The sequence below is a fragment of the Hakea prostrata genome, chromosome 5, assembly GCF_041222555.1.
Source record: "Hakea prostrata isolate BN-2017 chromosome 5, UWA_Hpros_2, whole genome shotgun sequence".
Taxonomy (NCBI): Eukaryota; Viridiplantae; Streptophyta; class Magnoliopsida; order Proteales; family Proteaceae; genus Hakea; species Hakea prostrata.
In genome coordinates, this window is record NC_142604.1 from 40,390,147 (window position 1) to 40,462,235 (window position 72,089).

General features: G+C 38.3%; 2 protein-coding genes across 2 annotated transcripts; one reads left to right on the forward strand and one right to left on the reverse strand.

Moving 5' to 3' along the window:
• Nucleotides 1-14,335: 14,335 nt before the first annotated feature.
• On the reverse strand, nt 14,336-43,341 carry LOC149015975 (vesicle docking protein). Its single transcript, XM_089156977.1, has 9 exons — nt 42,808-43,341; nt 42,298-42,674; nt 41,585-41,653; nt 40,394-40,537; nt 34,292-34,441; nt 18,584-19,114; nt 16,925-18,439; nt 16,777-16,845; nt 14,336-16,605 (listed from the first exon to the last, which is right to left on the reverse strand). Exons 3-9 carry the CDS (start codon nt 41,630-41,632, stop codon nt 16,477-16,479), a joined length of 2,586 nt encoding a protein of 861 aa, XP_089013103.1. The 5' UTR covers nt 41,633-41,653; nt 42,298-42,674; nt 42,808-43,341; the 3' UTR covers nt 14,336-16,476.
• A 12,219-nt stretch (nt 43,342-55,560) lies between these two features.
• On the forward strand, nt 55,561-56,261 carry LOC149015976 (uncharacterized). The gene is made up of 2 exons (XM_089154599.1): nt 55,561-55,613; nt 55,691-56,261. The coding sequence occupies exons 1-2, from the start codon at nt 55,606-55,608 to the stop codon at nt 56,259-56,261; spliced, it is 579 nt and encodes a 192-aa protein (XP_089010725.1). The 5' UTR covers nt 55,561-55,605.
• Nucleotides 56,262-72,089: the final 15,828 nt, after the last annotated feature.

Genomic DNA, 72,089 nt, shown 5'->3' on the forward strand with positions numbered 1-72,089 from the left:
CTTTAAAATCTTCTCTTTCACCTGTGGCAATTTTGGCCTTGTCAAGGGCATCATCCTTTAACATTTTAAGTTGAGAAAGCTCATTCCTATGATTCAAAACGGCTTCTCTCAACATAGAAACTTCTTCTGCAATTCAGCACAATGGTCGAGCAAATTTCATAATCATTATGCAAACTATCAAGATCATTCATCAAATCTATTTCTCTGAACTCAAATTCTTTGTTAATTTTCTTTACGAAGATCCCAATTTTCTTCGAAGATCCTGTACCTCATTAACCAATTCGAAGTTCTTCTTGATCGGTTCGACATTTTCTCGAGACAAAGTTTTCTCTCTCTCCAACACTTGAGAAAATGCATTGAAGGCGGCTCCAAAACATCTGTTTATCAATCAATATATATATACATTAAAGACAATATAAATAATCAGATCAAAAGTGAATTAGTTTTAAATAAATAAAAAGAAGGAGGAGGTCTAATTCTTACCCCCACCCATGAGAATAAAGATCGAGAATCGGACATCCGTGCGGTATTCTTCTTGTCGCGAGGAATTCCGCCTTTTGTACCCCATTCTCTGGCGGCCTCCCAATTACGGCTTGGTTGTGTGATTTTCTTTTAAAAACCCCTCGGGGTGGAAAGGATTCCCGAGAATCAGCATTGCTCATGGTATCATCAACTTTGATCGGGGGCTGGTTGGAGATCGGCTACCCCAAGAATATTCTCGGGATTAACATTCAACTGCGACATCATTTGAACCGGTCTGCATGATGATATTTTCTTGATCTTCATGAGGGACAATTACCACGAGGGCTTCGGGAGGCACGGGATTATTCTGCGGGAGAACTACTTCATGAATTCCATGGGAAACATTTTGGTTATTATCCTCCAAAGGAGGAACATCTTCATTACTTCTCTCGGGAGGAGGAACATCTTCATCATTTTTCTCGGGAGGGGGAACATTAGTATCAGCGGGGGCAAGAACATTGGTATCCGGAGGAGCGGGAACATCGGTATCTGGGACGGCAACATCCAACACGGGGGATGGACAAAGGTAAAACGGAGCGGAAATTTCATTTACACGGTCTTCGGCAACAACATCCAAGGGAGAGACAGGGAACATCAATATTTTCATCACATAGTTGATCGGCTATTTCTTCAATAATACCACCTGCAGCATATGTTAGTATGTCTTCAGCAATTTTCTTCGGATGGTCGGAAGAATAGTCAAATAAATCCTTACCTTGACCTTCGTCCTCAACCATTTTTTACGGGAAGACGAAGTATCATGAGGAATTTCTTCACATGGATTATCTTCAACAACGGGAACTTTTATGGGGGCGGTATGGATTTCTTTTCTTCTTTTCTTCTTCTTCTTTGAGCCGAGATGGGCCACGGTCGGAGGCTGGACACACTGTAGACCTAAGTCTACATCTCGGTGTATTGGAGGTTACGGAGGTCCTCATCTTGGGACCGGGGATTTCACTTGCAAGCTGTTTTCACAATTTGCACATCGGCATCTTCTCGATGGCACTTTACGGAGCAGGGGGTAGTTTCCTCTTGATCGGGGGAATCTCTCTTAGCAGTTTTTCTCTTCGAAGGATGACGGGCGGTATGTTTTCTTTTCTTGGAGGGTTTAATGACCCTAGAATCGGACTTCTTTTCTTCCGAAACACTTCTCCGTAAGTCGGCAACATTAAGGATGGGACGAGCAATTACTTCGATGGCAAAAATATATGATAATGAGTAAGGATTACAAAAGGATAGAAAGATATACAACGGTTATTATCTTTACCTGGAAAAAGGCCATGACTAATGAGACACTGCATCCGTCTTCAACTTGGCCGCATCTATGGGAGTTCCGAGTCGGAATCATTCTCCGAGTTATTCGGTCATATTCGGTAAGCACGGGACGTACTTTTAGAGGAGATAAGGATTCCAAGGAATGAAGACACCATCGAGACCGGAAGTTTGGATTTGGAATAGCGCGGAAGAAGTATTTTTCCCGCCATTGCTTATTGTCATGGGGAATGGAGGAATCAATGAAAATTTTGGATTCTCTCCCAGTTCACCCAAAATGCGGGTTCTTACGGCAAAATGAAGATATCCGCGTTCGCGGGATACTTTCAAGGTGTAATAATTTCTGAAGAGATCAACGAGACGGGACACGATTCATCGAAGAATGAACGCAAAAAAACAATAAACCGGCCTCCAACTATTTGGAGTAAGGTGAGAAGGACAGACATGATAATAGTCTAACAAAGATTGAACTATGGGAATCAGCGGGATTCTAAAACCTGAATCAAGGTGATCAAGGTAGATGGTGATAACACCGGGATCAAGCGAGTAAGGACGGTCGGAGGAGTCGGGAACCCATACTCTAGCATCGAAGGAAAATGGTAACTTTCCAAATAAGAATCCGGGGAGGATTTCTTTATCTTAGTGGGATACCATTCGGGACCGGCATGCTTTGGGTCCATTTTTCTCTCGGACATGTTGACGGGAGTATAAGGAAGGATGGCTTCATCATGAGCATACGGGACCGGTTTCCAATCCGAAGGATCATGTTGAGAAGAGGAAGAAGCACCGAGACACATTTTTCATTTGCTTTCTGTTTGAAGGTATATCGGGTTGGGAAGAGATCTTTGGGTGCTTGAAGGATTGGAAGCGGGTTCCATGGCGGAGATAAGCAAGGAAGAAGAAGGAAATTGAAAAGGTAAAATCTGAAAAGGAGTAATAAAGAAGTTAGCGAGATAGGTATGTTGGTGTTCGCGAAGAAGAACGAGCAGTACGGAAAGGAAAAGGCGACGGTTGAGAGATATATATAAAGAATTAGAGAGGATTTCTTGAAAGGAGGGGGAAATACACGATGGTCCAAAATCAATGGTCATTACCTTTCGTAACCGACGCGTGGGATTAATCGGCTAACGCATGAAAAACAACAGTTGAAAAAATGAAGATGATGTGTGAAAAGACAAGGGAGCAATATGATGGTAATGCATGGGAAAAAGATGAAGTCAGTGATCAGGCGGCGGTAACGCTAAGGAAGTTAAAAAGTTGTATTTGAAAATTCAGAAAAGATCTGACAAGACAGTGATTTCAGCCGGTTTTAAGATAATTTGGGGGCTGAATACGGTAATATAATGTCAACCAATACGAAGGACATGATCTCATGAGAGATATAATTATAAGCAGATTTTCAAGATAATGATGATATGATGCGGTAACTTCGTCATCAAGGTTTTGAAGAAACCAAGAATTACACAGGGAAAAGACATAAGTAGCTGGACAAGAGATCTTGTGTTTTTTATGAAAAGGATAAAACCTGCTGACCAGAGTCTCATACAAGCTTGACCTGATCAGCAGGCTTGGGGGCTTATGTTGTAACTAAAATATCCATTGCCGGTTCGTACCGGTCAAACCAATCTCAATCGGGTTCAATTGAGATATAAAGCTAAGATGATCGAAGACGTTCAAAGAGGAGCAATGATCTGATGGCCATGGTTAAAAGAGTATTATAAGCGGGAAAGTCAGTATAAAAGCGAGGGAAGATCCGTGAGAAGGTAAGTCTCTAGAATCAACCAAAACCCTAAACTCACTCTGATTGAACTCCATTACTAGCATTCCAAAAGCTCCAGAAGGAGCACGGTGAACACCATTGACTCCATACTGACTAAATCGTCGGAGACGAGACGCCGATCAAGAAGATCGGCTCCGTTTCTTACTGTGATTCTGTTTTCTTTCAGGAGTGAGAGGTTGATTGATCAAGGAGTAAACCAGATCGAATCAGATCTGAGGAGTTCGGTGCGAGAAACTTCGGTTCAAGGCGATCGACAAAAGTAGCACCAACAAAGTGTTTCTTGAATATCATGATATCTCTCATGTAGAGAACCAACATTGGCATCAAAGCCATAGGTTCCCACTTTTTTTTCCTCCCGATTATGGTTGTTAATCCATGGATCCAATGTAAAAAGATCCAGGATTTTCTTGGAACCCGTGAAGGATAACTAAAAATACTTGTTTGAATGATCTAAGTGGAAGGATTTTTTTTTTAATCCAAATGAAACCATCTGTCATAAAAAATTAAAAAAAAAAACTAGTAGGGTTGTCTAATTTACATGAAGTTATTAATCCATGAAAATAGTACTCTTTAAACAAATTTCCTTGGAATTTTTCATGCATTTTGACGTATGAAATTATGAGATTTAGGAATCTAGTCCTGTGTGGACTTTAGGATTCATTTCTATGAGGACGGAAATTATTCAGACAAAGCGTTGTCTCGTATTATGAGACGGCGTCGTCTTGTCACAGAGACAGATAAAGTGATATGTCTGAGGAAATAGAACACCGTCTAATCACAAAGACTAGACGGATTTCCAGACGGCGATTTGTTTGGCAATCTGCCTGAGACAAAAGGTGATATGTCTATGTGTTCAATGGAACCCGACACTCCAAGTGATGTTTGGGCATTAAAAGCCTAATGGGTTGAGTGGGAGCAGTTGGGATAAAAGCCTTTTGTGTGAACAACCTCATAGCACAAGCATGACTTTGTGGTTTGCTTTTGTAATTTGTAAAACAATTTATTTGGGTCTTGGTTTACTTACTACGAATAAAAAGAGAGAGGTGTTGAAAAGGCATGATGCTTTATGAAAAGCGTCATAGGAACCTGAACTTCAAGCTTCAGCTTAAACTACATGTGCTTTAGTAATTGAATCATGCTTCAACGCAGAATGAAATTAGTATAAAAATTCTATATGAATTTGTACAAAAATTTGATTGAATGTTTGCTAGCCTTTCTTATAGCTAAGTGCTTATTCAATGGATTACTCATGCTAGTGTGAATTTGTCTACTTGTGGTTTTATTCTTTTAATTTTGAACTCATCATTGCTTGCATTGTCTCTAGTTGGTATGGCTACATTAATTAAGAGCATTGTCGCTGATTTCACCAAGAGAGATAAGTTGAATGAGAGGAACTATGACATCTGGCACCGAAAGGTGCAATATCTCCTTGAAGAGCGAGACATGCTGTAAACCATAAACTAGACCATAACCCCATCTGAGAAAAGTACCACTACACATCATCGCAGGAACCTTGAGACTTACAATGCCTGGAAGAGGAAAGATAAGTACCTTGGATTACCATCCTGAAGATGATCTGATGCTTTGATTTGAGAAGCAACGAACTGTAAAGTCTTTGTTGGAGGCAGTGAAGTTCCAGTATGGAAGGACTTCAACCACTAGAGGCCGTCAGCTTGGGCTCACTTTCGATGGTTATAAAATACATCAGGGTCATACCATAAGGCATATAATCATCATGTCCAACATAATAAGTGAGCTAAGTGCATGTGGGTGCCAAAAGACTAATGAAGAGCAAGTCTCCACAATCATCAGGTCATTGTCCAAGTCTTGGGAGCACATGAAGATCTTCTTGACTCATGTTAATGTTATCAAAACATTTAATAAAGCTGCCAAGCACCTTGAGTTGGAAGAGGACCGGATGATGGCTGATACCCTCCCACTGAGGTATTTGCTACTGAAGCGAGCACCATAAGGGTGTAGGCTTAAGCGCAAAAAAGATACAGCTTAACCTTAACATTCGAGCAAGGCAATAAGGATGGGAAAGAAAACTATAATGGCCCCAAGCATTCCAAGAGACGAGAGGAGGCAAAAGAAATTGCCTAGAAGAACCACTAAAAACTGGGAAATCATATGCTCATGGTGGTATAGTGAAGGCAAATATTCAACGGCCGAGTGTTATATTTGATCAACCATCCTTCTCTATTGATGGTAAATGCCTCCCTTCATCCATTTCTCCACTTCCCTGAATATAGGGGTGTCAACGGTGCAATTTGGGGCGGTTTCGGGCTAGGCCTAACAATTCGGGCTGAAAAACACCTAGCCCAACCACGGCCCATTAACAAAATAACGGTTTCGGGCGAGTTTCGATTTGGTGCGGTTTGGGTTTGGGCTAACTAACAATTTAGATTCGGGTTGACTAACGGTTTATGGTGTGTAAGAAAAAGAACAAGAAGAAACAATTGAGTATCCTACAACAAAAGAGAAAATTATATGGAAAGCAAAGTTGCTATTGGTCAATTTCCATTAAAGAAAAACCCACCCATTCTGATAGGTCACTTAATTGCATTAATATTATATCAAATCTTTTGTATTTTTAAAGAAACTAATCGGTTATTTTATTTGAATATGGATAAGTTATAGCATTTGGATATCAAATCCATAAAAAGAATGGTTACAACCATATTGCCACATTTAAATCAAATCAAAGAATCATGCCCAAATTAAGATGGATGATTTAATTATGTCCAAAGCTAGAGATTTGATTTTGTCCAAATTAGAAGGATTTTTGTGAAATGTCTTAATTCAACAAGCAAATATTTCGTTCTCTCTTCGATCAGACATTTAAGAAAGAAGCTGAATGGAAAGTGACTAAATTAGAAACCATTGCATTGGCAAAGAGGAAGATGGAAATAATCAAATGGGCAAGGAGAAAGAAAGGAAACAACTGAATTGGGAAGAATTGCATTGCTAAAGTGAACAATGGAAATGACAAAATTGGAAATGATGCGAATTGGCCGGGAATCTCCTATAAGAAGGAACGCATTTTCAGAGATTGAGGAACACAAGCTACAGCAAGAGGAAGCCACAGTTTTGAGGAAGAACAGCATAATGTTTTCTATTTTCATTTCTTTATTTTTCTTTTCCATGTCTTGCTAATTTCATATTTTGATCAAGATTAATGGAAGTTTGATTTTTGCCAATTGTGAGACTTCAGATTGTTAGTTTTCTTTAATTCTCAGGTCTTTAAGTGTTTTCCATGTTTATTATGTTATTGTATTAATCCTTAAACAAGAGATCTATTGTTTGATGGTTAATGCAATACCTAGTCAATTAGAATAATTTTTATTATTCTCATATAAATGATAAATTGCATGCTCGAATGGTTAATCAATGCCTCAGAGAGTTTGCTATGAGAATGTATGTCCTAGTTTAAATAAACAAGGATTTTTCAGGTTTACTGATTAGGGATTGTGTCTTTCATTTTTTATGCGATTAATAGACATAACTCAAATAACAAATCCGAAGGTTATGTTTATTAATTAGGGATTAACTCAAAGGACAGATCCGAAGGTTGTCAATAAAGTAGGGAAAGATTGGTTGTTAGAGGACTGATTCTCAATGACCATAACCAATCTACCTGAAATTAAAGTTTTTGTTTTTAAGTCAATGATCAATTGAGAGAATCAATACTGAAATTAAATCTTGATTGAAAGCTTTTATTATTCTGATTTTCTTGTTAATTACTACATCCGTTTATTTTTATTTAGTTTATTGATTCAAACCCCCCCCCCCCAATTTTTATCAAGGAATAAATCTTCACCAATCTCTATAGATTTGGCCCTACTCACTGCTATTACAAATTCAGTTGAGAGAAGGATTATCTTTGGTGGATTCGACACCCATCACATTCTATAGAAATCAAGAATCTAGATATTAAGTAGTAAAATGACTATTTGATCTTTGAATTCATGCTTAATTTTTTTTAATTGTCTATAGCAACTACCTAATGGTAATATAATGATTCAAATACTATTGAATGTAAAATTATAAAACGGGTTGTAAAACGGGTTATAACGGGTTGCGGTTCGGTTTCGGGTTGGTGCGGGCTTCATAACCCTCAACCCAATTATGGCCCATTAAGGTTCGGTTCGGGGCTGTTCGGGCTATAAAGGACCAGAGCGGTTCGGTTTTAACGACTCAAGTTATAAATTGACACCCCTACCTGGATAATAAATGAAAAGGTAAAACGAAAGTTGGGAATGTCATTACTTCTAAATGGTTGCAGTTGTTAAACAGAAGGCAAATGTTGCTATATTCTTTGACATTTACGAGCAAATTTTACTTTTGCGACCTATGGCAGTTTCATTGTAGATCATTTTTCATCGATGAGAATATTTAAGATACTTTGAAGTGTATATCGTATTGTTTAGCATTAAATGGAAGTATTTATACTCATCTATTTGGGGGCAAAAGCATAGAATTTCTCCCAATTAGCAATGTATCTAGAACCAATCCTAATCAATAACGAAGGCCTTTGTCTGATTGTCCACATAGCACATGACCTGGCAGATGAAGTGGCAGACGTGACACAGTGAATGCATGCACCAAATGTGTGATCTAGTGGTTGGTGGATCAAATGGTCAACAAGTGCGGTTAATGCATGGCCCTCCCTATTCTTCCAATATATCATTTATGGGTCCAATGGAATTCATAGGTATAGGAAGAAGTTCCATCAAATAGAGATTTTTGCTTTCGACCATATTTCGATTGTTAATACGATATAGAAGGACCGCTACTACAAGCAGTACTACACCTTTGATCGTGAAATATCGATTACTTGTTGAACCCTGTGAATCGTGTGAAAGTATATTAAGCCGTCTAAGGTGACTCTCTTAGAGGCTAAACCAATTGTGTCCTATGATGATGAGTAGAGCACCTTTAAGTGATGTAATCTTAAAAGAGCATCTATGTATTTGATAAGACAAAAGTTCTTTGTGAACAGTGTGGCACCTACACACATGTACATGACAGGCTATTTAGCCTTTCATGGGGTAGGGAGCCATTTCCGATTCATTTGTGTCTAGAGTCTCTAGACATATATAAGATCTACTTTCCTCCTAAAATTCTATTTTGTTTATTTAATTTATTATGGGTCCCACTGTACTATTTTTGGTGAAGATGCTTTTTAATTATATACATGTAATCATGATCTTATCCATGCTAATAAACCAAATGATTAATGTTACTAAATTAAAAAATAATTAATTCAAATAAACTATGACATTATGTTCTTGCTTCTCACTAATTTTTAATTAGTAAAATAATTTTTTTTATTAGTATAGTGGCAATTTTTTATTATATTTTCTTTAATATTTTTAGTTATGCATGTATTATGTTTAATAAATTACAATGTCACAATTATTAAGAAAATCAACTCAAACACCATTATTAAAATTAATTGCATGGAATAGAATATTCCATTTTTCTTGAAAATGTAAGTATTCATGCTCATTGTGCATGTAAAAATTAAAAAAAAACGAAAGCAAGCCTATTATTGTAATTCCAACATTTTCATAATTAATAATATAGCTCTTAGGTCTTTGAGTAGGGTTTGAAAAGACATTGGAATTTGAACATAGTTAATATCTTACTTAATAATTAATAAAAGGTAGCACAAATTATGTATAGACCCCTAAATTTATAATTAATTACATTTACTATTTATAAAAAAAATCAATTATAAATCCTATTAAATAATGATACTACCAGTAAAGGGTATTTGAAACTGATTTTTTTAAGAATAATAGATGTAATTAATTGTAGATCCAGGGAGTCTATATGTATGTTGTCCTAAAAGGTAACCCAAAGCTCAGCCAACATGGTTAGGTTTCAAAGCAATGTTTGTAATGATCTAAATTCCTTGAGGTCCCCAATGAAATTGTAAGGCTCTAAAATTATTATATAAGGCTAGAATTTTAACTCCACCATTATTTGTTGTCAGCTCTAAGTTCGAATATAGGAAGAGGGTTAGTACAGAAAATTGGTAATTAGCTTCAGAAAAAACACAACCATTTGTATGAATTTGACAATTTTAGATGATAAATGCTACGTTGTTATTATAAGGGTTGGGATCCAAGTAATTTGCTTGTCGCATCTATTTATCAAAATTTCTAGTGTTCTGGTGGATGAGATTCTCTGATAAATACAAGAAAAATTAACAAAGAAATGATCTAATGTATGAATCTTAGTTGGGCATCATAGTGAGGCATCTAGTGAGAAGTACAGGTGGGGGAACTTCGAGGGGCAACATAGACTCTTCTCTTCAAAAATGTCAGCTTTCCATGATGAGTCTGAGAAAAGATACCCGTTTTATTTAATAAAGGTAAAATTGTTTTCCTTTACACTTGCTGATTAAGTTTAGTTTGACGCCAATTTTTCATAATTTATTTTTGACAAAATTCAGCCTTTTTCATTCTTGACCAAGTAGGAATGTGACTGCCTTTAAATAGCATAATAGGAGCCATCATCGTACCCCAGAGCAGTGGATGACTCAACTTGTATTAGTTTTTTGGTCTACTTGTATTAGTTTGATAACAAATATTGAAACTGATAAATATTTATCCATACATATAGAATCAACCCAGATTTGGAATTGATGTTAGAATCAAAATGGGCATCAAATTATACTGACTGATCAAATTAAGCTGAAATTAGAATGTTCCTGCCTACCTGGGACCATGGATCTGGATATCAATTTTAAATCTGAATGAACTTGTCCAAAAAAAAAACATGCATTCTGGTTTAGATCTTAATATAGCAGGCCATTAAATTCATTAATTCAGATTCAGAAATCTTCTACCCTACTCTGATCTGGTTTGAAGTTCACATACCAACATAACACTACTCAGATGTAATCAAAGTGTGCATAAACTAACCGGAACAAATCTCAATTTATTCCCTTTAGATAGAGGTTGAAAATCCCAATCATGATTGGTCGTCAAGGTCAGGCCAATTTAACCTTGTTTTTTTTGGTAAAAGAAAATTTTAACCCTTGATGATCTTGATATTTAACAACTAACATGAGAAATACTAAATTTGGGGAAAAATATTTATTCTTTTTAAACAAAAACAAAGCTTAAAATAGATATCAAATACATTAAAAAGATTTTTAAAATATATAAAAAAATAAGAATGAAAATGAGAATTGATACTATAAAGGCTCTTAATCAACTGAGCAATTGACTGACCAACTCAATTGCTCAGTTCTTCATTCATAGAAATAATGAACTAAACAAATATATGAAAATCTTACATAGTTTGTCATTTTTTCTTCTTCTTTTTTAGGTAGAGATAATTCAAGGTTTTAAAATTGAGAATTTAGACTTCAAGGGGCTGACTTGGTGAAGACCAGCACCACATAATATGAGGTCAAGAATTCAAATCTTTTTAGAGTAAAAAACAAAGTCCTACCGTATATGAGTTCAGTTCTGGTTTTGTTTCAAGCCATTTCTTTTCTACCAGTGTGTTCTAGGGAAACCGAAACCTAAACATTAGAGAATTTCTATTTCAATTTGGTTGGTTGGGTTTTGATTCAATTTAATTTATATTAGGGGTTTACAGTGGTTTGGATTTGGTTTCTATTATTATCTTTATTTTTTTAGCAAAAAGAGGAGATGGTCTAATAGTCTCAAGCTCACTTTCATGCAATTTTGTAGTTTAATATTATAGTTCATGGAAGCGGGTAACGATCTCATGCCCAATGCAAGAAATAAAAGAGTAGAGGAGATTCGAACTTAGAACATGAAGGCTACCAAATCCCATGAAAGTGAACTTGGAAACCACTAGACCACTATTCCTGATGGTATATGTATATTAAAATTAAAACCCTTTAAGAACATCTGCCTACTCAATACTCTTTGCTTAGATTTATTTGAAAATTGAACAACAAAAAAACTACTTCTCACATGAGCCAAGGATCCGAACTCCCCCAGCCCAACCCTAGGGTTGAGGGCTGATTCGGCATGGTTACAATCAAGGACACAAGGGTTGATTCAACATAAGTACAACAAAAAAGGAGATTCCACTGTTTACTAAAAACTTCATCACTCTCACATCTTACAAAGTATTACTCTTTGCTTACATTATTTCTTAAATTATCTCAAAAATAATATTAATAAGAAAATCATAACCTAATAGAATTACAATTGTCGACGAACTCCATATACATAAATCCGCAGTAAATTCAACATCTTTCATAGAAAATGGAACACTTTATTTCAAGATTGTTAGGTGCAACCAAGGATGTAATAATTCGGGATTCTTTGCTTAGTTTATTAAAGAAGTGAATCACATCAAGCAAGGCTTTTAGTGGAGGGAGCAAATGTTATTAATGGGGGACAGAATAGAATAAATAGAAGGATAAAGAAGATAGGGGGAAGAAGTAAAATTTTAGAAGAATTAGTCTTGAAGAAGAGAAAGAGAGAGAAGAACACTCATAAGAAAAAAAGAAGAAGAAGAAAAGAGGAGAGAATGGAGAATATAAACGCACAAAGCTCAAGCTTTAATTCATTTTTCTATTTCATCTAGATTACTCTGTTCACGCTACTTCTACAGTACTTTCTGGTTGTGCTGCATCAGTTATTTAAGAGCTGTGCTCTGCCAATTCATTCATGGCCATATATAGGTCATCTAATCTTACAGATGAACGAGAATACGTACAGATATCTTTCTGCTTGTCTCCTCTTGAAACTTTCAAATATCTTCTCTGGGTTTTATTAATTGAACAACTGGGTCACCATATTGATCCAACCCACCTAACTTGGTCATTATCAACCCATTCTAATAATAAACATGCTGGCCCTCTTGAGTCAAAACTATGAGTTAAAGCGAGTTTGACTAACTGTGCTCAAAACATTTTGAATACAAACCTTGTCTCTTCTATCACTTATGTGTCACTACATCAAGGGTTGGAACCAGATTCTCATTAAAGTTGCTACAGAGAATCGACCAAAGGTTAAGAGTCTGCTTCTCAATTATGATTATATCAAATACCTCAATCTTATCTTTGATTAAATAAAATCTCATTCCACGAAAGAATTAAACAAGACTTTGTAGCTCAAATAATTTTGTTTTGAGCTATTTAACTTCCGGGGTTGTCATATGAATAAAGCTCAACACAACTGTTGCCTTTGGGGGATGAATTTGAAGAGTTGGGATAGAGCATTGTGCTTCTCTCACATTCTTTCACCATATATTTAAGAAAATATTTTACTTATAAGCATTGATGATTTATCAATACTCAAAGGAGTACGCTGTACGCCCTCTTAAATGCATGGTAGAACGATAATGTCAGAGGGACACAATCCCCTACCTATTAGAGTAGAAGATCCAAACTTGAATTGAATGCATTTGATAGCAGTTCTAGAAAACACTTTTGATATTATTTTGTTCTTGAAAACAGAAGAACAAATGGTAAGTTTGTTAAAACAACTTATCATTTCGATCTTAAAAAATGGGTTGACGAAAAAAGTTGTATGAAGACATTTTTTTTTTAACAGACGTATTGTGCCAAGGAATTGATAATCTCTCAAGAACATCTTTCCCCCACTCCTTGCAAACCCCTTTATCTTGTTTCCTGTCCCATATCTTTATTCAAAAAGTTAGATTTTTTTTTTTTAATAGTGCTTACAGTTGAGAATATTCTAATATTAGGTCTATCAAATGTTTATTTCTAAACAAAGAGTAGTCTCTCCATAAAAGAACATATAAAAACGGTTTCATACAAGAAACGATTACATAGTTAATTATTTTAAAATTAGGTTATTGATGGTAGATGGATTCAAACTAATAAATGGGCAGTTTTTTTGTTTTGTTTTTTTTTTTTTTTTGGTAATATAAAGGGCAGTTATGACTTATGAGTGTTGATAGAAGTTTGAAAGCGATTTTGAAAGAGATGTGACATGGTTCCACCAAGTGAAATGATTCTAATATTTTATTTGATTTTGGTTTAGTCAAATCATTATCTCACACTTACCTAGCTTGTAATCTCTATGAAGTTGACATTAGATTCATGTCACGGACATATTCATGAGCTTCATTTGGATCCCACTGAAATAATGTGATTTTGGTCTTTACCATTACATCAGCCATTTACTTGGATTTAAAGGTAAACACTTTAAAATTTGAGTAATAGTAGCTTGATGTTTAAGTTAAAGATAAAAAGACAACTTTGGCAGCATGAGTTAACTATTCAACTCTGTATCTAATTAAAGTTAGATTTTCTTTAACAAAACTTGTTTAATCAGGGCAAAACATAAATTGGGTTCAAGATTGTGCTACGACCAGCATCTCTGTTGATCAAGTCCATTACCAGTGAACACTTAGTAGGAGGATGCTTTAGGGGCTGTTTGGTTACATGAGTTTGGAGATTTCAAATCTATGGAGTCATAATTTATAAAATTAAATGTTTGGTTGTGGAATGAAATCTGTGGATTCATCTTAAAAAACTATTTGATTGACGTGATTTTTGGTGCAAATGTATAGCTTTTTTGAAATCTCTAGATTTCACCCCTTACCCATAAATCTGCAGATTCACGTTTTTAGTATAAAAAGGTGAATCTTTAGATTTCATGAATCTAGAGATTTTTACAACCAAACGGGTATAATTTTCAGATTCATGAATCCAGAGATTTGAAATCTCTAGACTCATGTAACCAAACAAGCCCTTAACTAGTGAACACTGAGTAGGAAGATGCTTTAAGATATCTCAAAATACAGAACAATAATCGATACATATCCATATTAGATATAACCAACACAATACATATCAATGCATCTCTCTCTTTTCTTTCTTTCTTTCTTTCTTTTCTAGGTATGTATTAGATAGCACCAAATGTATTGAACAATACGATATAATACTTGATATGAACAATACGGTTCTTAAAATCACCTGATACAATATCAACATACCGATAAGTAAAACCCTTTCTTTATTTTCCACTTGGTCATAAGAAGAACTATGTTAAGCTCTTAGAGAAATACTAGAGGCCTTTGAAGATGGATTTACAAACCACCAAACTCTACTAAGGTTAAACTTTTCTGACCTTTTTGCTAGACAATCAGCGTGAAAGTTGTTGTTTGATCTATTATCTAAATAACAAAACTGAATAAATACAAAATTAGACACTAATTTGGAACTGTGGAACCATGCTACGTACTAGTCGTCCAGTCCAGCCCAGTCCAGCCCAGCCCAGCCCATTAAGGGCTAAAATTGCAAGCTGAGAGTCTGAAAAAACTGCCATATGTGAGAGATGAAGACACAGACAGAGCAAGGTGAAGTGAGTCTCTCTGATTGCTTCAAGCTCCATTGTTAGCCTCCAAAGACACTTATTTTTTTGGGTAAAAAATACTTGCTAGTTCACACAATAATGTACATGCTATACAATTGGAAAATGATTTAGTATAGATAGTATTTTGTTTTTTCTGGGTTCTCTTCCCTGTATTATTTTCTGCAAAACCTACGGTTTCTTTCACATATGGAACTGGGAAAAGTCTTCCAAATGGGATGAAAGAAAATATATCTTCATGTAAGGTGATATGAAACCCTACAATAGTTTCTATCTCATTCAGAAAGTTAAAAAAGAAAAAGATAATATGAGAAATCTAGTGGCATTAGATATTTACTGTATTGCAGATATCTTCTATCCATGAAGAAACTAAAAGATCATGTCCAAACAATTGAATCTACAAATTCAGACTTAGAATTATGAATTCTGAGCTACCACAAGTCAGTGTATTGAATGGATATCCAGTTGATCCAGAGATTATTCAAATTAGAAACAAGAGAGACTGATCCCAAGTCTAATTCTCTGTTTTTGAACCTGTGTGCATCAGTTCCCATCCAGTTTCCCCAAAGAGAGGGAGAGAAAATGCTACATGTAACACCTAATTAAGAAGCTACAAGTCCCAGAAATAGCTCAACAAAAACTTCACATTTTCAAGGAAATAATGCACTGGTCTACGAAGCTTTTGTACCAACCACTCCTGATTGAGAATGCAACTACACAATTCATCTGTTGATTCCAAACATTCTATAACAGGTATAGTGTTTTCCCCCAGAGCACTCATGGTAGGTAGGGTATATGGTTGACCACAATAAGAGCAGGATGAGTTCAAAGACAAAACTCAAGGGATTAGATAAATCTTATCAGAGATTTGTCTTCTCTGAACTATTGAGTTCTGTTTGAATCACAAGGGTATTCAGATAAAATGCCTGTGTTAACTTGCAGGATTATGTAATTAGCATCACCCAACGTGAGAAAATTAAATATTTCTGGGGGGTGAAGTGCCTGAAAAGCGCAATCAGTTTTCATGGGAGACCATCAATCTTTGTTTACCAACAATGAAATTGTAGAATTAACTCATAATCTCAGTCCAAGAAGCAAGCTTTCACAATTAAGCCATGAGAAACAGGAAGTGAGAAAAAAAAGAGACAGGGACGGGAGCTCAGGAGGGGAAGCCGTCATTTTGAAGAAATAATCTGATGTGAAGGCCAATTGATTTGGAGATAACCCACCAATCAAATTGCATGTAATCACTAACTGCTTGACTTCATTTACAACTGAATCTGTACAAACTATGGCATAGAATCTAAGATGAAAGACAACTACCAGCCCCGCTGTTAAAACCCTCTTTTTTCCCACCAAAAAATGGACAAACAAAAAATTAAAAAAATGATAGCCAAAATTCTAACTTAAAAGAACAATATAAAAGGCTTAAGATTGAATGCCAATGGTTATTTCTGAGGCATATATCACATAGAATGCTAACAGACAATTGCAAAGTACCAGAAATATTTCTACGATTAATTTTCTTCCCACACTTTTCTGATTTGTTTGTACGTTTTATGTGTAGCTAGAAGACCCCAATAGCAAATCAAGCATGTTATCTGGAGTAAGAAGAGTTGTACCACCAATAATCAACTCTATATCTGGCCTCCCACTTTCTGCTAATGCCTCCTGAACTTCTCGTACCTTGAAAACCAGAGAAAATTAAATGTCAAAATTCCAAATATTAAGTAATTCTCCTAAACACTATCAAGACATAACTAGTGAATGCTGGATAAAAATAAGTAAAGAATCTATAGCAAATTCTGAACAAGACTGCATAGAGAAATATAAACCAAAAAATAGAAAGATTATGACCTCAACACCATTGATGCCCCCAACAACAAAAACCAGAAGAACACTTTGGTCTCCAAGATTTGGTTTTGCCTGCAAATCTCAGAATCAGAAATCCACACTCTTCGAAATTTGATTGGAACTGTAGGAGTCACTGGTCGAGAAAACAAACCTGTCCAAGACCAAATCTACCAAACCCACTTTTAAAAAGTCGTCCAACTGTTGATGAATGGTATTCCAACCCAGGTATGCCAACCTTGGATAGGACCATGGTTAGCAGTCTATATAGCAATCCTTTTGTCATGTAAGTATCACCACCATAGTTACTTTCTAAGCTTAATGGACCATCTCTTAACATCGTATGTCTATTTTTCAGACTGGATAGTTTGTGAAATAATTTGAAAAGGTTATCTACCCTGTCACGCAACTCCAACTTCAGTTGCATGTCACCATACGCTTGCTCATCGTTATGATCTGCATCTTCATCACCCCAGTTACCCCACTGGTCATCATCAAAATCATCAATTGCTGATTCCTTCGGCTGCTCGGGCTTGCTCTTGTTTACATTGCGTTCAAGCTCTTCTGCTATTCCGTGTAGAAATTTCAGTTTTGCAGCTGTGGGATTTTCAAGTATTGCATCCATAATAGATTCCTTCAGCAAATGCTCCTCTTGCCATGAAAAGGGACCATCAGACCCAGATGTCAGGAAATTTTCACCAGCAAAAATATAACCAATGATTGCAAGGAGTAATGTGTCCTGGAATGAAAGAAGCCCTTGAGAAGATTCCATCTTGTGAGACCTCGTTAAGATACTCTTATTGATGAGATCACAGATTTGAGCAGCAAGATTCTGACTTGTATCTCCAGCACTAATACTCAATATCCTCTCAGCACTGACAACTGCATCCCAATGGGAAGCATGAGGTTCACTCAAAGCAAGCTCCGCAGCTGATGCTAACTGTATAATCCCTCGGTTTTTCATCAAAGAGGACTGAATCTCAGCCAGTGCTTTAACCATAGTGTGCACTTCTGACGCTTTGTACAGGCCAGGGCGCGTCCTTGTATCTACGATTAACTTCTCCCGCCGCAAATTTTCCTGGAGCCACTTCTTTATCAGTAAGACCCCTTCTTTTGTTCCTCTGTCCAGTATGGATTCCAAGTAATGTACACCCTGATAATTCTCAGTGGAGACAAAAGACCCACTCAGCAGTCCAATCTCAGAGTCGAATAATTTGTCACTACATATTTTGCTACTAGGATTATTCAAATCAGCACTTGGAGATATAGAACTGCTAGAATTCCAACCACAGAGAAATGCTTCCACATTAGCTGGCAGCTTAGAGCCACATGTGGCAGAGTTTTCATTTACAAGTAACTTTTGCAGTGGTATCCGTACATCAAGAGGAGTGCGCTGTACACTAGCAGGGACACATTTGTTTTGGTTCTGTAAGCCCCCATGTGCAGGGAATGTTGTCCTTTCCTTACGAGGCAGAGATGAGACTATACGATCAAAAAGTGAGTCCCCATGACAGCAAGGAGTAATGAGATCAAGTGTGCGATCAACAAGCAATAGACCAGCCGAACGCTTACGCCGGCCAACATCATAAAGGCTTGACATGTTTGTCATAATATTCCCAATAGTTTTTGATAAATCACCAAGAGAGAATATTTCCAGCTTCAAATCCATCTACATATTAGAAAAAGAAAAATGATAATCATGGATGGGAAGAGAAAAACAAAGCTGTGTAACACAATCCAATTATAAGATTTAAAAAAGAGAAGGGATGGGGGGGTGGTTTATAGGCTTTTTGATGATGCAGGACTATGCTACCTTGGAAGCTAGATGGTAAAGAAACTCTGCAGTAAGAGTAGCCCCAGGAGGAATTTCATCTCCATAAGATTGCAATCCAGTACTTATGGGAGGTAACCCAGGGCTAAGGGAGTCCTCATGTTCTGTTGATAAAAATGCTTCCGCAACTGTTCCCTCTGAAGGTAAAACAAATACTCTTGGTGAAAGAGGACACAGAATCAATGGAAAATGACGCACACACACATCCAACTTTTTCCATAAATTATCAGTAAGATTTGATGGGTCAGTTTCTTCTAGATCTCTTCCACTAAAACTAGCTTCTGGAGGGACCCCCTCTTCACTTGAAACTAATTCTGACCACCCCTCATCTTCTGATACTCTTCCCTTGACGCTCCCTTCTTCCAACTGTTTCCATTCACCATGTTGAGGTAAAATATTTTCCTTTGTCTCATACTTCCTGACATACTCTTCATAATCTTGGAGGAGCAAGGATTCATACTCATGAAAAGCTTCTGGTCCCAGAGGTGAATCAGTATATGCTGAGTGACCTGTCTGAAATAGAATTAGAAAATATGATTAACTATCAAAAACCACAGAACTCCAAACATACGAATCTTGAAAACATAGTTGTACAATGTACAAGGTAGAACAATCCACTAAATTGCATATATTTAGCACTCAATGCTACAGTAGGGTCCTTAGTGCCATGGTATGAAATCTCGAAAAATTTCACAAGATTTTGGGTATCCCGAGGACAAGGAAATGAGATACAACTGAAAAATGAAGTTGAGTTAGTCGACTGAAATTTCATCGATCAGTATTTCGGTAAAGTTTTGGAAATTTCAAAGAAATCTCGGTTGAATTTCAACAATTTCAGGGGCTTGTAATTGTAATTTGTAAATTGTAATTGAGATTTGGCTACTTATGGTACATTCTACTAATGTCTTATGGTGTTTGTCATGCACATTTTAATGAAATTCCAATCTTTTCTAATTGAATTGCTTCTCATTTATGTCAATATACAGTTCAATCATATTTAGATTTGTGAAAATAAAACATTCAATTTCATATGCATACAACTGAGCATGTGTGAATCTAAGGAAACCAACTTGTGTTATGTTTTAATTGAAAAAAAAAATAGCTTGTAGATGTGTTTATTGGCCTTAAAATAGGCACTAGAATTATTGAAAGATTATGACTGCAATATTAACTACCATCCTGGTAAGGCAAATGTGGTGGCTGATGCTTTAAATAGGAAGTCACAAGGATACTCTGCAGCTCTAATAACGAGTCAACCTCATCTTATAGAATATGCAAGGAAGATGGAAATTGAAGTTATGCTTGGAGGTAAGATTACAGCATTGGTTGCAAGCTTGATTGTAAAACCTTCCATACTAGAACAGATTAAAGAAAAACAAAAGGAATGATAATTTTTTTACAGAAAGTTAAAGGAAGAATGAAGGATAAAAAGTTGGCAGATTTTAATGTTGATTCAGCTGGAATCATTAGATATAAATCCAGGTTGTGTGTGCCTCAGGATGAAGAGTTGAAACATGAACTGATGAGGGAAATACATAATAGCCCATACTCAGTGCACCTTGGTGGGACAAAGATGTATCAAGACTTGAAAGAGAATTTCTGGTGGAACAATATGAAGAGGGAGATAACGGAGTATGTACAGAAATGCATGACTTGTCAATTGGTAAAAGCTGAACACCAACGACCCTCAGGTTTGTTACAACCCCTAGACATACCTGAGTGGAAGTGGGAGCATATTACCATGGACTTTGTTACCTCTTTACCAAGGACTCCACAAGGTTATAATGCAATTTGGGTAATTGTGGAAAGACTGACAAAGTCATCCCATTTTCTACCTAGACAAGCTGACTAAACTATATGTGAAAGAGATTGTTACGTTACATGGAGTACCCAATTCTATTGTGTCAGATCGTGATCCTAGATTTACTTCTAGATTTTGGAAAAGTTTATAGAAGGCGTTGGGCATTCAACTAAATTTTACCACAAGTTTTCATCCTCAGACTGATGGGCAATCTGAAAGGACTATTCAAATACTGGAAGATATGTTTAGGGCTTGTGTAATCGACTTCAAGGGTAGCTGGAGTGATCATTTATATTTAGTGGAGTTTGCCTATAACAACAGCTATTAGTCCACTATTGGGATAGCGCCCTATGAAGCATTGTATGGAAGGAAGTGTAGGTCTCCAATATGTTGGAGTGAAATTAGTGAGAAACAAGTATTGGGACCAGACCTAGTACAACAGACTTGTGAGAAGATAAAGGTAATACAAAAGAGAATGAAGACTGCTCAAAGTAGACAGAAAAGTTATGTTGATGTGAGGAGGAAGCCCTTGGAATTTGAAGTAGGCGATAAAGTTTTCCTGAAAATAGCACCAATGAAGGGTGTAGTGAGATTCGGCAAAAAGGAGAAACTAAGTCCAAGATATATATAGGGCCATTTGACATTGTAGAAAGAATTGGAGCAGTAGCATATAGACTTGCCCTACCTCCAGATTTGTTCAACATGTATAATGTGTTTCATGTATCTATGCTGAAGAAGTATGTAGCAGATCCTGCTCATGTGCTACTATGCGAACCGTTGGAATTGAAAGAAGATCTTTCCTATGGAGAGAAGCCGATTGAGATACTACAACGGAAGGAGAAGAAATTGAGAAACAGGGCGGTATCACACTAGTGAAAGTGTTGTGGAACAATCATTCGGGTCAAGAAGCCTCATGGGAGCTTGAATCTGATATAAAGACTCGATATCCCCAACTTTTCAATTGATCAAGTATGCAAATTTTGAGGACGAAATTTATTTTAAGGAGGGGAGGATGTGATGCCCCGCATCTTTTTATATTATTATTTTATTATTGAGTGAATGAGGGATCTTTAAGATTATTACACCTCCCCTCTCGTTCACTCTAACGTGGTTCGGTGTAGTTAAAGAATAGCTTAAATGAGGAGATTCCAATTGAGATTTGTGGCATGTAACAAGGGTCCCACAAGAAAGAGAAATAGTAGGAGGAATGACGCAATTTTATTCAAGTGATAACATGGTAATAATGGCAGGGGCGGGCCCCCGGGGGGAAGGGGGGGGCCCCCCAGAAACCTAAATATTTTTTTTTCATAGATATAAGAATATCATGCTATTGCTTATTCAATCGTAAGGGAAAAAGAGCAAACAAAGGGAAAGGCACCTCCTCTCTGTCACAACGTGGAGACAGCTGTTAGGAAAAGGATTGAGTTTCTGGCGTGTAACAAGAGAAGAAAGAAAGATAAATAGAGAGAGGTGGCAATTTTACAAGTGATAACATGGTATAAGGCAGAAGACACAATTAAGGGGAGACAAGGAGAGAATATTGGAAGATTTCAAAAAAAGAGAAGTACGAGAGATTAAGAGTTAAAACGATGCTTAAGGAGGAAAGAGAAGCAACAGAAATATCATAGAGAAAGAGGAGAAAGTCGAAGAGGAGAGAAACAGGAGTGCTTATCCCGCAGCCATAATTAAGGAGAAAGAGAGAGGGTTTAGGGAGGATTGAAAGCGACTTGTGCTTGTACGTGCAACAAGAAGATAGAAACGAAGAAGAAGAATTAAGAAGAGAAGAGAGAGAACGAGTGGAGGAGTGCTTATCCCACAGCATAATTAAGGAGAAGAGAGAGAGGGTTTAGGGAGGATTGAAAGCGACTTGTGCTTGTACGTGCAACAAGAAGATAGAAACAAAAGAAGAGGAATTAAAAGAGAAGCCATTAAAGGCCTTAGAGAAGACAGCCTAGAGGAGAGAGGAGCGGGCAAAAGAAAATAATAATAATAATAATAATAATAAAAGGGAAAATCTCCCGTTGGTTCCCGCGTATTCAAAATAGCCAGTAATTATTTGGGATACAGGAGGGAGAGCGGATTTTAACGGAACCAGGGTCAAAACACACACACATGGAACAGGGACAGGTAAGTGATATTGACAAACCTATGTATATTAAGTGGGTGATTTCCTTTAGTAGATATGCAACATTCACATGACAAAATAAAATCTACAGTATTTATTCGTTGATGCAATTTATGGAAAGTGCATGATATATGTCTTTATGTATTGAACAAAAATGCATGGGATTGGATAACAACTCAATGACTTGATTGAACTGGAATGCTAATAGTATTCTTGAATTGTTAATCATGAATTTGAAATGATGTTTATGCTTATTAAATGTGGAATTATCGTGCTCTCATATTTAAATGATTGAGTTGTATAAATTGTCTAGTTTTACTCAGATGAGACTAAATGATGATTGAAATGCAAAAGGTACATTAAAATAGACAAAGCATGGTAATGTAATACTGAATTGAATATAAAAAGAGTAAAAGAAAAAGAAATGAAATGTAATGGCTTCTATAAGTCCTGGTACTTAATGTATCCAAATGGGAGGGCATGAAACAAGACTGAAAAGTGAAAAGATTGAGTCTGTGCTGATGGCAATCCACGAGGTGTACACGGCCTTGTGCCTAGAAGCTACTTCGGTGGTGAAGAGATAAAAGCCACTTCAGTGGTGAAGAGATAAAAGCCACTTCAGTGGTGAAGAGAAACGTGCATCCTCGGGATTTGTCTAGGCTTAAGACTATAATGTCAGATAACAAAAATGAAAATAAACGAAAGGAAAATTGAAATGCATAATGTTATATGACTTTGATAATTGATGCATGATGAATTGCCTGATTTACTTACATGGTTGTCTATATTGCTTACTGGGCCGAAAAGCTCACTATTGTAAATGTTGACAGGTCCTCAGATATATAACAAGGGCAATGGTGCTGCCACTTGATAGTGCATTTTAAAGTAGAAGATGAAAAACTTTTCTTTCCTTATTGTTGCAACTGATGTTGGTTTAATTGGAATGTGAATGTATATATTCCTTTAAGACGGTATGTACTTAACTAGATACTATTGAAAGGTCAAATGTAAACATAAAAGGATTTCAGACTGTGTACATATGTGTATGAGTCAAACTGTCAAACAGATTATCTATTTTGCCCTTGAGAATGTTTAATTTAGTATTTTGTCTTTAGTAGTTATAAACAAGTTGTTAAAGAGAGGAATTGTCATGTGCCCTAATTGAATGTCCATAATGTGGGCCCCACCAAGCCTGTGAAACTAGGGTCGTGACAAATACCACCTCTGTCACGACCCCAGTTTTCACAGGTTTGGTGGGGCCCACATTATGAACATTTAACTAGGGCACGTGACAGTTCCTTCCTTTATCAACCTGCTTATAACTACTAAAACAAAATGCTAAACTAAACATTCTCAATAACAAACAAACAACATGTTTGACAGTTTGACTTATAAACATATGTACACAGTCTAAAGCCTTGTTATGTTTATATTTGACCTTTCAACAGTGTCTAGTAAAGTACATACAGTCTCAAAGAAATATATACATTTACAGTTCAGTTAAACCAACATCAGTTGCAACAAAAAGAAAAAGGTTTTCATCTTCAACTTTAAAGGTACTGGTCGGTGGCAGCACCCTTGCCCTTATCACGTATCTAAGGACCTGTCAACATTTTTAATAGTGAGTTTTGCAGCCCAATAAGCAATATAGACAACCATGTAAGTAAGTCAGGCAATTCATCATGCATCAATTATCACATCAAAGTCATATAACATTATGCATTTCAAATTTTCTTTCGTTTATTTTTATTTCTGTTATCTGACATTACAGTCTTAAGCCTAGGCAAATCCAGAGGATATACATTTCTCTTCACCACCGAAGTGGCTTCTGTCTCTTCACCACCGAAGTGACTTCTGTCTCTTCACCACCGAAGTGGCTTCTATCCCTTCACCACCGAAGTGGCTTCTAGGCACAAGGCCTTGTACACCTCGTGGATTGCCATTGGCACAGACTCAATCTTTTCACTTTTCAATCTTGCTTCATGCCCTCCCATTTGGGTACATTAAGCACCAGGACTTAGAGAAGCCATTACATTTTCATTTATTTTTCTTTTACTCTTTTCATATTCAATTCAACATTGCGTTACCATGCTCTGTCTATCTCAATATACCTTTTGCATTTCAATCATCATTTAGTCTCATCTGAATAAAACTAGACACCCAGTCATACAATCCAATCATTTAAATATGAGAGCAAGATAATCTACATTTAACATGCATAAGCATCATTTCAAATTCATGATTAACAGTTCAAGAATACTATAAGCATTCCAATTCAAACAGTTCAATCAAATCATTAAATTGTCATCCAATCCCATACATTTTTGTTCAATACACAAAGACATATATCATGCACTTTCCATAAATTGCATCAACGAATAAATACAATAGATTTTATGTTATCATGTGAATGGTACATGTCTACTAAAGGGAATCATCCACTTAACATACATAGGTTGGTTAATATCATTTACCTATCCCTGTTCCATGTGTGTGTGTTTTGACCCTGATTCCGTTTAAATCTACTCTCCCTCCTGTATCCCGAATAATTACTGGCTATTTCGAATACGCGGGAACCAACAGGAGATTTCCCCTTTTTTATTATTATTTTCTCTCTCCTCTTTTCTTTCTCTGTCCTCCCCACAGTTTTCCTCTCTCTCCTCTCTTGCCCACTCCTCTCTCCTCTAGGCTTTCTCCTCTAAGGCCTTTAATGGCTTCTCTTTTAATTCCTCTTCTTCTGTTTCTATCTTCTTCTCTCTCTACTCCTCTCTCCACTTGTTCTCTCTCTTCCTCTTCTTCTTCTGTTTCTATCTTCTTGTTGCGCGTACAAGCACAATCGAGCACAATCAATGATACACACTCTCTCCCCTTGTTCCCTTTCACTCTCTCTCTCTCTTAATCTCTCCTCTTACTCCTCCTCTTTTCTCTTCTCTATCCTCCTTAAAATACCTTTTAACTGTTTCTACAAATCTGAAACCTTTCTCTTCTCTCTCCTTTCATCTCATGTTCCATGCACACAATAAGAAACTATGTTTTTCATTTTAAATCCCACTTTTAACACCACTTTCTTAAGCTCCCACATAAGTAGGAGGTGGGGGGGGAGAGGTGTCACCTCCTCCCTCCCTCTCTCCTCTTTAATCGGTTAAGTATTTAATATTATATAAAATGTACATATTATATATATTTAATTAAATGATTAATGGGCTTCGTTATGGGCTCGTGGGCCCGCTGTAATATCTTACGCAGGGCCCTCTCTGAGGTGCTAATATTAGTACCTCTGGGTTCAGAAAATCATGCTGATCATTTCCTCATTTTCAGTTCAATCTAATTCCACTGTTGTGGTACCCACAAGTTATGTCTGACCTCGACCAAATGTCAATTGGGTCTAGCCTAATTTAAGCTATCCTTTAACTACACTCAAATCATTTGATTAAACCATCAAACCAATTATCGGATCCTTTAATAATCTTAAAGACTAACAGATTCACACAATAATAAAATATAATAATATAAAAATATGTGGGGCATCACATCCTCCCCTTCTTAAAATAAATTTCGCCCTCGAAATTTATGTACCTGATCAATTGAAAAAAAGTTGGGGATATCGAGACTTTATATCAGATTCAAGCTCCCATGAGGCTTCTTGACCCGAGTGATTGTTCCACAACACTTTCACTAGTGGTACCACCCTATTTCTCAATTTCTTCTCTTTCTGTTGTAGTATCTTAATTGGCTTTTTCTTCATAGGAAAGATCTTCTTTCAACTCCAATGGTTTGTATTGTGACACATGAGTAGGGTCTGCTACATACTTCTTCAGCATAGAAACATGAAACACATCAAATATGCTGGACAAATCTGGAGGTAGGGCAAGTCTATATGCTACTGTTCCAATTCTTTCCAGAATCTCAAATGGTCCTATATATCTTGGACTTAGTTTCCCCTTTTTGCCGAATCTCACTACACCCTTCATTGGTGCTAATTTCAGGAAAACTTTATCGCCTACTTCAAATTCCAAGGGCTTCCTCCTCACATCAGCATAACTTTTCTGTCTACTTTGAGCAATCTTCATTCTCTTTTGTATTACCTTTATCTTCTCACAAGTCTATTGTACTAGGTCTGGTCCCAATACTTGTTTCTCACCAATTTCACTCCAACATATTGGAAACCTACACTTCCTTCCATACAATGCTTCATAGGGCGCTATCCCAATAGTTGATTAATAGCTGTTGTTATAGGCAAACTCCACTAAATATAAGTGATCACCCCAACTACCCTTGAAGTCAATTACACAAGCCCTAAGCATATCTTCCAGTATTTGAATAGTCCTTTCAGATTGCCCATCAGTCTGAGGATGAAAAGCTGTGCCGAAATTTAGTTGAATGCCCAACGCCTTCTGTAAACTTTTCCAAAATCTAGAAGTAAATCTAGGATCATGATCTGACACAATAGAATAGGGTACTCCATGTAACCTCACAATCTCTTTCACATATAGTTTAGCTAGCTTGTCTAGGGAGAAATCAATCTGGATGGGTAGAAAATGGGATGACTTTGTCAATCTATCCACAATTACCCAAATTGCATTATAACCTTGTGGAGTCCTTGGTAAAGAGGTAACAAAGTCCATGGTAATATGTTCCCACTTCCACTCAGGTATGTCTAGGGGTTGTAACAAACCTGAGGGTCGTTGGTGTTTAGCCTTTACCAATTGACAAGTCATGCATTTCTGTACATACTCCACTATCTCCCTCTTCATATTGTTCCACTAGAAGTTCTCTTTCAAGTCTTAATACATCTTTGTTCCACCAGAGTGCACTAAGTATGGACTATTATGTATTTCCCTCATCAGTTCATGTTTCAACTCTTCATCTTGAGGCACACACACGAAGTGGATTGGGTTGTGGAACAATCACTCGGGTCAAGAAGCCTCATGGGAGCTTGAATCCGATATAAAGACTCAATATCCCCAACTTTTCAATTGATCAAGTACGCAAATTTCGAGGACGAAATTTATTTTAAGAAGGGGAGGATATGATGTCCCGCATCTATTTATATTATTATTTTATTATTGTGTGTGAATGTGTCAGTCTTTAAGATTATTAAAGGATCTAATGATTGGTTTGATGGTTTAATCAAATGATCTGAGTGTAGTTAAAGGATAGCTTAAATGAGGCTAGATCCAATTGACATTTGGTCGAGGTCAGACATTGCTTGTGGGTCCCACAATAGTGGAATTAGACTGAACTGAAAATGAGGAAATGATCAGTATGATTTTCTAAACCCAGAGGTGCTAATATTAGCACCTCAGAGAAAGCGCTACGTAAGATATTACAGCGGGCCCACAAGCCCATAACGAAGCCCATTAATCATTTAATTAAATATATATTATATGTACATTATATATATATATATATATATATATATATAACCGATTAAAGAGGAGAGAGGGAGGGAGGAGGTGACACCTCCCCCCCCCCTCCAACTTACGTGGGAGCTTAAGAAAGTGGTGTTAAAAGTGGGATTTAAAATGAAAAACATAATTTCTTATTGTGTGCATGGAACATGAGATGAAAGGAGGGAGAAGAGAAAGGTTTCAAATTTGTAGAAATAGTTAAAAGGTATTTTAAGGAGGATAGAGAAGAGAAAAAAGGAGGAATAAGAGGAGAGATTAAGAGAGAGAGAGTGAAAGGGACAAGGGGAGTGAGTCTGTATCATTGATTGTGCTTGTACATGCAACAAGAAGATAGAAACAGAAGAAGAAGATTAAGAAGAGAAGAGAGAGAATGAGTGGAGAGGAGTGGAGAGAGAAGAAGATAGAAACAGAAGAAGAAGAATTAAAAGATAAGCCATTAAAGGCCTTAGAGGAGAAAGCCTAGAGGAGAGAGAAGGAGTGGGCAAGAGAGGAAGAAGTGGAGAGAGAGAAGAGAAAGGCAAGAGAGGAGAGAGAAGAAAACCGTGGGGAGGAGAGAGAAATAGTAATAAAAAAGGGGAAATCTCCCTTTGGTTCCCGCGTATTCGAAATAGCCAGTAATTATTCGGGATACAGGAGGGAGAGCGGATTTTAACGGAACCAGGGTCAAAACACACACACACACTGGAACAGGGACAAGTAAGTGATATTGACCAACCTATGTATGTTAAGTGGGTGATTCCCTTTAGTAGACATGTACCATTCACATGATAACATAAAATCTATTGTATTTATTCGTTGATGCAATTTATGGAAAGTGCATGATATATGTCTTTGTGTATTGAACAAAAATGTATAGGATTGGATGACAACTTAATGATTTGATTGAACTTTTTGAATTGGAATGTTGATATTATTCTTAAACTGTTAATCATGAATTTGAAATGATGCTTATGCATGTTAAATGTAGATTATCTGCTCTCATATTTAAATGATTGGATCGTATGACTAGGTGTCTAATTTTTTTCAGATGAGACTAAATAATGATTGAAATGCAAAAGGTACATTGAGATAGACAAAGCATGGTAACGCAATGCTGAATTGAATATGAAAAGAGTAAAAGAAAAATAAATGAAAATGTAATGGCTTCTATAAGTCCTGGTGCTTAATGTACCCAAATGGGAGGGCATGAAGCAAAATTGAAAAGTGAAAAGATTGAGTCTGTGCCAATGGCAATCCACGAGGTGTACAAGGCCTTGTGCCTAAAAGCCACTTCGGCGATGAAAGGATAGAAGCCACTTCGGTGGTGAAGAGACAGAAGCCACTTCGGTGGTGAAGAGAAATGTATATCCTTTGGATTTGCCTAGGCTCAAGACTATAATGTCAAGTAATAAAAATGAAAATAAACGAAACGAAAATTGAAATGCATAATATTATATGACTTTGATGTGATAATTGATGCATGATGAATTGCCTGACTTACTTACATGGTTGTCTATATTGCTTATTGGGCCACAAAGCTCACTATTGAAAATGTTGACAGGTCCTCAGATACGTGATAAGGGCAAAGGTGCTGCCACCTGATAGTACCTTTAAAGTTGAAGATGGAAACCTTTTTCTTTTTGTTGCAACTGATGTTGGTTTAACTGAACTGTAAATGTATATATTTCTTTGAGACTATATGTACTTTACTAGACACTGTTGAAAAGTCAAATGTAAACATAACAGGGCTTTAGACTGTGTACATATATTTATTAGTCAAACTGTCAAACAGGTTGTTTGTTTGTTCTTGAGAATGTTTAGTTTAGCATTTTGTTTTAGTAGTTATAAACAGGTTGATAAAGGAAGGAACTGTCATGTGCCCTAGTTAAACGTCCATAATGTGGGCCCCACCAAGCTTGTGAAAACTGGGGTCATGATAGAGGTGGGCCCACAAGCCCATTAATCATTTAATTTAATATATATATATATATATATATAAATACTTAACCGATTAAAAAGGAGAGAGGGAGGGAGGAGGTGACACCTCTCCCCCCACCTCCTACTTACGTGGGAGCTTAAGAAAGTGGTGTTAAAAGTGAAATTTAAAATGAAAAACATAGTTTCTTATTGTGTGCATGGAACATGAGATGAAAGGAGAGAGAAGAGAAAGGTTTCAGATTTGTAGAAATAGTTAAAAGGTATTTTAAGGAGGATAGAGAAGAGAAAAATGGAGTAAGAGGAGAGATTAAGAGAGAGAGAGTGTATCATTGATTGTGCTTGTATGTGCAACAAGAAGATAGAAACAAAAGAAGAAGATTAAGAAGAGAAGAGAGAGAACGAGTGGAGAGAGAAGAAGAAAGAAACAGAAGAAGAGGAATTAAAAGAGAAGCCATTAAAGGCCTTAGAGGAGAAAGCCTGAAGGAGAGAAAGGGAGTGGGCATGAGAGGAGAGAGAGAAGAGAAAGGCAAGAGAGGAGAGAGAGGAAAACCGTGGGGAGGAGAGAGAAAGAGGAGAGAGAAAATTAAAAAGGGAAAATCTCCCGTTGGTTCCCGCGTATTCAAAATAGCCAATAATTATTTGAGGTATAGGAGGGAGAGCGGATTTTAACGGAACCAGGGTCAAAACACACACATGGAACAAGGACAGGTAAGTGATATTGACAAACCTATGTATATTAAGTGGGTGTTTCCTTTAGTAGATATGCAACATTCACATGACAACATAAAATCTACTGTATTTATTCGTTGATGCAATTTATGGAAAGTGCATGATATATGTCTTTGTGTATTGAACAAAAATGCATGGGATTGGATAACAACTCAATGACTTGATTGAACTGCTTGAATTGGAATGCTGATAGTATTCTTGAACTGTTAATCATGAATTTGAAATGATGTTTATGCTTATTAAATGTGGAATTATCGTGCTCTCATATTTAAATGATTGGGTTGTATAAATTGTGTCTAGTTTTACTCAGATAAGACTAAATGATGATTGAAATGCAAAAAGTACATTGAAATAGACAGGGCATGGTAATGCAATACTAAATTGATGGTTCAAGTGTAGTTAAAGAATAGCTTAAATGAGGCTAGATTCCAATTGATATGTTGGACGAGGTCAAACATCGTTTGTGGGTCCCTCAACAGTAGAACTAGACTGAAATGAAAACGAGGAAATGATCAGCATGATTTTTTGAACCCGGAAGTACTAGTATTAGCACCTCAAAGCGGGCCCTACGTAAGATAATAAAGTGGGCCCATGAACCCATAGAAGCCCACTAAATATATATATGCACATACATTATATATTTTATACAATATATATGTTATATATATTAAATGATATATCATGCATATTGCATATGCTAAATCAACCATAAGGGACAAAGAGGAGAGAGAGGAGGAGGGAATGTCCACCAATAACCAAGTCAAAATCAGCTGTAAAACCCACTGAAACCTGCCACAATCTTGCACTAGGTTTCACCAAAATTTCGGTGTCTCAACCTGGTCAAAACACCGAAATGAAATGAGTTTTTGAACCTTGCTTAGTACTAAAGCTCTCAGACACAACACCCTCACAAGTTCATATATTCATATCGCAAACTGCTACTGTGGTGAATAATTTGTATAAGTTTATGTAAAAGTACCAATTAAGTGATTAACTATGGTTCATAACTCTTCGAACAAAGAACTGCTAAAAACTGGGAAATCATATGCTCATGGTGGCATAGTGAAGGCAAACATTCAACGGCCAATTGTTCTATTTGATCAACCATCCCTTTCTATTAATGGTAAATGCCTCCCTTCATCCATTCTCTACTTCCCTGGATGATAAATGAAAAGGTAAACTAAAGTTGGGAATCTCATTACTTCTAAATGGCTGCAGTTAAACAAAAGGCAAAGGTTGCTATATACTTTATGACATTTATGAACAAATTTTACTTATGCAATCTTTTGGCAGTTTAGTTGTAGATCATTTTCCAGCGACAAGAATATTTAAGATACAAATAGTAGGCGTGTAAACAGATTGGATTTGGATCGGATAGTGGTAATACTATATCCGCATCCTATTATACTCAAACGGATTCGGATAATATCCTATCAGTTTTTGGACGGTTTCAGTCATATTTGGGTGATAGTCGGATAGTTATTTTCTGAAGTATATTTTTCTAGATGGGTACAAATACATATTGAATATAGAAAATCTTTTCAGATGGGTACAAATACATATTGAATATAGAAAATCTAGAAAAATAGTCATATATCTCAAGTAAAAAAATTATAAAAATAAGAAAACAAATCCAAATAAGTAACTTAATCGGATATTTTTATCGGACAGATAATATCAGTAAGAAAGGGGTATACTATATTGGCATCCTATTAGTAATCGACCGGATTCAGATACCCCTAAATGGATGTGAATGCAAATTCAAGAGCGGATTTTGGTTATCCATTTACATCCCTGACTAATGGTGAGCTTTTTAACCAAATCATGGATACATATAGTTTACGTCAGTAAATTTGTTTTCGCGGATGTGTTTGCCAAGGGGGCTACTTGCAGTCATCAGTATGCAACTATGGACTAGTCCCACTTCACTCCATCCAATAACAATACGGCTCTAAGAAAACAGGACCAGAACACTTGTCAAACCCAACAGCACAGAACATAATTCTACTAAAATCATATAGCGACAGAATTTCGCTACTCGTTTTCAAAGCTTTTTTGAACATTTTCTAGTAAGACGTCTGCTCTAATAAGTCTAGATGCATCCATCCCTTTCCTTTTTAATGGATGAAAACACATTCCAATTTAAGTGTTTGGCAGCTTCAAGTTCTGGCCTTTCAGGTGAGAAAAAGAAGTACGTAAGAGCATTATATAAGCACATTTTAGACAATTTGCAATTTACAGAAACACGATAATTTTCAGTAGACATTCTCTTTTGTTCCTTCTGGGGGGTTCTCTTCTTGATATTTGGGGTGTTCAGACTTTGAAACACCGTGTTTCTGAAGGTGATAGAAACTCTTCTTTGGGTCCATAAGATGACAAATATGTCACCTATAGTTAAGTAGATCCAGAACCAAAGCAGGGCTCTCGGGCCCGCAGCCCAGCAGTGACAATAGTGGTAGAAGTTATTTCCTTCAGTACCTTTAATTTTGAGTTCAGAGTGGTATTTTGGTATCTGACAGCATAAGTGAAGGGCAGAAGAGTCTCTAAAGCTTAGTTATTTATCAGGTCTTAAACTTTAAAGGCCTCCACAATTTAGGGCATCTATTTGTTGTTTTGAATGCCCACATCCCATGGAATAAAAAGAGTATGATGTCCAGTAGGTTTTTCAATTCCTATTCTAAGGAGGAATCCCAGTGTAAGGCTGTTTAGCCTTACATAAATAAGCCAAAATGATGGGATGAATAAACTTGATTATTTTGCTAATTGTTTATCAGTTTTGCTGCTTCTCTATGACATTTATCTGATCTGAGTCTATTTTTAGATTGGTGGCTTGGTGCTTAAAATCCAAGAGGCCTGGAATCCTTGGTGAGTAATATCCAAGTTGCTTTTTGTAGGTTTTTAGTGGTGCAAGTCCCAGAGCCAGTTGTGGCCGCAGATTCAGACTTCACTTCTCATCAAACTACATCTACACATGAAGATAAGGTACACTTGAAAGCCAATCCTTCCCATCCCCAGCTTTCCCCCTTTTTGATTCTTCTTTGACACCCAATCATACCCCCTAGATGTCATACACTCACCCCCCAATTTTCGATCCAAAACCCCATTCCCTTCTGACCCTTCAGACTATAGAAAATTAGAAATCATCAACTTCTTGAGATTCCAAAATTTTGAAACCCTAACCAAGAAATCTAATATCTATCTACCCAATAAACCCAAGGATTGATCCAATTCCACCCAATCCTCACAGCTAAAGAAACAATTTCCCATCTCAAGAACCACCCATAAGCCTATTCTTGAGCTATCCTGATCCTTAAATCACCCCATAAAGATCCATATCCAATTACCAAATTCCCAAGCACCACACCATTTGAGATTACCCTGTAAACGAACCACATACACCACAACTGATTTAACTATAACTAACCTTTTTGTCCCATTACAAGGTCTTGGTTTATTGGCCCTCATTCAGTTGAGGCTAGATCATATAGAAGGGTTAATTAATGTGTAAATCGAATAACAATAACAGAAAATATTGTTAAAAATGGACATGACAACAAAGTATTTCTTTCTTTTTAAGTCCTTTTTTAAAACAAAACAAGACAGTTAATTCAATTAGGACGTATGTAAAAGATATCGAATCAACTAGAAGTATGGAAAACAAGTCAGAAAACCAAAAATTAGATTCACATATAGCAATGAAGCACCACCTCTGATATAGATGTATATATAGCACAGTGAAGAACAGTTTTATGTGTGCTCAAGCAACGCAAAATATACCGATGTGCATCACTAAGAAGACGTGATGTGATCACCACCATCTTCTTTGAAGAATCGAAATTTGAGTTCCAATCAACCACCTAAACAGAAAAATACATGGAAGATAAACATATACTGTCATTAAAATGTAGAGTCATATACAGCTCTCAAAAACCATTAACCTATACATAAAACACACTTTTAACCATGAATGTAACATTTAGAAGTCACAATCTTGGGTCCCACCTTGACAACCCAAATTGTCACAATGAAGGATACAGGTAAGTTACTCGTCATAATGGTTCACAAGAAGACAGAAATCATTGAAACTGATGATAAGATAGCTAAAGATCAACAGGGAAGCATGTAAGTTACTTCAAACCTTGACCTCTAATGTAAGCTTTCATGAAAAATAAATAACACAAATAAGGCCAATTTTTGTGAGCCAAGAATAAAATAACCAACAGAATTTCAAAATCTGGAAATTATATTGGTCCAGCTTGCTTTTTCAAAATTGTGTGTGGACACCTTATGATGCACGGGCATCTACAGTTTCTAACTCTTCAAATGTGGCAGATAATGAAACACAAAGAAAAAGGAATCCTGATTAAGAAGACATTGACAATTCCAAAATCTCTAACTCTTGTTATTCAGAAATTGAATTATTTCTTCTTTTTTACCTTTTTTTGGTAATAAATTGAGTAATACCTAAGCTTTGAGAAGATAGACAGAGCTAGTTATTGAACATGATCCAGCAGAGATAAAATCATTCAGAAAAAGAATCAAAATTAATCACATGAGGATGCTAGAGAAAATCACACAAGGAGCAAGGATAACACAAACTATGTTTGGTTGTCAAGAGCACGAAAGAAAGAGTAAACCATAAGAAAGAAAGAAAATTCATAAAATGCACTTTTCCTGCAGGTGTTCTGTGGGCAAGAAAAGTTAAGAAATCACATGTTTTTGCAGAAAGAATTTCCATCAGTGAGAAGTTATAAATTTTAAAATCAAGGCAAGAATCTTCTTTTCTTTTCTTGCCAAAGTTGATATAGTGATGTAAACAGGGTTGACCTCACCTTGGCCACCCTAAAGTGGGCCATCTAGGGTTGGCCGAACCATCTAGGAGGGGCATTTTGGTCACTTCATCCCTAATTTAGCTGCTGGTTTATTTTTCAGAATTTTATTTTTTAAGTTGTTGAAGAGTTTCAGTCGGCTAGGAACTCCAAATTAAGTCAAGTAAGAGTTCTTGAGTCTTGGGACTCTTCTTTAAAGATAAGATTCCCAACAGTCATTATTTACAAGAAGAGTCCTTTAGTGTTTAAATCCTAGGGGGGATTTATTTTCAAGGAGATTCTATTAGATCTTTTATTATTTATTTCAACAGTTGTGATTAATGTGGTGGGAACCTAATCTATAAAGGAATCTCAATTAGAGTAATGGTCTTTAAGTAGGCTATAGATAGCCTATTCTTTCTTTGTATTCCTGAAAGTTTGATTATTTGAATAAAAGTTATTGAGTTGAGGCCATGGTTCCTGAGGGGGCCACGGCAGATTTTAAGTTGAGTTCTTCTTCAAAGATCAGCACCTATCTTCAAGCTTCTTCAAGTTCCTCCATCTTCCAGCAGCATTCCTCAACTTCCAGCAGCAGCCACCAGCTTCAAGTAAGACCAGCCCCTCCCCTACCATGCAATCCAACCAAGAACCCTTCGCCTTCCTTCCTCCTCCTTGCACAAGCAGCCCTAACACCCCAACAGCAGCAAAGAAACCCTGCCCCTCCTCTCTTTCTTGCAGCAGCCTCTCTCTTCCTCCCCCCCCCCTTTTCTTTCTGCTCATTTAAAATTCTGTTTCCTTTTTCTGGTTCTTGCAGCAGTAATGAGACAGCGGGGGGAAAAAAGAAAAGAAAAAGAATCAACTGAAACGGAAAATAAAAGAAGAAAGAAAGAAAGAAGAAAAAGAATCGCAAGATTTTTCCCCATCCTTTATCCAAGATATTTCCCTTCCCCTCCTTGCTTAAGTTAATAGCACCCCAATACATCATACCCAATAACAACCCAGATCCTTCCATCTAACTCCAAATTACTCAACTAAACTATTTCCTCCCATTCCCCTTTTGAATATCCCAAACCCTTCCCATACCCAATCACATACTTCCCTTCCCTTCCCTTCCCCACTAATTTTGATAAAACCATAATTTTTCCGTTTTACCAAATTATCCCATCCCATATAATTTTATTAAACCTATATCTTGCCCATAGCCTCCATATGTGGGATCCATCCTTATTCAACAATATCATGCATCCCATAGCATCTTTAGACCTACTTGTTGGAAGATTTTGAGCAACCCTTAATTTTATGGAATCAAGTGAGAAAACCCTAGCCCTAAAATCGGGTTCACATCTATAGTTTATGTGAGATGGATAATTTAGGAAGTAGATTGCTGTCTAGTTGCCTAATATTGTAGCTTTTCATTTTTACCTTTCGCCTCCCCAAGGAAGTGTACGTAATTCAATTCTTATTATTACTGAAGTAATATAGGTGTCTGTGGTGGTGTGGTGTACTTCATTGCCAATGACCTGACATTGCACCATCATCTCTACACTCTTCGACTTTCAACTTGATATATCAATTCTCATCCTACAAGTTCTCGGCCTCCTTTAATTGAACTAGTTGCCATTGCAGCTGGTGCAGAATATTATCCTCAGGTATGACCTCTTGAACAAGTTCAGTTCAAACTGTTAGATATAGATTAGATGGTATAAAGGAGTCACAAAACTTTTTGTGTGCTGTGCACCAGAGAAGCTCTAGAGCAACTATTCTAGATTCATTGAGAGCCTATGGTATTGGAATGAAGCAAGTTAGGAGCCACTTGCAATGTTACAAGTAGACTACAGCTTTGTAGCTTTTGTATATTTTGTATACAAGTAGGCTTGATTAACATATATTTTGTACTTTGTACATCAAGTAGACTTGGTTAATATATATTTTGAATTTGTTCTTCCTAAATAGTGTTCTTAGAATACTTCAGCCTTCTTGGATTTTTTGTATCCATGTATTCGTATTCCAAGGGAAAAAATACAACAAAAGCAAATACATGGGTTTTTTTCTAAAAAAAATCCACCTAAATGGTGGCGGCTTTTCCAGAATTCCACTAATTAGGTCCAAATTCAATCCAAACTAGTGGTGGTTTTTGCCTTAATGCCCCGATATACATACCTAATTAGGGGCAGTTTCAGGCTATTGTCACCATACTTAATGACAAATAGTGGTGTGCAAAAAGTGAATTAGTGGCAATTGTATTGCCACCTCAGTATACAATGACAAATAGTGGTAGCTTTTGTAATGCCACTGTATATGCCTACTATTGCTGGTGGTGTCTAAGAATTGCCACTAATTACACGTTACATGCATGTGCGGTTTCTGGCACAATTAGTGGTGGAAAAAATTGCCACTAATCGAGCTTTTACTTGTAGTGACATGTGATGGGTAGACTTGTAAGTTTAGTTTTTCATGTGTTGTTTGGTATTGAGTTTATGAAAGAGTATTGTAAATAAGTACAATTTTTTAAACTTATTAAAAAAAATCATTTTTGTAGACCGATATGCCAAACGTATTTTTTAGTAAAATAACTTATTTTACCTTTGGTTACCAAACACAGTTTGCATTTTTACCCAAAATGATGTTTAGTACTGATTTTTGAAAAATAGGTAAAAATAAAAAATGAAAACCATGCCAAAGAGAGCCCAAAGGAACTCTTCTTGTAAATAATGACTGATAGAGGGCTATCTTTAAAGAAGAATCCGAAGACTCAAGAATTTATCTTTAACTCAAATTAGACTTCTAACTGACCAAGACTCCTCTGAAAAATAAAGGAAAATTCTGAAATTTAAAATACAAACTAATTAGGGCTATGATGGACCAAACTACCCCTCTACGAGAATTTGGCCAGTCCTAGGTCCGCCACTTGGAAATGGCCTTGGGCCACTCCAAGGTCTCGGCCAAGGGCTGAATTTTGGTTCACATCATTATGATTAAGAGTTACTCTATCCACCTGAGTAAAAAGGAATTTCTTAAAGATTCCTAAGAGATTCATCACAATCAGATTCGACAAGTATTCTTAACAAAGTGAAAATGAGTGTTCTTGAGGATAGATACCGATTAATTAATTTAGAGAGACAAGGAGAAGTGAGAGATGATGATGGCGACAAAAGTGGAGAAAGATGAAGGAAGCAAGTAGAGATCTGTTGAGTACGGTATTAGGAGTTAGTTCTAGATTGGAAGGAGACCAGCTAGAAATGAAAATCCAGGAACAAAACTAGAAATCAGTTAGGACACAATCATGGATAGGCTTATGATGGATATGCCAATTGGATGTTGTGGAATCTATTAGTGGAAGTTTAATGAAGCTTTGAGGCAGGAAACTTGCTGAATTTAAGTTCACAGCAATTCAGGGTTTAGTTTTCCGAGTTCCTGGGAAGTGAATAATAATGGAATCTAAGGTTTATAATGGGAGTCCAGGGCTGCAACTTGGATTGAATTTCCAGTTGACGAAGGGAATGTTTGATCCAAATATGGGACAGACTTTATGATTGGTTTTGTCCATGTGAAATTCAGCATTCTGGGATCTAACCGAGATTGGGTCCAGGTTCAAGTGGATGGATAGGGCTGTGCTTCAGTTTGAGTTCTTCATGGGGGCAGAGAAGTATTCAATCCAAATTAGGGCAGGTCTTGAAGGCCAGAATGGTCTATGGAGATTTTAGGGTTTGGAAATGATGTTCAGAGATGCAGAGAAGGATACGGTTTGGTGCCTTAGAGGAATAGGAGAAAAAAGGCCTGGAGCTTCAAACTTATTTGAGAGGTGATGGACATGGAATAATAAAGCACCAAAGAACTTTATATCAGATTTGCTTGACTGTAGAATAACAACAGTGAGCTTAAGTAAAAACTGTGTCCGCATGAATAAACCAAAAGAAAGTTTCAGAATAACCACTTGGGCTTCACAACATAAAGTGCCAATTGGACCAAACACTAATTCCACCAGTCTTGATCAAATACAAGACCTATTCAAACAAATCCTGAACCTGTTGTGTAACTTAGACTGACTAGGAAACTGCAATAGACTCCAAACAAATTTGTAATCCAACCACACTAAAACACGAAGAGTTACTTGCAACTTATATTGAAGAACACTTGCATCAACACAATACAACTTAGAAAATAAACTAAATATATTAACAAACTAGCTGATCCCATATGCAGCCTAACCATAAAGGTGGTCTATGTCATTTAAAACACTTAGAATCAAAGGCCTATTACTAAACCCTAGAATTATTCCTAATAAAACAAGCCAATTTCAGTGATCAACCAGCATCAGTTTACTCTAGACTGATAGGGGAAGGAGATGCTTCCAGACAAAGGTAATCATCTTTTGCATTGATTTGGACATCACCAGAGAAAGCGGTGTGATTATACCATAACAGAGGGAGACTCAAATAATGTAAATGGGTTAATACAAAAAGGAGATGAACATTTGACATTGTTCACACAGTTAAAAGCATAAGACATTTGGCCTCCCAAGTGAAGATATCATTCTGATGGGTGCCTTAAATGGAGAACGATGCAGAAGATGATGTTGCTAAACAGGGGTGGCTCGACAAAGGATTTCGGCTCATTCTTTTCTGTGGGACATTAAGCCAGTTTTCTTCCCAGTTGTTTCTGTTGCCATATCTTTCTCTTATATGTTTTGAGAGGTTCCCCTTTAACCTTATAGTTATCATTCATTTATTTTGTTCTAACAAAAGCAATTACAGATAGGAAAAACATGGGGTGTGTAAGAATTGAAGATAAACAGGTGACAAATTACACATACAACAAAAAGAATATTCAAATCCCTCCTTAAGAAAAATATAATCAACCAATGCATTTGACATATGCAATTTCACAAAAAGAACTTCATAAACAAGAGGGTCATCATAGACGAAACACGAAGCCCCCCGTCTATTTAATAAATTAATATAATCAAACTTCAACTCAGACAAATTTAAAACTTCTACTTACAATGTCAAGGGTAGACATGTTCTCCAAGCTGCATACAGCACGGGCTCCAAGTTCCAGAAGCAGAGGAAATGCACCAACAAATTGGAAGGCCTCAATACAGCCAGCATCTAGGTAAAGAATAGCATCTTCAATGTGATCTGACATCTAACCAAGATCAAGAGAAAACCTTAGATGATACTATTTTTGGAACTTCAAATTTCATGTGACTCCATCTGACTAATCATAAGTTGAATCAATCATCAAAAGGAAAGTTGCAAAGAAGACCAATATTTCAAATCAAACAAAATATTTACTCCTTGTAAATCTGTCAAACTTGATGAATGAATCTTTACTTTTCAAAATAAAATGTAATCATCTTGTATTACCATTGCCAATTCTTATTTGTTGAAATAATCAAATACAAATATTGTTATTCTGACTCACTACCCATTTGCTCAGAGCTCGAGTTCTTTCTCTTCTAACTTCCACAAGCAAGCCCAGGACAATCTGGCTCTTGAATGGCCCATCCATGTAGGTCTATTGAATTTCTCAAAGTATCAAGAATCCGATGTTTCCAGCCCCTTAAATATCATTAAAATGAAAGTCAGAGGTCTTCTCAAGACTTCGACAATCTCTTCCAAACCAGACATGAACATTCGATTCATTTGGGTCCCATGCTAAGTTATCATCCTAGGTTGCACTAGAATGATAAGTCCACCTGTCAGGTTAGATGCTTGATTCATCTATTAATGTGCATAAACCACCACGAACCTCATCTCTGGAGGATAAAGAGGCAATCAGCAGGAAAGAATCACCTCTTCAACTAAATTAAATTCCTTCTATGACCTGCTCCAAACCAGGAAAGAATATAGTTTCATCCCTTGAAGAATCACTCTGGAATGGGACCAGAATACAATCTGATTTTGGATCCAGCACTCATCGTGATACACCTCCAATGCCTGATTGACGTAGATTGCCTAAACAACACCTCAGGGAGCTTTTTTTTGGGTAAACCCTCAGGGAGCTTGTTTGTACACCAGATATCGATCAGTGTTACATGTTTAAACTTTGCAAAAAGAGAGAAATCATACAATGTAAACCCAAAAGTGGAGGAAGAGTGTTTTTTATTTTTTTATTTTTTTTTTTTTTTGGGGGGGGGGGGGGGGGGGAGGATTAGATACCCATAGCTCCTTAATTTAATAAATGGCTTACCTGACGAATGGAATCCAAGCAGAGCTTTATGACATCGACAAAGGCCATTTCGAGCAGCCTACTAGATCCCTGCAATGCAACGAAGAGACGTGTAAGTACCTTACTCCTGTATATGCTATTATAGTATAAAACCATCCCATATCCAGACAGCCCCAAGGTAAATCTTGACTTTTAAATGAGCAAAGACCAGAGAGCCTGCCCCTCTCTTGCGCCTTGCTGGAGTTGGACGAACAGGGCTCTCCTAACAATCCAAAATAATCTTTCTGGACGGCTCCCCACCTAATGCTACCTTTGATTGATCAGGTTTACAATTGGTCGGTGCTGCCTTTCCTACCCTTCTTGCTCCAGCCACAGCTTTTGGATTACAACATTGCGACAGAGATCCTTCTCTTCTTTTTGGTAGTGCTCTGGGCGGGAGCCTTCGCCTGACGTGAACCCTACCTATGAAGTGGAATCCGTCTGTGTTGTCTTCCACCTCATAAGGGAGTTGGATTCCGAGAGACTACAAATCTCAACAGAACTTGGACATTCTTAAAACAGACCCAATTGAGACCGTGGCCACACCTTGATCAAACAGTGACCCAGGATTATGATGTTCTACCTCCACCGCCAGGCCAGCCCCCCCCCCCCCCCCAAACGCACACACACACATGGCAGAGGTGTTAGGAGACGATGAAAGAGGAAAATTAAACACAAGGAACTGGAGAACTCACCGATCAAAAATGGCAAAGACCGGACTGAACCAATAAGAAAGGTTAGAAAGGTTCTTCAATCAATTTCTGAAAGTCTTCTAGTTAGATCGTTGCTGCAAAGCTTTAGACGGAGATGCCAAAACAACTCTGACGTTCGAGAAGATAGGAGAAGAGCACCTGAGGGAACCGACCAAAGTAACTTTACTTATCCTAACCGAATCGAACCTTAGCGGCTTAAGCTAAGCCTATCACGGCCTAGCAGTTTGATCGGTCAGCAGGGATTTCGAAGAAGGCGAGTCCTTTTTCGGCGGCATGAAATAGACGATCAGTCCTACATTGTCATTTGGAAGTCTTTAACCATGATCTTTTCAAATCTTCAAACATGCTCGGATTCTTATCTGTGAAGATCAAATCGTCCAGGTATAGGCAGATGATTAATATGTCTCGCTACTTATTTGATCATAAAATCAAAGAGAAGGTAACACAATTCCAAGCTTTCTTTAATACCACCATGAGTCCTTGACCTCGTACCTTCATTGGGTCGTTCACGAATAAACGAATCGATCAGACTTACTCGTCAGCTATAAAATCCACAACGGGTGAAGTAGACCGCTGTGGAAGTGCGAACATCACTACTTGAAATATCGAAATCGGTCGTGCCAGATCCACCTTTTCTGTTGTTTCAGAGCTATATTATCAACAATAGGTTTCTCAGGCGAAATCTGGCTAATTTAGGCCAATTCCCGACTGACTGGGTGATCCAAAAGAGAATAGGATCAGATTCCAACTCAACAAAGGGTACAGAGGAAGGAAGAACAACAAGGAGCTACCCGGTTCGGAGAAGAAATGTTTGCCCCATTGATGATTATGACGCTACTTTGGCAGAAGCGAATCCCAATTCAGATTGTTCAAGGTGGCGGAACTGGGTTGAAGAGACCTCCCGGTGAAGGTTGAGGTTGAATTTCAGAGTTTCAGGTTCAAGTTCAAGCGCTCGAGCGAAGGTCGATGGCGGATGACCGACCGTGGAGCGAGTTGGGGCGATGAGACAGGGGAAAAGAATCCTCTGCGTGCAAGATCTGGCAAATGCGTTGCAGTGCATATGCCATAGCGTGCCATGTGGCACATTGACATCTAACGGTTAAAAATGCATGGATACTTTATTCTTCAATTACCACATTGACTTTCGGTTTAGATTCCAACCCGCCCAACTTCCTTCTTCTCTAGTGTTTCCTTCTCTTATGAATTCCGTCCCAAGATGGTTGAGATCCCATTTCTTATGTCGATAAATACAATCTAAAGGGGGTGAATCGGTTGCAACTAGTGGATTGCTCAAATTTTTCAATTTAATTAGAATTAAAAAATAAATTATAAATTCCAATAAAATTAAACATTAACAATTAATTATAACCCAATCAAGTCTTAAGGAGACAGATAGCTCGACACTTTTCTTACTTCTCGAAGTGTCGAGCTATCTGTCTCTTTCTGCCGTCAATGGGTGCTATAAGTGCACTCCATACATCCACAGGAGGCTTCATGACATACATCTCCGTCTCCCACTGACGTCGCCACAGCTTCTTCACAGAAGTTGCTCCAGTCATGCGGAACTTCTTCTGATCCAATATAACCATTTGTACAATATAATTTAACATATAAAGAAAGGAATGAGTTCTAATGAAGTCAGTAAGGAAAACAGATCTCACATACTATCAACAGTGTATCAAGGTAAACACAAATATATAGAATGATATGCAAATACATGGATGTAGCTATGAATCTAACTATGTAAGTCTTTAAATGGTGGACATGCTTTAAGAAATAACACAAACCCTCCTCTGGGTAGGTCTAGTCATTCTAATCCCTCATGGACTGGTTACCTTTGTTGGGATCCCAGACAAAGGGGTTCAATCCTAGTCAATCAACCATGGCTGGGGTTTAGGTTCACACTCTCTCACCACAACCATTGGCATGAGTACTAGCGCATGTCAGGGTTTCTAATCCAATGCAAAGTCATACAGTAACATACTACATGTAGTTCAGATGTTTCCCCTATGGCACCAACCAACTCGGTTCAGTATCCTTCTCTACCTAGGAATGAGAACCCTCACGGACTGGCTATTGTTGTTGGACTCCATTCCCTAACCCTATAATCATCCACATATTGTTGGGGCAAATGCTCCCATGACCCTTCATGATTCTCGACCGTTCCTTGGATGTCCATGAGCCCAAACCGTTATATATGCAACCTTACCAATGCATAATCAATAGTGGACTACTAAAATCTCTGCACGGATTGGCTACCGCTATAGGATGAAACAAAGTCACGTCACTATTATCACGGGTCATTCGGCTTTAATTCCCCTACCGAAAGGGTAATAGCGTGTATAGGTAGCTAGCCATACAATCGAGACTCCCTAAGTACGTCATCCAACAATCATGATAGTATTGGGGGCATCAATAGACAATGCCCCATACCACAACCCCTGATATTTTAAGCAATGGATACCCTAAATGAATACCCTTCCATTACAATTACATCACATCACCAACCATTAATACATAACCATTCATTTTATATCACCAAGTAATGGAAATACACATAAACATTATTTACAGCATATATTCAACTTTTAATCATTGAATTATACAACTACAGCAAGTTATAAGAGCAATGATACATGTAAGAAATTAAACAGTCCATCATAGAGCATATCATCGCATATATATAAGAGTGTGTCTTTACCTGTAGATATGTAAAAACTAAAGAAATTGCAATTAGACCTCACCACAACAGTTCTAGTATACCTCAGAGATCACCTAAATATATATTACAAAGTTATATTAAGTATAGGAGTCAAATCAGAGCAATAACCAACTTCACAGAGCTACTATGACCTAGCCGGTCGCTTGGGGTGGTTGGTTGGCCAAGCGACTACCATAACCGACCACCCCTGTTCCAAACTACTTTTAAGTCTGAAATTCTGACTTTCGATCTCCTAATTTTATTTCGATTTTGGGGTGATCTAAATCCGAATTTCGTCCTTAAGGAGCCTACAACACAAGCATGAAACAAAACCCTAGAATTCTAATGATTCAATATTCATATCATCTAATTCAATCATATCTGTCCTTTATTCGGATGCAAGGATCCATTTTCGGACATGATCTAATAAAGATCACTGATGGGGAATAAAACCAATACAATTAACTCACTACCAATCCACTAAGGAGGATAGGTCCACACCATTCAAAGAGATGAGGAAAGAAAATAGAGAGTGTAGGATCACTTACCTCCACTTGATTGACAAAACTGATGAAGGATTGGATCTTCTTCACAAACCACGCTTCTCTCACCTTCCAGCACGTGTTCTCTACCTCCTAACCATCCTCATCCCTAATCCCGAGAATAATAATGAGTAAAAGGAAGAGATTGGCTATATATAGAAGACTGGGGCAAGTTAGGGCTTAAAATCCCGCAAGCAAACCTTGCGGTCCCTTGAGATGGTTGATTGGTCAATCAACCACCTTAAGCAACCGCCCCCTAGTACTTTTCAGTACTTGGGTGCTTTGCTCAAGGGGTTGATCCCCAACTCAAACCTAACACTCTACAGCATGTGGGGGGAGTTCTTACCTTGATTCCGGACATCTTCAAATGCATCAGGACTCCAATCGATGATCCACTTTCCTAGTTCGTCAGGGTTTCTACGGGTTCTTCCTCGAATTCCCAGTAAGGCAGGTTTTTCATCAGCTGAATCCAGATCCATGGGCTCAAGGTATGGATCATGGACTTCAATCTAGATATTCCACAACTTATTCCGGTTGGACTTTCGGGCACTCGGACCTGCAATACGGATCCCAGGTTAGAAATATGTGGGTTGTCACACTAATGGAGGCTGATGTAGCAATGCTAACATGACATTGATCGTATCGCTAACCAATCAAAAATAAAATCCTTTACTAATCTAGCTAGCAGAAAGTATGGGGTCGAACTATGGGGAACTAAAAGGCTAAGTTACTAAGATTGAATTCAACAAAACTAAATTTAAATTAAAAATCTATTAATCAATGCAAAAACTTTAACTATGAATAAGTGAAGATCTTTAGGATTTCGAATCCCCAATGCTTTTCACTAACCGATATAACTCTACACTTCAAATCAAATTAAGGATGGTCTTCCTAGGTATGCCCTATCTTCGCAAGACTATCGTCCTTCGCCGAAGCTTGGCACACTTAGCTTGCTGAGCTATAGAACATCTTTGGCCAGACTCAAACACAATCAACTAGAAGATATAGAACAATCAAATTAATGAAATAAGCATGCTCATCTACATCCCAAAGAAAATGAACTAGCTACTCATTATAACAAAGTTCATAAAACAAGATGAAATGTAGAAAGAGAGAGAGAGAGAGAGAGAGAGAGAGAGAGAGAGAGATGTGGTCTTCTTCTTGAACAATGAGAGATATGAGAGCCAAGATCCGTGTTCGCCGTCTTCTCCTCTTCTCTACGATTGGCGTCTCTTTTATGTATCCCGCACACAATGAATCCCTCCTTTTTATCCTTCCATTGTACCTTTATTCTTTTGGATTCTGGAAAAACTTAAAACTATAAAGTTGTATATATTTTTGTTATCTTTCCATAGAATCTTGAATCATTGAAATCCGAGTTTATACAAGAGAGATATGTCCAAAATACTCAAGGTGGGTCTATTGACCCGATTTTCATATCTTATTACCAATTAGTTCCTTGGACCTCCATTTGTTTCCAATTTGGCTAAGATTCATGCTCTCCTTGCATAAATTGAGTTGGATCTTAGCATTCATGAAGATTGAATCCCATGATTTAAAATCCTCAAATATCTAATATATTTGCCAACTTTGCTCCACATTATCTCTAATGACCAAAATCACCTTATTCCTGAAAAATACACAAAAATAATCAATTATCTCTCTTTTAATTAACTAAGTATGGGAAATTAAATCAAATAAATAATGATAAATGCATGCTTATCAGGTGATTCCCAACACCCCACATTTCTTCTTACTACCTTATTTGCGACTGCCTTTTTCTTTCAATATTGTTCTAACTGTTGTTTCTTTGTGCTTCGCAATGCCTCCAAGATACAACCGGAAAGCTGTTAAGGTTAGGACTTCCAAGGGCCTTGAGGAGAGGGCGGTTCGTGTTAAGAGGAAAGAGATTGAGTCGCTTGCCCAGTTGACCCCGAAGGTGCCTTCTAAGGGGTACTGAAGGTTCACCAGGGACTTTCAAAAAGAGGAAAAGCCCCAATTGACGTTGCCAAGTCCACTCATGACGACGTCGTCTTGACTAAGAGGAAGCACAATCTCAATGATGATGTTGCTTACAAGAAAATGAGGATCGAGGATGCCTATGTGCCTCCATGGAAGCTGTTGGTGTACAACCGTGTTTCCATAGATCAAAACTTGGCTCCGGATTGAGCGATAAATGCTTGGATGCCTGTAGAGCGCAAGATCCTTGATTCTACCCCCGACGAAGAGTTTGTCAACTCTTCAACCAAGTAAGTATCCATGTAACTATTTCTCCTTCTTTCTCAAACTTAATTCTATATCTCTAGCCTCCTCATTGATATGCACCGTGATTGTGGATGCCTTCCATAGGCAGATGGAGGCGTTGCTCAAAATGGGACATCTCAACATTCAATCCTAGTGCTACGAAGAAGTGGCTGTAGCAAAAGATCGAGAGATCTCTCACCTTCTGGACGATAGTTCCAAGCTAAAGAAGGCGACAAAAGAACTTAAGGTTGCCTCTTGCACGATCGGGAAGCTGAAGAGTGAGGCTGCAAACCTTCAGTGTGCTCTTTTAGACTTGGTTGCTAAGATTGATGATTTGATCAAAGAGAGGGATGCTCTCCAAGATTTGAGGATTCCTTCGAAGTTCGAACATCTGTCCTCGGACGTCCGAAAGGCCATTGTCCGAAAGTATCTCAATGCAAAGCCATTCGGCAACCTAATGGTAAATTACAATGCCATGGCTTATAGAGGGGCATAATGAGGTTTGGAGGTCCATCTTAAGGTAGGACCCAACGTTCGACACCAAACCGCACCAAGAAGCTTGTCACTTTGAGGAGCTGAAAATGGGGGCCCCCAAGTGGACCATCCAAAAGGCTAACTTCCCTCTAGCTAACCCAAACATTGAGGGGTACTTGAGCGACTCTCCGCTTGCTACTTCTGAACCCGCAGTTGCAGATGAGAATGTCAACCCCAATCTAAACCAAGCACTTGCTTCCAACAACAATCCTCCTAAACAGTAAAACCTAATCTTTTCTTTTCTTTTTCTTCTTTACTTTCACCAATTGCATTTAATACTTCTCTTTGAATTTTTCTTCTTCCCTTTTCTTTTTTTTAAGGGTTGGCCCACTTAGCCATTGGGAAATATGAATGAAATGTTTCTCTTTATACAATGTTTCTTACTTTAAGTTTCTACTTTTAACATCGTACTCGGCAGATCCTTAATCGGGCAAACTTAGATAATTGAAAATTTTTGTTGGGAGGTCTTAGTCGGGAACAGCCGAAGCCTCTACTTAGGTATTTTCTATGAAATTTTCTAAGTATTAGAAGGTCTCATTCGGTCATAACCGAAGCCTTTACGTAGGAATTTTCGTAAAATTCTTTAAGTCTTAGAAGGTCTCATTCAGTCATAATCGAAGCCTTTTGAATTCCAAAATAATTTTTGTGAATTCAAAAGAGTTTTGGTTTTCTGAAACTTTTGAACTTTATTGAATCATATATGGGAATACATGTGATTATAGGGAGTTCATCCATGTGAGAAGAGAAGCATTCACAAATATTGGCCCTCTTTTATCTACTATTGAATGTTGAATTATTTTGGTAATACTTCTCCAAATGTTGGCAATCAAGAAGACTTCATGCTATGCCCTTTTCTCCTTGCTGAATTAGAAATCCTTTTTGATGCCCTATTCTAGGTCCTAGTCTCCAAATATTGTGCTCCCGCCTTCACATCCCTCAATTGCAACCGCATTGTTAATCATGACAACAGTCAATTTAGGAAGACATGAGATTTTTTGTTCAGAATGGTTGGCTCCTCAGTAATTAAATAGAATTGCTAAGTTAATATGGCATTTCATGGGAACAATGTTCAGATTATGTGATGGATCAGGCAATTCAAATTGTTGGTTTCTATTTGAAGGTGCAGTTCATACAAATGTTGGATGTTCCATAGTCTATGTTTCTGGGAAATATTATTTTTTGTATTATCTTGGCCTTAAAATGGGTTGTTAATTGTTTTTGGTGAAATAACTCATGGTTTTATTTCCTTTCCCTACCTGTTTTTCTTTCAAGGTTTGCTAACCTGCTTTTCTTTCAACGGTGATATAATGGGTCGACTATTCTTTATTTACAGGAATTTGTTTGAACCTAACTAACATTGTTATTTGGAGGAAGAAAATGAAATATTTTTTTTTGGGGGTGACAGAAGGTAAAATCCATAGAAAAGGCAATAGGTCCAGCCATTTAACTAATTATTTTCTATAACACTTTATTCTTGCGGCATATAGTAAAGTATTTGCTATGGCAGGCAAATACAATGGCTAAAGAGTGTGTAACCCATGTTTGCCAATTCCCATGGTGAATCCTTCCGTAGCTCTCCATCCGACGGATAAATGACTGATCCTCCCCCTCCGGGATATTTTATTTGCCACAGTTGGTGCTTTTGCCACAAAAATTTCTCGTGGCAAAAGCCTTTAATTGTTATAGTGTTCATTTTTCATTAGTTCAGTTCCCAAGCAAGGGAAAATACAATGGAAAAAGTAAGGTGGAGTCTAGAATATAGTGTCTTTGTTGTAGGTGGTCATGTCAAGAAACAAATCTCGCAGAATCTCTCTTCCTCTTTTTTTTTTTTGGTGAGAATCGCTCTTCCTCTTGAAGAGGTGGAAAAAGATACTCTTTGATTGCCCAAGCTGCGATGTACTATAAAATCCCCACTTGTTTAAAGGAAAGCATACCTCTCATTTTTGTTTAGACTCCTCATAGTAGCCAAGTAGGACTATTGATCGTGAGATTCAAGGACTACACAGACTGGTTTACATAAACTTAGGTTATTGACAAGAAGAATTTTACGTTCCTCTTGTGTGGATTAGGTGAATAACCCAATATCAATTGTAGCACCTGTCACTTCGAATCCTGGTCTTCTACTGCTTTGTTGAGCTTCTTGGGAAGAAACAAATGGAGAAGACAGAGATGATAGGTTCTACCTCCGAAGTGGGTATGGTTGTGAATGATGAAGACATCAGTACATCACTAGTTAAAGTTCACGCACCCACATCATGGAAAGATAGAGCAAAGATAGGTAGTAGAGTATCCTCTTTTATCTTCTCTTGCTTTTGATGGTTTGATTTATCTTCTTCTTATTGAGGAGTGGAAGGGCTATGAGTTTATGTACATTGGGTGGAATAAGTTTACTACTTTGCATTCTTATTCTCATATTTGATCATGTTAATGGGAAAACAAGTTTTTATTTTAAATTTGAATTTTGATTGTGGATGTTCTATACATTTTCATTTATGCTATGGTATATAGAAATGACATTGTCCAACTATCACGGCAGATGACACATTTCAACAATTCATCCCCATTCCTAGATTTATGTTTCAGTTCTAATGGTTTTCAAAGTGAATTGAACAAAAAATAAATTTTTTGGTAATAAGAAAAAAGAAATTTCAAATCAGCTTTTATATATTCCGTTACATTTTTTTACCAAAAAAACATAGATTCCCACAATTGTCTCTACTCAAAAGGAAGTAACAAACTTGAATTCTTGCCATCTCTGCCTAACTTGCAAAACATTTGATTCCTTGGTCAATAAGCTCTTGAGAATTTTAAATTTAGCTTACCTCGTATTCAAATATCATTGTCACTTTCTTCTGTCAAGACATTCTATAAAAATTCATCTAACCTTACTTTGTTTTATGAGTTAGATTTCTATTTTCATTGCTCAACAAGAATAAACATATAGTTCAACCATTGGTATCACACACGAACTTCTTAATTTATGTGGTCCAAAATTTCATAAACTACACTATGCATACAAATATGTATTAAGAAAATTAATAAGTTTTTTTCTAAAATATAACTAAATATTTTTAAAAAAGAATATTTAATCTTATATTAAAGCATCACAAATCATGTGCAAAATGCACGTGCTTTTTTACTAGAAATATTGAAAAAGAGATTCACATAAACACCTATTGGTATTCAATGAATCCAAGTAAATTTGGACTTACCAAAATAAAAGGTAAAATTTTGGGTAAGTCTCAGATAATTATAGGTTTAAATATCGATAATTCTTAATAATTGAATATGAACTTTCATTTATCCATCGACATCTTTATTGTTTTATTGACGAGGGTTAGAATTAGGGTTGCAGTAGAGATGGGACGGGCTAGGCTTTTCGAACCCAATATCAACTTTGAATGCTTTTAGTTAAGTTTATTCTCAACCTGACCTTGATTCAGGGCCTGAGATTCATATCCTTGACCTTGAGCTCTGAACTTTGATGGGCCAAGCCAAGCAAATCTTATCTTAATTGTCACTGATCGAGTGGGGTCATCCCTGATCCTATCCCTATCCTAATTAGCTTTGTTATTGTCCTTGATTGGCCTTATCTTTGTTCCTAATTTAATCAAACCCTGATCCTAATTGGCCTTGTTTCGTCCTATCCCTGACTCTGATTAGCCTTGTCCTTGTCCTGGTTGCACCTTGTCCTTAACTAAGACCCTGGCCTTGGCCTAGCATATCTAATAAGTAAATTGAAAATGAGATGCCCAATGAACATATGAAACTTCCCAAAAACCTACAGATTGAAGCTCTTAAGCTTTTGATGGACAACCTATAGTCCAACATGGATAAACTTCAAACGATGATCTTATTCAAGAGCAAGTAGAAGTTGAGCTTCTTCACTCACTTCTGAGTGCTAGGAAATCCATGATTAGACAGAAAACCAAGGTTAAATGGCTCCAGGATGGGGACTCTAATTTGAAAATTTTCCATAGATCTCTCCAAGCTCATAGAAGTAGGAACATGATCCAGGCCGTTCAAAGGGCTAATGGGGATGTTATCACCAATGAGGATGAGATTAAAAGTGAGGCTACATTATATTTTTCTAATATTTTTCTAATATTTTTATGGGAATAGAGCTTATTCTCAATCGAAATATGTATTTGCCCAATTGATCGATCCATCTCTATCGAGGAGGGAGAATGGTTGACTAGGGATGTCTTCATTGCAGAAATCCAGGAAGTTGTTTTCAATGATGATGATAACTCCGCCCATGGTACGGATGGCTTTGGTGCCAAATCTTGTAAACATACTTGGGAGGTGATTGGTCTAGATGTGTGTGTAGCAATTCAGGATGTGTTTACTAATTTCTCAAGTTGCCAACAGAAATTAAGTTGTCTAAGCTATCACTCATTCCCAATGGTGATTCTCATACTACTTTTTCGAATTACTAGCTCATTGTCATTAGTTCAATGCTATATAGATTCACTGCCAAGCTCCTGGCAAATAGATTGAAGAAAGTGATATTCAAGTTGGTCGACTATAACCAGTCTGCTTTAATGGAAGGAAGACAGATTTCTGATAATATCCTTATGTATCGAGAACTTCTCCACAAACATCATCTCAGGAGGGGAGCTCCTCGATTCACAACCAAGCTGGACCTCCAAAAAGCTTATGATCCGGTCCAGTGCTCCTTCCTTCTTTCTCTTTTGAATCAATCTAGATTTCCAGAACGATTCATCAAATGGATTACTATATTTCACTAATCCTTGCTTTGTGGTCTTCATCAATGGGTCTCAGTTGCCCTTGTTCTTATCCAATAGAGGTCTTTGCCAGTCCCCATTCCTCTTTAATATTGTTTTGTAGGTCTTCTTTGATAATCTTACTATTGAAGCCAGAGAGGGTCATTTTAATTCTCATCCACATTGTTTGAGACTTGAGATCACGTTTGTTTGCTTTGCAGATGATCTCTTTGTTTTTGAAAAGGCACCCAAATCCTCTGCTAACTCCCTCTTGGTTGCTTTGACCAAGTTTAGGCAACAATCAAGTCTAGTTATTAACCCAAATAAGTCCAACCTATTTTTTTCTAATTGCCCTATTGACATTACAGCTCACTTCACCAACTCCTTAGGCATCCCATTAGGTACCCTTCCTATTAAATACCTATGGCTTCTTAATGATTTTAATGTGCTTATTGAGAAGGTGAGGAAAATGCTTACATATTGGGTTCACTATGGTCTATCCTTTGCTGGGAGTCTTCTTCTCCATAAATCTGTCCTCATGGGAGCTATTGCTTATTGGCTCAATCTTTTCCATATCCTACAGAGGGTGTTACTCTCTCTAGAAAGGATGATGAATAAAATTTTGTGGTTTGGCAACTCGGATTCAGAAAACTATAAGGTTTCTTGGAGGAGTATTTGTTTTCCCAAAGAGGAGGGTAGTTTGGGGCTACACATGCTAGATGACTGGAACAAAGTTGTGCTTTCTCGGCACTTGTGGTCTTTAACTTCCAAGCAGCAGTCCTGTTGGGTTAGATACATACAGGAACGGTGGCTACACAAGGATACAATTTGGTCTCTTCCTATTCCCTCACAATGCTCCCTTACCTTCATGTCTATCCTGGGGCTTCGATAGATTACAAAGGGTGGTTTCTACGTATTTTCAAGGATAGGTAGAATACTTCGTTATGGCATGATCCCCGGCTTAAATTAAGTCCCCTTTGAGGGAGGGCATCAACCTTATAGAAGCTATAGGTCGGCACCACCATGCAAAGGTTTCAAGTTTCTTCACTCTTGGTCTTGAATGGGATGACTCTATTAGTGATCAGACCATTCTCGATTGGCTGGTGACAGATCACCCAAGTGAAACTCATATCTCACCTACCGAAGGACATGATGGTTTGGATTCACAACTCATATGGGCTTTATTCCCTTAGTTGCACTTGGTTTAGGCAACAATATTCAGAGACGCTATGGGAAGGCCAGGGATTGGGCTATCCGACCCAATTATCTTCGATTTTGTGCTTATCGCGCGGGGAGACCATCAGCAAAGGTCTTCTGTTGGCTTTGGATAGAGACATCAAAGAGATTATTCTGGAGTCAAATTCAAAATAAGTGGTGAACTTCATCAATACGAAGCCAGAAAGCCCTATAGAAGTCCATAAAGTTTTTTATGATATTTCTACCTTGGCTCATCTCTTTGATAAGATTTCTTTTTCCTATGTTCACAGAGAGTGTAATGCGGAAGCTGACTCTCTTGCTAGTAAGACTGTATCCTTGGCGTGTAAGACTCTTTGGCCTAACGATGTTCTGTTGTTCCATGATTGCTGTAATGTTGATGCCATGCGTGGGTCACACATATATAGACCCATTTCTAAAAAAAGAAAAAAGAAAAAAGAAGACAACTTACAAGAGCTGGTCTTTTGAATCAATACTAACTGGAATGGAATGATACGTTCCAAAGATCGACTGAAATAGATTCAGATTGGACTGAGCTTTTTAAATCAATTGTTGAGGTATCTGAATCATACTCAAATAAGGTTGAGGTATTTGAGTTATACCCAACGTATGTTCTAATATAGGCCATCGAATCAGTTACGATCTAATGGTGTAATGGGCCTTAGTAGGAGAGTCCAACTAACCATAGAACCTAGTGTTGGTCTATAAATACTAGCTGGAAGCATCAGTTTGTGTATTCCAATCTAGATACTCATGGTGTAATGCTTTAAGCAACCTTGTGCTTAAACCCTAACCTTAACATCAATATTGTCCCTGAATAGCCTAGCCTAGCCTTGACATTGATCTGACTGAACAATATTGGGCTGGGCCAGGGATTGATTTTCTGTTATTATTAGATAGTTTATATGATTGGGAAATATATTTGTTTACCTAGGATTAGGAATTCTATTGTATACTTGAGATTGTTTGGGGACTTACCGAATTAGGAAAACAAACACAGTCTTATTGTTGTTGCCAAACTCCTAAGTTTTTTGTTTTTTTGACTCTGAATTTTTTTTTTCCTTTTCTTTTTTGGTAAATTTAACTCCTTGAATTGGATCTACGTTACCAACTCATGCCGATTCCCCACTCTTAACAAATTCCTATTCTCTGTCTTGCCCTAAATTCCAACAAATGCAAAATGAAAGCAAAGAATATTGTCTTTGCCTACCTATTTCTGTCACGCAAGATTAAACAGCAACTTCCCCATTCCTTCCACTTGCTTCTTGTTTAATATGAAGCCCAAAACCAATATCGATTGGCAACCCCAGAAGAAGATCAGATCATCATGGCACAGTAAGTCTCAATCATCTCTCTCTCTGTCTCTCTTTCTCTCTAATGGTATATGATGATTTTCCGTTCACTGATTTCAGAGCAGCAGATGAAACAAAAACGAAACCACAAAGATCCACAACATCTGTCTCATCCTTCTCTTCCTCCACTACCAGCGTTCATGTAACAGCACTAGATGGGCTTGTGAACGTGAACTCACTCTTCACCATGGCAGTCTTCGTTGGCTTATCTCTCACCACACCAGGCCAACACAGCTTAGAGAACAAAGGAGATTGTGATGCAGGTCTTGATGTGGCCAAACGCTTATTTTCCTATGAAGTTGTTTCTTTCAGTTTCTTTCTCTTCTCAAGCTTGATAGCTCAAGGATTGAAGCTTGCCATTACACTACTTAACTGTAAAGATGTGGATGAAGCTTTCAAAGCTCACATAAATCTGCAAGTGTTGAGGCTTGGGATGTTAGCATCTGCTGCTGGTTCTGTGATGGGTTGTGTGTTCTTGGTGTTATCAATGGTGAATGCGATTGAGATCAGGTTGGGTTTGCTGTCTTGTGGTAGTGAATATGCTGTTGGTGCAGTAGCTGCCTTGGTTTTGCTGGTTTCTTCAGGTATTCTGATTTATATTGCCACTGCTATTTATTCTTTCAGACGCTAAGAGAAAATTTAATTGATATTATGGAAATCGCCCTTGTCATGTTCTTGGGGGATGACCTTTTTAACCAGATGTAACATTCCATGTATGGTTTATTATTAATGAATTGGAATTGGAATCTTGTCAAAATTATGGTTGGACCGAACCAACCAAATGGTCTGGTCCGGTCTGGCCTAAACGGGCCTCACGGTTCCAAAAGAGACTGCATATGTACTGTGATGTATGTGCTACAGCACAGGCATGCAAACTACCATTGTTTACATCTTCTACAGAAACAATGAATCTTGTATTTTGCAACCTTCCTTTAATCAAAATGGAATTGATTAAAAAAATTATGATAACGATAGTCTGAATAACAAAAGCTATTAGATACCAATAAATTCAAACAACCAAATCCATGAAAGTGGATTCATCTCATGACTTTTCAAGGTTCTTTTATTTTTGTGGACTTCAAGAATGGAAGAGGAAAAAAAAAAGAAGATAGAATACCATGAGATGCATGAACAATGAGGGGGTCGACTTTCGCATGCATTAAGTATAGGAGAAAAGTTTCCTTTATATAAAAACCACACAGCCTTCTTTGGCCTTGACATCTAATTTCTCTAAAAGGATGATGTTGGCTTCAACAATTCATTAATAAGATGAAAAAATAATGAGAGAATAGACTTGAGATCTAATTTGACATTAAAAAGAAAGAACTTACGATTGAATACGAGCAATGAGTGAAATGAAGAAGAAAGATAACAACATATGGATAAACAGAGCCGATGTTGGGTGGAAAAATGATTCACTAATAATTTAGCAAAAATTGATGGAAAATGCATAGGATTATTGAAAAGATAATTATGCTGAATAATATAGATACAGAACTTATAAAAAGAAAGAAGAAGAAGAATAAAACAAGACTTTGATAGAGATCAAACTTGGAAGAATTCTTCTTTAGAGTGACAGGAACTCTAATTTCAAACTTGAGAAGGGGAAATTATATAGTTGAATTAGTCAATAGTTTCATGAAATTGTCGCGACGTATGCCTTGCACATTCAATTTTTTTAGTATGATAAACTATATCCTACCCAACCAAGGAAAAATGCATTTATGAGATACAGACAAAAATTATGAGTAAAATATCATCATATGTGTTTCTCATTTGGAATGGGAAGATGCATGTTAGCATTTCTCTATAGAACACCAAATGCTAGCGAAATTCATATAGGCAAATTCAATACGCCACACCTGTCCCTAGGTTGTAACATAACGTCGAATAACCATACGCTTTTGAAAATTCAGTTTTTTTTTTTTGGCATGATTAATTTTACCCCAATTGAATAAGGAAAAATATATTTATGAGAGACAAACTAAAAAAAGAAGAAGTTTTCATGTGTATTTCTTAGTTTGAATTGAAAATACATGTTAATTAATAATTTAGTAAGCAATGCACCTTTATTTGGGCTCAGGGTGGATCAGACTAGGTTCAGATTGTCAAGACCAAATTTACACTTTCACATGCATAATACGAAAAATTATACAAAAATTAATTTATTTAAACATTCAAAAGCAGAATTGTCATACTATGATCTCGTGTGGCATAATAAATAAGGTGAATATCCCATAACTTTGGAAGGGTGGCCAAACCAAAAAGATTACTCTCTTATCGCCATCATCTAAAATATGCCAAAGATGATCTTCAGTTCAGACAAGATTATTATTTGTCTTTAGGACTGCTCCCTACATGCATGCATGGTATTAGCACTAGTCATTGCTTTCAGAATCATTAGTCTTGCTAATATCTAAAAAAAAGGTTGCTTTTAAATCTTGATCTCATAATTGATACTTAATTGATTGTGAATCATAAGACGATCTCTAGTTTTTCTGATGTCTTTTCTTTTCTTTTCTTTTTCTTTTTCCTTCAAGTTTTCTTCTTTTTTTTTTTTTTTTTTTTTCTTCAAGTTTTGTTTTAGCTGTCATAGGGTGATGTGAATTGCATGTATGAGAGTTCAACATCTACATACTAATGTAGAAAGCTAGGGTATTAAACCAACTTCTTTTTTTATGGAACTAAGAAATATAAATCAATGCCTTTTCCATAATTATGGGTCTTACTTGGTCTTTTCGATGAATTAGGGGTGCAAGTTTGGCCCTGACGGGCTTGACCCGCCCTAAGCCCTCCCTAAGCTTGAATGGGGTTTGGGCTCAAGATTTTGGCCCTGACCTTGGCCCTGATCTTGACCCTGATTTTGGCCATGATTTTAGCCCTAATCCTAGCCCTAATTTTGTCCTTGATGCTTGATCTCAATGAATTAAGAACATGGACAAGGATATGGTCAGGGTCAGGGCCAGGGCCAAGGTCAAGTATAGGGTCAATCAGGGCCAGGGCTAGGGCCAAGTATAGGGCCAATCAGGGATATAGACAGGGCCAATCAGGTCTAGGGATAGGGCCAGGGCCAAAGACATAGTCAATCAGGGCGGGAATTGGCTTGGCTTGATTCTATAGAGCTTAAGGTCAGGGACAATAATCCTTGGCCTTGAATTAGGGTCAGGGCGGGAATGCACTTATATTAGAATGTATTGGGCTAGGCTTGGGATTTCAAAAGCCTGGCCCAGCCTGACCCTGTTGCAGCCCTACGATGAAAGCTGACTAGGCCAATTCTACATGCCTATCAAAGAAACTTGACCAAAATATAAGATAAGTATGTAAGAATCATCACTCGTACTATTGTAATGCAAGGAATGTGGTAATTGAATAATCCAGCTATTAGTGTAGGTAGCACATGATGTTACTTAAAAAAGTGGGATAATATTTCGGTTAAGATATTCAAGTAGACAAACATGTTGGGTAGAAATTAAAATAAAAATACTTTTTCGATCACCAAATTGATTGGGTGACTCAGTCATTTTTTTAGGCAATCACAAAATCATTCTCCCTTACATTAAGAGTGATAGCCCACAACCTTTGTATTTTCAATCGCCTAACCCCCCCCCCCCCACTCTAGTCCAGGAATAAAAGCCTCTATCTCTGCCTCAAAATTTGTTCGCACCCAGAAAAACAATTGGTAAGTTTTAATTGCCATTGCATTCTCATTCTAAAACACACCAGATGTCCCTGTTTTTCCTGGGTTTCCCAAAGATCTACTTTTTGTATTGACCTTTGTCCAGTCTTGGCTAGGGGGAGTCCAAAAAATTTTAGAAGGACTTGAAGAGCCTAGAGTTTTTAGATTTAAACCAAGAGCTTTTGTTTGTAGGAAAGCTTTGTGATATAATTTCATGCTGTCTATTTTACATTCATGAGTGCCAAGTCATAAATCACTTGTCAAACCACCCATTTGGAGGACCAAGTCATTCCTATATACCTCTTCTTATTATGGACCAACAAAGATAGAATAAGATCAGCAGGCAACCATTCAACCAAGCCAAGGGGTGAACCTTCGCTTGCCTTTTTCTCTCCATTCAACCAGACTCAAGCAAGGTTGTACCTTCCGAACCAAACCAAATCTTGCAGCCAACTCCTCTCTACAATGACGAGCTACTAGACATTGCAACATAAAATGATGCTAGCTTTTTGTTTCTTATAGAGAAGCCATGGAGACACCTCTATGCTAAATTTCCTCAACTAGAGGGATTTTCTCTAACATATGCCAAAAGAAAAAGGCTGCTATCTTAGCAAAAGATTCGTTTTCCATAGAGTCGATGCCCTACCTAACGATAGAGCATGTTATTTGCCTAATTCAGCCATTAACATTTCCAACCCAATATCAAACGTCCTGGGGCCGGGATAGGATCCAAAATGGAAATGGGTCAATTGACCTCAAAAATATCTTTTAACGACTCTGAGTTCACTCTTGGTAGCTCCCGTCCTCCTTGTACAGTGTGGTTAGATACTTTTAGCTTTAGGGACCTACATATGTCTTGATCCAAGCCAAGAATACCTTTGAGTGATGGACGAAATCCCAACCACCGATCAGGCCAGAACTTGACCTCCCTCCCATTCTCAAATATGGTCCATTGGTCTTTTTCCCAAACAAAGTTCCAAACCTTCTTTAAGCCAAGTAAAGTTGAACAATGTTGCACTGATGGTTTTAATAGCCCCATAGAATCCACCAATCTACCTCATGAAAACCTTGAAAACTTTGAATCTTTATGCGTTATCATCCAAGCTAATCTACACAAATATGCAAAGTCAACATCATGAAGCCTTCATATCTCTAGACCACCTTGGCATGGTTTTGCATACCTTGTCGCATTTCATAGTGATCTTCTTGCATTATTCCTATGTTACTAGTCTTGAAGTCCATATGAAATTTTTCATCCATGACTTTGCTTGTTTGATTGTGGTTCTTGACCACCAATACACTGTGAAAGAGTGGATTGGAATACTTGAGATTACTGATTTGACTGACAGTGGTTTTTCTTTCCATCCTTGCAACCTATTTTTTTATTTTAGCCAATATTGGCAACAATGTTGATTGAGTCACCCTTCCGTTAAAAACATCCATGACTAAGTATTTAGTTGGAAAGAGAGTAATCAACACATTTAATAGCTCTACAATTTATGCTTCCTTTGAGGCACCATGCTACTAAGAAAGAATTTGCTTATCTCCACACTAATGTGCTATCCTAAATATTCATGATAGTTTGTCTATAAATCTAAAAGGATGCTAACATACTTTTAGAGCACATTAAAAATAATAAAAACATCAACAACAAATAACAGATGGGAAGGACCCTGTACAACCCTTGGACTAGACAAGGTCTTCAATTTTCCCTCCTTCACTAAAGTACTCAACCCCCTATATTGAACTTCTTGTGCAAGTACAAATAATAGAGGAGAATAGGGCCCCCTTGTCTTAAACCTCTCTATACACCAAAGAAACGAATAGGCCCGTCCATTTAACAATACATAAATCCTAGAAATTAGTAACATTTCACAAATCCATCCTCCCCACTTAGCAGAAGAGCCAAAACTTTTCATTAAATCAAAAAGAAAATTCCAACATAAGGAATCATATGTTTTTCATATCCAATTTTAAACTCAATCATGCTCCTCTAGCAATGATATCTAATAAATCAGCTAACTTAGAAGCAATAGAAACATTAACAGAGATAATTTTCCTCTGAAATGCCCCTTGCTCTTCTGAAATCAGCTTTGGTAAGAGAATGCTAAGACACGAAGCCAACACCTTTGATAGTACTTTGCAAAAGAAGTTTCCCATGCATAGTGGAAGAGACTTCTCTAAAGCGACAACACTTCCTACCTTCATAATTGAAATAACAAAATTATTTTCCACCCCCTTTGGCAATTGTCTTTTTGAAAAAAGGCTTTCATTGTTGCCCAAAAGTCATTGCGAACAATGTCCCAACACTTCTAAAAAAAGTTCCAGGGAAGCTATCATGCCTTGGAGCACTCTATGGATGAAGCTCCCTTGTTGCCTTACAAATTTCTTCCTCTAGCAAAATTACTTCCAGAATTGAATGGCCCTCTTGCACTAGAACACATGGAATGTCTTTAAGAATTTGTTGATGTGGATATTAAATATTTGCCTTATGAAATTTCTCAAAGAAATTAATTATATGATCGTTCAATTCATCCAATTTTGTTGTCCACCCTCCATTCTCATTATTCGACTTCATGATTAGATTTTTGGACCTTCAAATTTTAGTGGAAAGATGAAAAAACTTTGAGTTTCTGTGCCCATCTTTTAATCACCTTTGCTTTTTGCAGTAACAGAGAGTTTTGCATTTTCATTGCATCAAGGAGCTTTGTCTTCATCTCAAATTCTTGATCAAAAAGCTCATCTGGCATACCCTACTAATCTATCAAGAGTTGAACCTATCAAAGATCCATTTTAGCTTTGTTTAACAATTGTAAAAACTTTTGGAAATTCCTCCTTTTCCCACAACTTCAAAATCCCTTTATCCCTCTTTGATTTTTGAGCAAAAGTAAAGATCCCATCCCCCTCAAGAGGTTCCTTCCAAGCACCTTCCACAACCCCTAAAGTTTGGGTTGCTCATCCAAAAATTATTAAACCGCAAATGAGTGTTTTAGGGTCTCCCACTTGGTTCTAAAATCAGCAAAAAAGGTCAATGATTAGATGCATGTACAAGGAGAACCATCAGTCTTGTGTCCCCAGACCAATTCAACCCCTCCTCATTGCAAAATCTTCTATCCTATACCGCCTAAACACTGCCTCAACGATGATCATTAGACCAAGTGGACTTCCTCACCCATTGAAGCCAACTCTGGTAGTTCACATGAATCCACCTAGCTTAGAAACTAGTTGCAAAGCTAGGTTATATAAGCTAGGATCTTTCTTTTCATTTGATCAAAAAGTAGCATTGAAGTCACCGAAATCCCACATTGTTCCCCCTTCCAAGTCACTTCAACTAATATATGTTGGTTTGAGGATGAAACCACCAATGGCCTAAGTAGAGCCACAAATCTAACTCTTTATTATCTTCGCTATTAGAAAGAAAGTCACTGTTAAATTTCAGTCCATTCAATATATAAAAGTGGCACTTTCCACTTTTTATTCAACAATGCAAAAAAAAAAAACTCTTGTTGGTGAGACGCTAAAAAAATTATTTAATGCTATTCTGATAACCGATTTACTTGCACCTCTAATAGTCCATAATAGAGTCTTCATTGGTAAAAAAAAGATTCATAGAGCGCAACCATCACCCTTCTTGGACTGAATTGTTGGGTTATTCGATTCATTTAATTTCATAATCTAATCAACGTGACAAACCTTCTTCCAACACAATTGAGATCTTTCTGGTTGCTCAACACTTGCTAGCCTCCCCTTTTATAGCAAGGCCCCAAAGTAACATCACCAATTTTGTTCCTCACCCCCCCTCCCCCCCCACCCCAACTACCTAATTTTAGGCGCTTGCCCCCCCCCCCCACCTCCCCAACTTCACACCATCACAACAGAGGGGGGGAGGGCGTGTTGTCCCCCCTCCCCCCCCCCCCCCCCCCACCACCCCCCCCACCCCACCCCCCCCGCTTTTTTTACGTAAAAAAAATATTAAACCCCCCCCGCGGAGGGCCTCCCCCACAAATTTTAATTGTCACTCTTCTATTTGCAAAACTAAGGCAATTAGTTTCCATGTGATATGGAGAGTTTATGATCAGACCGGGTTCATACCTGGTCCGACCCTCGACCCCAGTCGAGAAGGAGAAAACCAAATCGCTCCCGAGCGAACCGGATCCAGAAGACGGCTTGCTGAAGAAGAAAGATTATTCTGCTGCAAGCGTGCCCTAATCTTACTTATGGATTAGGGTAATCACCCCGATGACAAGCAGAGACTCAAACCGACGGCTGCGGATAATCATCATCAAAGGGATAACTATCGCATAACCTAACGGTTATCTCAGGAGTCCTCTACTAGCCCAAACTAGTAGAAGTCTATCGCTCAACGGATCTTATTGATAAGATCCAACGACTACCCGAAGAAGGCTCGAGTGCATCCAATGAAGGAGATTCGAAGGTACACTCTATATAAACCTCACTACCATACAAGGTGAGGGATGGGTCAATCGATCAAGGAGAATACTATCTGAGACTCAGGTTCAAATACATACTGATAGACCTCAACTATCAGCGTCCTGCTATCTAGATCACCTTTCCCGTTTCTTCATTCATTAGCTCTGTGCTTCTAGCAGAGCCGTTTGTGATTAAGTTCATCAACTGACTTAGCCTTCGGAGGTGGACTCCCGACCCCAGCGGTCGGGCCACATCCGACGCTTTTGTTTTGGCAGACACTACGTGGAGATCCAAGGGCTGAGCAAATTTTGGACGCATCATTTGGCGCCGTCTCGTGGGAAAGACTTGAAAAAGCCATGGTGACTAGATCAGCAGCCGCAGCAGCCGCTGCACAATGCAATTCCGGTGTTCGGATACCCGGGGTGAATAATCCAGGATATTCCCCAGAAAGCCAAAATCCTATCGAAGTGGATAAGGGCCAAGGAGGACGTAATCCTCCTGATACAATCCAAGATCAATTGGATCAGGTAAAGATTCAACTCTTGGAGGTGAGCCAAGCACTCCGCTTGCTCACCAGACGGGTGGTTTTACCACAAGAGCCTGATCAACACGATTCGGGGAGACGTGCATTGCCACGTGACCAAAGAATGGCTGAAGACCGGAATGTCGATCAGAATTTCCGTGAAGGAGACCGAGGACTTCGGAGGATTGATGATCAACCAAGGCGAGGCGATCGGTTCGATAGACCGCAAGAGAGTACAACCGATTCAAATACAAGGTTGGATTCTGGGGTAAGAACTCATTCACCCACTGTCAGAAGAACCGTTCGTGATGATCGAGCAGTTCGTGACGAGAGAAACGTTCGTGAAGGACGGGCTGTTCGTGATGATCGAGTAGCACGTGATGATCGTGTTAATCGGGGTCGTGATCGTATTGCTGAAGATCACCCGACCCAGATTGGTCAAGAATTGGCCAACATCAATGAGAAGTTAGGGCAATTAGCTAAGGGAAGAATAACTGAGGATATTTACTCAGTCATTCGGAAAACTCCTTTTGCTGAGCCAATTGCGGGATATCGGTTTCCCCATAACTTCCGTTTGCCTACCTTCTCAACATTCGATGGCTCCGGAGATCCAACAGCTCACATTGGCTATTACCAATGCACCATGGCAGCTTCAGTAATTCTGATGAAATTTTATGTAGGGTTTTCGGTTCATCTCTAACTCGGAGCGGCACAAAAGTGGTTTTCTAACCTCCCCTCGGGAAGGATCGTAACTTTGACGAATTGGCACGCCAATTCATAGGGCGATTCCAGAGTGGGATACAAAGTCAAGAAAACGGAAGAAACCTTGTTTATCGTCAAACAGGGAAAGAGCGAATCGATCGAGAGTTTCTGAAAAGATTCAACAAAGTGACGATGGAGATAGAAAACTTGGATGAACAGGTGGCCAGAACCGCTCTATTCACAGGACTCACAAATCGGAAACTCCTGGAGTTATTACTACATGATATACCCACGACTTATGCTGAATTGGTACAGAGATGCCGTAAGGTGGCTGAAGTCATGGAGATTCTAGATGCGCGCCAAGGAGATAATAAAGTCTCCAATAAGGAACAAAAGGCTCCTGAGCATAAGCAGAAGCCAAAGAAGAATGTTCGTGATCGGGTTGGAAGATCCCAACCTTGGCGCCAAAGATCCCCCGGCAGAAGTGAGTACACTCCATTGAATGCTCCTCGGGCCGATATTCCAATATCCTCAAAAGAAAAAATATTTTGAAGTGGCCGCCTAAATTCTTTTGAAACCCGGAGAGCAAGCAGGATCGGGAAAAGTATTGCCGATTCCACAAGGACTATGGTCATTACACTAATGACTGCCGTCATCCGAAGGCAGATATTGAGAGATTAATATCTCGGGGACATCCGTCCAGCTTTGTTAGCGTAAGAAGGGAGGAGCCACGCCAGCAGGCCACGTGCGGCTGCTCCCTAAAAGGAATCGTTCGGTTAGTTCGGAACGATCAAGGGAGGCCCCGAAGTCCAAAAAAGGCAAGGAGGTGATTGAAGTTGCTACTCGGTCACCGATCCTTACCATTTTCGGGGGTCCAGAGCCCGAATCATTCCGGAGTTTAAAAACCAAATCCAAATTTGTTGGAGCCGGAGAGGCGCAGAAGCGGAAGAAGCTGAATGGTGAAGATTCTATCACCTTTAGCGAAGAAGACGAGAGAGATGTTTGTTTACCTCATGATGATGCTATAGTCATCAAGGTAGAGATTGCACGGCGGGAAGTGCATAGAGTATTGATTGATACAGTGTCCTGCAGCTGACCTAATTTCTTACGAAGTGTATCAAAAATTGAAGGTGGATCAAGATTTGATGAAACCTTCATCAACACACCTATATGGCTTTGCAGGGTCATCTCAAGGTGGCGGAAGGATCGGTTCAGTTGGATCTTTCCATTGGCCCAAAGAAACAACTGTCCGAATCAACTTTCTGGTGGTTCGAGAACTACCAGCCTATAATATGATTCTTGGACGACCATCTTTATCCAAGATAGGTGCTATTGTTTCGACAAAGCACTTGAAGATAAAATTCCCGACTGATATGGGAATCGGTCAAGTATCCTCTGACCGTAAGATCTCTCGGCAGTGTTATGTTGCCTATTTAAAAGACAAGGAGGGTCCGAAGAAGGTTACCGCCCTCCCCATAGAAGTTCGAGATGATCGGGAAGAGACAGAGATGCAAAGGCCCGAACCAGAGGAGAAACTAGAGCAAATCCAGCTGTACCGAGGATGCGAAAAAGATTACTTATGTCGGGTCCGAACAAATTGGAAGAGTTTAAAGATGAATTGAAGTTATTTCTTCAACAGAATAAAGATGTATTCGCGTGGTCTCACTGAGGACATGCCTGGGATCGATCGGACCATTGCAGAGCACAAACTCTGGATAGACCCTAAGGCGAAACCAAAGGATACGTAAAAGAAGAAATTTCTCTATTGAAAAGTATGAAGCCGTTCGGAATGAAGTTGAAAAACTTAAAAATTCTGGTTTCATAGAACCAATCGAGTGCCCAACTTGGTTGGCCAACGTGGTGATGGTGAAAAAGGCGAATGGGAAGTGGAGGATGTGTACAGACTACACGGATCTAAACAAAGCTTGCCCAAAAGATTGTTACCCGCTGCCTCGGATTGACCTCTTGATAGATGCTATCGGCAGGGTATGAAACTTTAAGTTTCATGGATGCCTACTCGGGTATAATCAGATCCTTATGAATAAGGAAGATGAGAAATATACGGCTTTTATGACTGATCGTGAAAGCTATTATTACAAGGTCATGCCTTTTGGCTTGAAAAATGCAGGAGCAACATATCGAGGGGCCGTCAACAAGATTTTCAAAGAGCTGATAGGAAAGAACGTTGAAGCATATGTTGACGACATGCTGGTGAAAAGCTTTACAAAAGCAAATCACATTGCAGATTTGACTGAGGTTTTCTCAGTACTGAGGAAACATCAAATGAAGTTGAACCCCGAAAAATGTGCCTTTGGAGTTTCCTCGGGTAAATTCTTGGGTTTCATGGTATCACAGAGGGGAATTGAGGCAAATCCCGCCAAAATACAAGCTCGAATTGATATGGAGGCTCCCAAAACCGTTCGGGATGTACAATGTTTGACAGGGGAGAGTTGTCGCCTTAAATCGATTTATCTCCAAGTCCTGGAGAAAAATGTTTGCCTTTCTTCAAGGCACTTAAAGACCCGAAGGGCGTAAAGGAAGCAAAGTGGACTCAAGAGTGCCGTAAAGCTTTTGAGGAATTAAAAGATGCACTTGGACAACCACCGATCCTGTCCGTGCCGTAGAAGGGGGAAATATTACAGCTATATCTAGCGACATCCCTTTCCGCGGTCAGGGCAAGACTTGTTCGGGAGAAAGATAAGAAACAAGTGGCCGATTTACTATGTAAGCCACGTGTTGCTGGATGCGGAGACGAGATATTCGCAGATTGAGAAGCAGTGCTCTGGCTCTCATGATGGCCGCCAGAAGCTAAGGCCATATTTTCGGGCTCATCCAATTGAGGTATTTACAACTTTTCCTCTTAGTAAAGTTCTTAATAAACCTGATTTGTCTGGAAGGATGGTATCCTGGTCGGTTGAGCTAAGTGAGTTCCAAGTGAGCTTTAAGCCCAGGACTGCAATTAAGGCTCAGGCATTAGCCGACTTTGTAGTAGAAACTACCGCACCAAAGTGGAACCCACCATTGAAGATCCCATTATACCAACCACTTGGGAGGTATATGTCGATGGATCGAGTAATAAAGATGGAGCAAAGCGCTGGAATTCTATTAAAAAGTCCGGCAGATTCATTATTCGATATGCTTTGAGATTCGCATTTGATGCGAGTAATAACGAAGCGGAGTACGAGGCCCTAATAGTAGCACTTCGGTTGTCAAAGGCATTAGCTATTGCAGATGTTACTATTTATAGTGACTCTCACTTATAGTCAACCAAGTCCAGGGGGAGTATGGCATTAAAGAACCACGCTTGCAAAAATATCGGGAGATAGTGCAGGCATTTCAAAACCAATTCCGAAATTTGAAGATATCTCAGATTTCGAGGAATGAAAATTCAGTGGCAGATGAGCTATCCCGACTAGCCAATGCCAAGGAAAAGAATCTAGACCCTTCGGTCTATATTGAAGAGGTAACTTTTCCAAGTTATCATGAGAAAGAAATTTCTTATATTGAAGCAGAACGTTGCTGGATGGATCCAATAATTGAATATCTAAGAGATGACAAGTTACCTGAGGATCCAAAGAGAAGCAAGGTTGATCAAGATTCGATCAGCTAGATTTGTCATTCAGAATGGGAGACTATATAAAAGATCTTATGCTGGACCCCTTATGAGATGTATAGGCCCCGAAGGAGCAAACTCAGCTTTAGCTGAGGTTCATGAAGGAATTTGTGGCGCTCACATGGGTGGCAGAGCCCTGGCCCACAAAATTCTAAGATTGGGGTTATATTGGCCTAAGATCCAAGAAGTCGCTATGGACTACGTTCGTCGATGTAGTAACTCACAAATTCATGCTACAAAGATTCGAAGCGCCCGGCGGAGATTATGACTTCAATTCTAAATCCCATTCCCTTTGCAATGTGGGGAATTGATATCATGGGCAAATTCACCAAGGCATCGGGCGGACGAGAATATCCGATAGTAGCAATTGATTACTTCACAAAATGGGTAGAAGCCACTGACCGGCGACAATTACCGAGAAAAAAGTGGAGAAATTTGTGCTTGAATCAATTATATATCGCTTTGGGATTCCAAAGATAATTGTCACCGACCATGGTACTCAGTTCGACTGTCCACAATTTGAGCAATTCTGTGGAACATATATGATCGAGCATCGTATGTCCTCGTGGCATACCCCCAAAGCAATGGCCAGGTAGAGGTTACTAACCGAACGCTACTGAAGGAATAAAGAGAAGACTCGAAGCCGACAAAGCTTCTTGGGTCGAAGAACTATATAATGTACTGTGGGCTTATAGAACTACGGTTCGAACACCTACAGGAGAAACTCCATTCAGAGTTGGCATATGGATCCGAAGCATTGGCACCAAGTGGAGATAATGGCAGGGACGTTAAGGGATCGTGAGTTCGAGGAAAAAGCAAATGAACAAGGACTGCTTGATAGTCTTGATTTGTTGGATGAAGTTCGGGCAAAGGCAATAGCACGAACTCAACATTATCAAAGAAGGATAGCGTCTCATTATAATACTCGAGTGAAGAATCGTCGGTACTTAGCCGGAGATTTGGTGTTGAGAAACACCCTAGCTTCCGACCCGCGTCACCAAAGAAAGTTGGACCCTTCCCCGGGAAGGACCTTATATGGTTGTGAAACCGGTCGGTTCAGGAGCTTACAAGCTGAAGAACATTGATTCCCGTGAAAGAATTGGATCGTTCGTGGAATGCTAGGCATCTCAAAAAGTTTTATCCCTGAAGATGATTTCAATTTTGTTCGCGATTTAATCATTTTCAACTCAATCAATGCAATTTTTGGTTTTCAACAAACTATCTTTTGATTGGGGGGCATCATACACCACATTCAAGAACAAGATCCAACTATAAGGCATCAGATGAAAATTCGTGTGGGTCCTTCAACACTTCAACACTTATGGAAAATCTTTCGAACTTTCTTAAGTCGGGGCATCGGATGAAAATCCGAGTGAGTTCCTTTTGCAAGGCGTCGGTTTAATACCCGAGTAAGTTCCTTCGAGATTTATTGAATTTTTGAATTATCCTTAAGTATAAGGCATCGGTTTAAAACCCGAGTGGAGTTCCTTCTCAGACTTATTGTATTTCTCCAGAAATCCTTAAGTATAAGGCATCGGTTTAAAACCCGAGTGAGTTCCTTCTCAGACTTATTGTATTTCTCCGGAAATCCTTAAGTGTAGGCATTGTTTCAAACAACTAAGACCTAATACAACGACGATTCAAGTGGCTAGCAAAGTTCAAGATAAAGTAATTTCTTATTTCTTCCGAAGATCCAAAGAGGCCAGCATCAAAACAATTACAAGAGCTGGATACAATCTCCCGATCAAAGAAGAAGGTCATTACAGACTGTTAACAAGTTATACAAGATCGATGCGACTTTGCTAGAACAAACATATGAGTCAACCATTGAGAGGAGTCAAGGAAAAGAAGAGAAGAAATGAGGATTACAAAAATATTCCAATATTCAGAAAATCCTCTCGCAATTTCATACTCTTTGCCCAACTTGTCCAGGAGAAGAATGGTCCTCGACCAAACTCGCATTCGGCACAAGCTCGTCATAATTGACTTCTTCCAGCGGAGAATAAACAGAGAAATCTTCCCGATATTGCATAATATCTGGATCGGAAGGTGGAGGATCAATCTTATCCTTGGTCCAAATGGGAGGAGGAATACCTGTGTTGGTAAATACTTCAGGATGGCAAACAAGACCGTAGGGAGTCGTATCAAAATGAGGATCTTTCCTTAGTATTGATTCCCATACTTCGTTCTCACCATCCCGGACGCCCGCAAGTTGTAAGCATTCAACATATCAACAAAAGGCTTACCTGTGTAAATACTTGAAGACACAAAGCTCTGCGAACATCGCTGGAAGGGATTCGGGCAAAGGAACGACGGCTTGCCTTTCGGGTAATGTTTCGGATCCTTTAGCTCCCGACTTTCCAACTGTCCGTTCCAGTCGCCGGATCTTCTCCCCGGCATCATCCAAATCTGACCGAAGACGACCAATCATCGAATTCTTTTCTCCCCGCCACCTCCCAAGCTAGATTCCGAAGGCGAGCAATCTCAACATCTTTAGCTTCAGAGATTCCCCGAAGCCTAGAAACTTCATTGCTCAACCTCACCGAGTCTAGTAACCGCTTCCACTTGGTTGTGGAAGTTACCAAAGAAGACTCCCGCAAACAACTTTCGAGTTAGCGAGGAGCAGAAAGGTAATTTTTCAAAATCGAGAGGATAATGAAGAAAGACTTACATCACCAAAGTGACTTCGTAAAGACTTCATCCGGAAGTTTGGAAAGAACTGCGCTCTCGTAAGTCATTCGAGCAAGCAGTACACCATTCCAACGCTTTGTCAAACTCGTTTGACACTAATTCAGGCGAAGGATGAGAAGGATGAGCTATCAGAGGGCCGGAAGGATGAGCTGCATCACTTGTCACCCGACGGCGCTTCCGGGTGGCAAAATCCTCCAACTCGAAGGAGAGGAGGAGGATGCCAAACAAGCACTAGAGTTAGAAATAGGAGCAGCACTCGCCGGGGCCACACCTTCATCGACGCCAACATAGTTGCCTCGTATGCCCGAAGAGTCTCCTTCGGGGGTGCACCGACAGGCTCACCAGCAGGATTGCCGCCGGGACCATCGGCAACGGAGTGATCAAGATCTTCCTGGGAAAGACGAGCGGTCACTTCGGGCAAAGGAGGCGCAGGGACGGCATCAACGTAAGCTGCAGGAATCGACTTGAAGATTCACCGCCAGCAATAGCCGCCTTACGCTTGGAGGATTCACTAGCTGAAACCACCGCACTGGCCCAAATCACCACCGACGGAACGCTATTCTTGCGAGATTTTGCTCTAATAAAGTCTGGGTTGATCTTGGGAGCCACTATACAAAAAACAAAAAACAAAAAACAAACAGCCGTATCAGTACAGAAATAAACGACAGCAACAATGGGGAAACCCTAGTTTTCTAAGGCATCTGACAGACCGAAAAACTAAACCCCAAGTATAACTACTGTGCAGTTTACTTTGGGGAGAAGAGGGGAAGGAGATGAGAAATCTAAAACTCACTTGTTCAGAAATGGATAGAGCTGTCGTCAA

What these genes read in the sequence shown, in the direction of transcription:
- LOC149015975 (XM_089156977.1), bottom strand. Translation starts at nt 41,632, where the DNA reads ATGGCCTTTGTCGATGTCATAAAGCTCTGCTTGGATTCCATTCGTCAG. An exon ending in TTTACCATCTAGCTTCCAAG is followed by an intron (nt 18,440 to 18,583) that starts GTAGCATAGTCC and finishes TCTAATATGTAG; the next exon opens with ATGGATTTGAAGCTGGAAAT. An exon ending in GGGGCATCAATGGTGTTGAG is followed by an intron (nt 16,606 to 16,776) that starts GTCATAATCTTT and finishes CTGGTTTTCAAG; the next exon opens with GTACGAGAAGTTCAGGAGGC.